The 72,089-nt window shown below is 46.1% G+C and overlaps 1 protein-coding gene across 1 annotated transcript; it reads right to left on the bottom strand.

The window, feature by feature from the left end:
• Positions 1–31,605: 31,605 nt before the first annotated feature.
• On the bottom strand, positions 31,606–62,309 carry LOC140374708 (uncharacterized). Its single transcript, XM_072461699.1, has 10 exons — positions 62,265–62,309; positions 59,944–60,021; positions 59,756–59,876; positions 52,902–52,984; positions 51,589–51,838; positions 51,317–51,495; positions 50,525–50,737; positions 35,152–35,397; positions 32,609–32,712; positions 31,606–31,886 (listed from the first exon to the last, which is right to left on the bottom strand). The coding sequence occupies exons 1-10, from the start codon at positions 62,271–62,273 to the stop codon at positions 31,616–31,618; spliced, it is 1,554 nt and encodes a 517-aa protein (XP_072317800.1). The 5' UTR covers positions 62,274–62,309; the 3' UTR covers positions 31,606–31,615.
• Between the last annotated feature and the right edge of the window lie 9,780 nt (positions 62,310–72,089).

The raw sequence follows: 72,089 nt of genomic DNA, 5'->3' as shown, positions 1-72,089 counted from the left end.
TGTGACAGTGTGTTACCATGACTACAGCTGTGACAGTGTGTTACCATGTATACAGGGTGACAGTGTGTTACCATGACTACAGTGTGACAGTATGTTACCATGACTACAGCTGTGACATTGTGTTTCCATGACTACAGTGTGTTACCATGACTACAGTGTGACAGTGTGTTACCATGGCTTCAGCTGTGACAGTGTGTTACAATGACTACAGCTGTGAGAGTGTGTTACCATGACTACAGTGTGAGAGTGTGTTACCATGGCTACAGTGTGACAGTGTGTTACCATGGTGACAGTGTGTTACCATGGCTACAGTTTGACAGTGTGTTACCATGACTACAGTGTGACTGTGTGTTATCATGGCTAAAGTGTGAGAGTGTGTTACGATGGCTACAGTTTGACAGTGTGTTACCATGGCTACAGTGTGACAGTGTGTTACCATGGCTACAGGTGTGACAGTGTGTTACCATGGCTACTGTGTGACAGTGTGTTACCATGGCTAAAGTTTGACAGTGTGTTAACATGACTACAGTGTGACAGTGTGTTACCATGGCTAAAGTGTGAGAGTGTGTTACCATGGCTACAGTGTGACAGTGTGTTACCATGGTTACAGCTGTGACAGTGTGTTGCCATGGCTACAGTGACAGTGTGTTACCATGACTACAGTGTGACAGTGTGTTACCATGCCTACAGTGTGACGGTGTGGTACCATGGCTACAGTGTGACAGTGTGTTACCATGGTTACAGCAGTGACAGTGTGTTACCATGGCTACTGCTTTGACAGTGTGTTACCATGGCTACAGCTTTGACAGTGTGTTACCATGGCTACAGCTGTGACAGTGTGTTACCATGACTACAGCTGTGACAGTGTGTTACCATGGCTACAGTGTGACAGTTTGTTACCATGGCTACAGTGTGACAGTGTGTTACCATGGCTACAGCAGTGACAGTGTGTTACCATGGCTACAGTGTGACAGTGTGTTGCCATGGCTACAGATGTGAGAGTGTGTTAACATGGCTACAGCTGTGAAAGCGTGTTACCATGGCTACAGTGTGACAGTCTGTTACTATGGCTACAGTGTGACAGTGTGTTACCATGGCTACAGCTGTGACAGTGTGAAACCATGGCTACAGCTGTGATATTGTGTTACCATGACTACAGTGTGACAGTGTGTTACCATGGCTACAGTGTGACAGTGTGTTACCATGGCTACAGTGTGACAGTGTGTTACCATGGCTACAGCTTTGACAGTGTGTTACCATGGCTACAGTGTGTTGCCATGACTACAGTGTGACAGTGTGTTACCATGACTACAGTGTGACACTATGTTACCATGACTACAGTGTGACAGTGTGTTACCATGGTTACAGCTGTGAGAGTGTGTTACCATGGCTACAGTGTGTTACCATGGCTACTGCTGTGAGAGTGTGTTACCATGGCTACAGTGCGTTACCATGACTACAGTGTGACAGTGTGTTACCATGACTACAGTGTGACAGTATGTTACCATGACTACAGTGTGACAGTGTGTTACCATGACTACAGTGTGACAGTATGTTACCATGACTACAGTGCGACAGTGTGTTACCATGACTACAGTGTGACAGTGTGTTACCATGGCTACAGCTGTGAGACTGTGTTACCATGACTACAGCTGTGAGAGTGTGTTACCATGACTACAGCGTGGCATTGTGTTACTATGGCTACAGCTCTGAGAGTGTGTTACCCTGACTATAGCTGTGAGAGTGTGTTACCATGGCTACAGCTGTGACAGTGTGTTACCATGACTACAGCGTGACAGTGTGTTACCATGGCTACAGGTGTGACAGTGTCTTACCATGGCTACATTGTGATAGTCTGTTACCATGGCTACAGTGTGACAGTGTGTTACCATGGCTACAGCTGTGACAATATGTTACCATGGCTACAGTATGACCGTGTGTTACCATGGCTACAGTGTAACACTGTGTTACCATGGCTACAGTGTGACCATGTGTTACCATGGCTACAGCTGTGACAGTGTGTTATCCTGGCTACAGCGTGACAGTGTGTTACCATGACTACAGTATGACAGTGTGTTACCATGGCTACAACTGTGACAGTGTGTTACCATGGTTACAGCTGTGACAGTGTGTTACCATGGTTACAACTGTGACAGTGTGTTACAATGGCTAAAGTGTGACAGTGTGTTACCATGACTACAGCTGTGACAGTGTGTTACCATGACTACAGTGTGACAGTGTGTTACCATGGTTACAGCTGTGAGAGTGTGTTACCATGGCTACAGTCTGTTACCATGGCTACTGCTGTGAGAGTGTGTTACCATGGCTACAGTGTGTTACCATGACTACAGTGTGACAGTGTGTTACCATGACTACAGTGTGACAGTGTGTTACCATGGCTATTGCTGTGACAGTGTGTTACCATGGCTAAAGTGTGAGAGTGTGTTACCATGGCTACAGTGTGACAGTGTGTTACCAAGGTTTAAGCTGTGACAGTGTGTTACCATGGCTACAGTGACAGTGTGTTACCATGGCTAAAGTGTGACAGTGTGTTACCATGGTTACAGCAGTGACAGTGTTTTACCATGGCTACAGTGTGACAGTGTGTTACCATGGCTACAATGTGACAGTGTGTTACCAAGGTTTAAGCTTTTACAGTGTGTTACCATGGCTACAGTGACAGTGTGTTACCATGGCTAAAGTGTGACAGTGTGATACCATAGCTACAGTGTGACAGTGTGTTACCATGGCTACAGTGTGACGGTGTGGTACCATGGCTACAGTGTGACAGTGTGTTACCATGGTTACAGCAGTGACAGTGTGTTACCATGGCTACAGTGTGACAGTGTGTTACCATTGCTACAATGTGACAGTGTGTTATCATGGCTACAGCTTTGACAGTGTGTTACCATGGCTACAGCTTTGACAGTGTGTTACCATGGCTACAGCTGTGACAGTGTGTTACCATGACTACAGCTGTGACAGTGTGTTACCATGGCTACAGTGTGACAGTGTGTTACCATGGCTACAGTGTGACAGTGTGTTACCATGGCTACAGCAGTGACAGTGTGTTACCATGGCTACAGTGTGACGGTGTGTTACCATGGCTACAGTGTGACAGTGTGTTACCATGGCTACAGCTGTGAGAGTATGTTACCATGGCTACAGCTGTGACAGCGTGTTACCATGGCTACAGTGTGACAGTCTGTTACTATGGCTACAGTGTAACAGTGTGTTACCATGGCTACAGCTGTGACAGTGTGAAACCATGGCTACAGCTGTGATATTGTATTACCATGACTACAGTGTGACAGTGTGTTACCATGGCTACAGTGTGACAGTGTGTTACCATGGCTACAGTGTAACAGTATGTTACCATGGCTACAGCTTTGACAGTGTGTTACCATGGCTACAGTGTGTTACCATGACTACAGTTTGACAGTGTGTTACCATGACTACAGTGTGACAGTGTGTTACCATGACTACAGTGTGACACTATGTTACCATGGCTACAGTGTGACAGTGTGTTACCATGGTTACAGCTGTGAGAGTGTGTTACCATGGCTACAGTGTGTTACCATGGCTACTGCTGTGAGAGTGTGTTAACATGGCTACAGTGCGTTACCATGACTACAGTGTGACAGTGTTTTACCATGACTACAGTGTGACAGTATGTTACCATGACTACAGTGTGACAGTGTGTTACCATGACTACAGTGTGACAGTATGTTACCATGACTACAGTGTGACAGTGTGTTACCATGACTACAGCTGTGAGAGTGTGTTACCATGACTACAGCTGTGAGAGTGTGTTACCATGACTACAGCGTGGCATTGTGTTACCATGGCTACAGCTCTGAGAGTGTGTTACCCTGACTATAGCTGTGAGAGTGTGTTACCATGGCTACAGCTGTGACAGTGTGTTACCATGACTACAGCGTGACAGTGTGTTACCATGGCTACAGGTGTGACAGTGTCTTACCATGGCTACAGCTGTGACAATATGTTACCATGGCTACAGTGTGACCGTGTGTTACCATGGCTACAGTGTAACACTGTGTTACCATGGCTACAGTGTGACCATGTGTTACCATGGCTACAGCTGTGACAGTGTGTTACCCTGGCTACAGCGTGACAGTGTGTTACCATGACTACAGTATGGCAGTGTGTTACCATGGCTACAACTGTGACAGTGTGTTACCATGGTTACAGCTGTGACAGTGTGTTACCATGGTTACAACTGTGACAGTGTGTTACAATTGCTAAAGTGTGACAGTGTGTTACCATGACTACAGCTGTGACAGTGTGTTACCATGACTACAGTGTGACAGTGTGTTACCATGACTACAGTGTGACAGTATGTTACCATGACTACAGTGTCACAGTGTGTTACCATGACTACAGTGTGACAGTATGTTACCATGACTACAGTGTGGCATTGTGTTACCATGACTACAGTGTGACAGTTTGTTATCATGGCTACAGCTGTGAGAGTGTGTTACCATGACTACAGCTGTGAGAGTCTGTCACCATGACTACAGCGTGGCAGTGTGTTACCATGGCTACAGCTGTGAGAGTGTGTTACCATGACTACAGCTGTGAGAGTGCGTTACCATGGCTACAGTGTGACAGTGTGTTACCATGGCTACAGTGTGAAAGTGTTTTACCATGAGTGTGTTACCATGGCTACAGTGTGTTACCATGACTACAGTTTGACAGTGTTACCATGACTACAGTGTGACAGTGTGTTACCATGACTACAGTGTAACACTATGTTACCATGACTACAGTGTGACAGTGTGTTACCATGGTTACAGCTGTGAGAGTGTGTTACCATGGCTACAGTGTGTTACCATGGCTACTGCTGTGAGAGTGTGTTACCATGGCTACTGCTGTGAGAGTGTTTTACCATGGCTACTGCTGTGAGAGTGTGTTACCATGGCTACAGTATGTTACCATGGCTACAGTGTGACAGTGTGTTACCATGACTACAGTGTGACAGTGTGTTACCATGACTACTGTGTGACAGTGTGTTACCATGACTATAGTGTGACAGTGTGTTACCATGGCTACAGCTGTGACAGTGTGTTACCATGACTACAGTGTGACAGTGTGTTACCATGACTACAGTGTGACAGTGTGTTACCATGACTGCAGTGTGACAGTGTGTTACCATGGCTACAGCTGTGACAGTGTGTTACCATGACTACAGTGTGACAGTGTGTTACCATGACTACAGTGTGACAATGTGTTACCATGACTACAGTGTGACAGTATGTTACCATGACTATAGTGTGACAGTGTGTTACCATGACTACAGCTGTGACAGTGTGTTACCATGACTACTGTGTGACAGTGTGTTACCATGACTATAGTGTGACAGTGTGTTACCATGACTACAGTGTGACAGTGTGTTACCATGGCTACAGCTGTGACAGTGTGTTACCATGACTGCAGTGTGACAGTGTGTTACCATGGCTACAGCTGTGACAGTGTGTTACCATGACTACAGTGTGACAGTGTGTTACCATGACTACAGTGTGACAATGTGTTACCATGACTACAGTGTGACAGTATGTTACCATGACTACTGTGTGACAGTGTGTTACCATGACTATAGTGTGACAGTGTGTTACCATGACTACAGCTGTGACAGTGTGTTACCATGACTACTGTGTGACAGTGTGTTACCATGACTATAGTGTGACAGTGTGTTACCATGACTACAGCTGTGACAGTGTGTTACCATGTATACAGGGTGACAGTGTGTTACCATGACTACAGTGTGACAGTATGTTACCATGACTACAGTGTCACAGTGTGTTACCATGACTACAGTGTGACAGTATGTTACCATGACTACAGTGTGGCATTGTGTTACCATGACTACAGTGTGACAGTTTGTTATCATGGCTACAGCTGTGAGAGTGTGTTACCATGACTACAGCTGTGAGAGTCTGTCACCATGACTACAGCGTGGAAGTGTGTTACCATGGCTACAGCTGTGAGAGTGTGTTACCATGACTACAGCTGTGAGAGTGTGTTACCATGGCTACAGCTGTGACAGTATGTTACCATGACTACAGTGTCACAGTGTGTTACCATGACTACAGTGTGACAGTGTGTTACCATGGCTACAGTGTGAAAGTGTGTTACCATGAGTGTGTTACCATGGCTACAGTGTGTTACCATGACTACAGTTTGACAGTGTGTTACCATGACTACAGTGTGACAGTGTGTTACCATGACTACAGTGTGACACTATGTTACCATGACTACAGTGTGACAGTGTGTTACCATGGTTACAGCTGTGAGAGTGTGTTACCATGGCTACAGTGTGTTACCATGGCTACTGCTGTGAGAGTGTGTTACCATGGCTACAGTGTGTTACCATGACTACAGTCTGACAGTGTGTTACCATGACTACAGTGTGACAGTATGTTACCATGACTACAGTGTGACAGTGTGTTACCATGACTACATTGTGACAGTATGTTACCATGACTACAGTGTGACAGTGTGTTACCATGACTACATTGTGACAGTATGTTACCATGACTACAGTGTGACAGTGTGTTACCATGGCTACAGTGTGTTACCATGACTACAGTGTGACAGTGTGTTACCATGACTACAGTGTGACACTATGTTACCATGGTTACAGCTGTGACAGTGTGTTACCATGACTACAGCTGTGACAGTGTGTTACCATGACTACAGTGTGACAGTGTGTTACCATGACTACAGTGTGACAGTATGTTACCATGGCTACAGTGTGACAGTGTGTTACCATGAATACAGTGTGACAGTGTGTTACCATGACTACAGTGTGACAGTTTGTTATCATGGCTAACGTTGTGAGAGTGTGTTACCATGACTACAGCTGTGAGAGTGTGTTACCATGGCTACAGTGTGTTACCATGGCTACTGCTGTGAGAGTGTGTTACCATGGCTACAGTGTGTTACCATGGCTACAGTGTGACAGTGTGTTACCATGACTACAGTGTGACAGTGTGTTACCATGACTACAGTGTGACAGTTTGTTATCATGGCTAACGCTGTGAGAGTCTGTCACCATGACTACAGTGTGTACCATGGCTACAGTGTGACAGTATGTTACCATGACTACAGTGTCACAGTGTGTTACCATGACTACAGTGTGACAGTGTGTTACCATGACTACAGTGTGACAGTATGTTACCATGACTACAGTGTCACAGTGTGTTGCCATGACTACAGTGTGACAGTATGTTACCATGACTACAGTTTGGCATTGTGTTACCATGACTACAGCTGTGAGAGTCTGTCACCATGACTACAGCGTGGCAGTGTGTTACCATGGCTACAGCTGTGAGAGTGTGTTACCATGACTACAGCTGTGAGAGTCTGTCACCATGACTACAGCGTGGCAGTGTGTTACCATGGCTACAGCTGTGAGAGTGTGTTACCATGGCTACAGTGTGTTACCATGACTACAGTTTGACAGTGTGTTACCATGACTACAGTGTGACAGTGTGTTACCATGACTACAGTGTGACACTATGTTACCATGACTACAGTGTGACAGTGTGTTACCATGACTACAGTGTGACAGTATGTTACCATGACTACAGTGTGACAGTGTGTTACCATGGCTATAGCTGTGACAGTGTGAAACCATGGCTACAGCTGTGATATTGTGTTACCATGACTACAGTGTGACAGTGTGTTACCATGACTACAGTGTGACAGTGTGTTACCATGGCTATTGCTGTGACAGTGTGTTACCATGGCTACAGTGTGACAGTGTGTTACCATGGCTACAGCTGTGACAGTGTGTTACCATGACTACAGCTGTGACAGTGTGTTACCATGGCTACAGTGTGACAGTGTGTTACCATGGCTACAGTGTGACAGTGTGTTACCATGGCTACAGCTGTGACAGTGTGAAACCATGGCTACAGCTGTGACATTGTGTTACCATGACTACAGTGTGACAGTGTGTTACCATGACTACAGTGTGACAGTGTGTTACCATGGCTATTGCTGTGACAGTGTGTTACCATGGCTACAGTGTGACAGTGTGTTACCATGGCTACAGCTGTGACAGTGTGTTACCATGGCTAAAGTGTGACAGTGTGATACCATGGCTACAGCTGTGACAGTGTGTTACCATGACTACAGCTGTGACAGTGTGTTACCATGACTACAGTGTGTTACCATGGCTACAGTGTGACAGTGAGTTACCATGGCTACAGCTGTGACATTGTGTTTCCATGACTACAGTGTGTTACCATGACTACAGTGTGACAGTGTGTTACCATGGCTTCAGCTGTGACAGTGTGTTACAATGACTACAGCTGTGAGAGTGTGTTACCATGACTACAGTGTGAGAGTGTGTTACCATGGCTACAGTGTGACAGTGTGTTACCATGGTGACAGTGTGTTACCATGGCTACAGTTTGACAGTGTGTTACCATGACTACAGTGTGACTGTGTGTTATCATGGCTAAAGTGTGAGAATGTGTTACGATGGCTACAGTTTGACAGTGTGTTACCATGGCTACAGTGTGACAGTGTGTTACCATGGCTACAGGTGTGACAGTGTGTTACCATGGCTACTGTGTGACAGTGTGTTACCATGGCTAAAGTTTGACAGTGTGTTAACACGACTACAGTGTGACAGTGTGTTACCATGGCTAAAGTGTGAGAGTGTGTTACCATGGCTACAGTGTGACAGTGTGTTACCATGGTTACAGCTGTGACAGTGTGTTGCCATGGCTACAGTGACAGTGTGTTACCATGACTACAGTGTGACAGTGTGTTACCATGCCTACAGTGTGACGGTGTGGTACCATGGCTACAGTGTGACAGTGTGTTACCATGGTTACAGCAGTGACAGTGTGTTACCATGGCTACTGCTTTGACAGTGTGTTACCATGGCTACAGCTTTGACAGTGTGTTACCATGGCTACAGCTGTGACAGTGTGTTACCATGACTACAGCTGTGACAGTGTGTTACCATGGCTACAGTGTGACAGTTTGTTACCATGGCTACAGTGTGACAGTGTGTTACCATGGCTACAGCAGTGACAGTGTGTTACCATGGCTACAGTGTGACAGTGTGTTACCATGGCTACAGATGTGAGAGTGTGTTAACATGGCTACAGCTGTGAAAGCGTGTTACCATGGCTACAGTGTGACAGTCTGTTACTATGGCTACAGTGTGACAGTGTGTTACCATGGCTACAGCTGTGACAGTGTGAAACCATGGCTACAGCTGTGATATTGTGTTACCATGACTACAGTGTGACAGTGTGTTACCATGGCTACAGTGTGACAGTGTGTTACCATGGCTACAGTGTGACAGTGTGTTACCATGGCTACAGCTTTGACAGTGTGTTACCATGGTTACAGTGTGTTACCATGACTACAGTGTGACAGTGTGTTACCATGACTACAGTGTGACACTATGTTACCATGACTACAGTGTGACAGTGTGTTACCATGGCTACAGCTGTGACATTGTGTTACCATGACTACAGCGTGACAGTGTGTTACCAGGGCTACAGGTGTGACAGTGTCTTACCATGGCTACATTGTGATAGTCTGTTACCATGGCTACAGCTTTGACAGTGTGTTACCATGGCTACAGTGTGTTACCATGACTAAAGTTTGACAGTGTGTTACCATGACTACAGTGTGACAGTGTGTTACCATGACTACAGTGTGACACTATGTTACCATGACTACAGTGTGACAGTGTGTTACCATGGTTACAGCTGTGAGAGTGTGTTACCATGGCTACAGTGTGTTACCATGGCTACTGCTGTGAGAGTGTGTTACCATGGCTACAGTGCGTTACCATGACTACAGTGTGACAGTGTGTTACCATGACTACAGTGTGACAGTATGTTACCATGACTACAGTGTGACAGTGTGTTACCATGACTACAGTGTGACAGTATGTTACCATGACTACAGTGTGACAGTGTGTTACCATGACTACAGTGTGACAGTGTGTTACCATGGCTACAGCTGTGAGACTGTGTTACCATGACTACAGCTGTGAGAGTGTGTTACCATGACTACAGCGTGGCATTGTGTTACTATGGCTACAGCTCTGAGAGTGTGTTACCCTGACTATAGCTGTGAGAGTGTGTTACCATGGCTACAGCTGTGAAAGTGTGTTACCATGACTACAGCGTGACAGTGTGTTACCATGGCTACAGGTGTGACAGTGTCTTACCATGGCTACATTGTGATAGTCTGTTACCATGGCTACAGTGTGACAGTGTGTTACCATGGCTACAGCTGTGACAATATGTTACCATGGCTACAGTATGACCGTGTGTTACCATGGCTACAGTGTAACACTGTGTTACCATGGCTACAGTGTAACACTGTGTTACCATGGCTACAGTGTGACCATGTGTTACCATGGCTACAGCTGTGACAGTGTGTTATCCTGGCTACAGCGTGACAGTGTGTTACCATGACTACAGTATGACAGTGTGTTACCATGGCTACAACTGTGACAGTGTGTTACCATGGTTACAGCTGTGACAGTGTGTTACCATGGTTACAACTGTGACAGTGTGTTACAATGGCTAAAGTGTGACAGTGTGTTACCATGACTACAGCTGTGACAGTGTGTTACCTTGACTACAGTGTGGCAGTGTGTTACCATGGTTACAGCTGTGAGAGTGTGTTACCATGGCTACAGTCTGTTACCATGGCTACTGCTGTGAGAGTGTGTTACCATGGCTACAGTGTGTTACCATGACTACAGTGTGACAGTGTGTTACCATGACTACAGTGTGACAGTGTGTTACCATGGCTACAGCTGTGACAGTGTGTTACCATGGCTACAGTTTGACAGTGTGTTACCATGGCTACAATTTGACAGTGTGTTACCATGACTACAGTGTGACTGTGTGTTACCATGGCTAAAGTGTGAGAGTGTGTTACCATGACTACAGCTGTGACAGTGTGTTACCATGGCTACAGTGTGACAGTGTGTTACCATGGCTACAGTGTGACAGTGTGTTACCATGGCTACAGCTGTGACAGTGTGTTACCATGGCTACAGTGTGACAGTGTGTTACCATGACTACAGTGTGACAGTGTGTTACCATGGCTAAAGTGTGAGAGTGTGTTACCATGGTTACAGTGTGACAGTGTGTTACCATGGTTACAGCTGTGACAGTGTGTTGCCATGGCTACAGTGTGACAGTGTGAAACCATGGCTACAGTGTGACAGTGTGTTACCAAGGTTTAAGCTGTGACAGTGTGTTACCATGGCTACAGTGACAGTGTGTTACCATGGCTAAAGTGTGACAGTGTGTTACCATGGTTACAGCAGTGACAGTGTGTTACCATGGCTACAGTGTGACAGTGTGTTACCATGGCTACAATGTGACAGTGTGTTACCAAGGTTTAAGCTGTGACAGTGTGTTACCATGGCTACATTGACAGTGTGTTACCATGGCTAAAGTGTGACAGTGTGATACCATAGCTACAGTGTGACAGTGTGTTACCATGGCTACAGTGTGACGGTGTGGTACCATGGCTACAGTGTGACAGTGTGTTACCATGGTTACAGCAGTGACAGTGTGTTACCATGGCTACAGTGTGACAGTGTGTTACCATTGCTACAATGTGACAGTGTGTTATCATGGCTACAGCTTTGACAGTGTGTTACCATGGCTACAGCTTTGACAGTGTGTTACCATGGCTACAGCTGTGACAGTGTTTTACCATGACTACAGCTGTGACAGTGTGTTACCATGGCTACAGTGTGACAGTGTGTTACCATGGCTACAGTGTGACAGTGTGTTACCATGGCTACAGCAGTGACAGTGTGTTACCATGGCTACAGTGTGACGGTGTGTTACCATGGCTACAGTGTGACAGTGTGTTACCATGGCTACAGCTGTGAGAGTATGTTACCATGGCTACAGCTGTGACAGCGTGTTACCATGGCTACAGTGTGACAGTCTGTTACTATGGCTACAGTGTAACAGTGTGTTACCATGGCTACAGCTGTGACAGTGTGAAACCATGGCTACAGCTGTGATATTGTATTACCATGACTACAGTGTGACAGTGTGTTACCATGGCTACAGTGTGACAGTGTGTTACCATGGCTACAGTGTGACAGTGTGTTACCATGGCTACAGTGTAACAGTGTGTTACCATGGCTACAGTGTGTTACCATGACTACAGTTTGACAGTGTGTTACCATGACTACAGTGTGACAGTGTGTTACCATGACTACAGTGTGACACTATGTTACCATGACTACAGTGTGACAGTGTGTTACCATGGTTACAGCTGTGAGAGTGTGTTACCATGACTACAGCTGTGAGAGTGTGTTACCATGACTACAGCGTGGCATTGTGTTACCATGGCTACAGCTCTGAGAGTGTGTTACCCTGACTATAGCTGTGAGAGTGTGTTACCATGGCTACAGCTGTGACAGTGTGTTACCATGACTACAGCGTGACAGTGTGTTACCATGGCTACAGGTGTGACAGTGTCTTACCATGGCTACAGCTGTGACAATATGTTACCATGGCTACAGTGTGACCGTGTGTTACCATGGCTACAGTGTAACACTGTGTTACCATGGCTACAGTGTGTTACCATGGCTACAGCTGTGACAATATGTTACCATGGCTACAGTGTGACCGTGTGTTACCATGGCTACAGTGTAACACTGTGTTACCATGGCTACAGTGTGACCATGTGTTACCATGGCTACAGCTGTGACAGTGTGTTACCCTGGCTACAGCGTGACAGTGTGTTACCATGACTACAGTATGGCAGTGTGTTACCATGGCTACAACTGTGACAGTGTGTTACCATGGTTACAGCTGTGACAGTGTGTTACCATGGTTACAACTGTGACAGTGTGTTACAATTGCTAAAGTGTGACAGTGTGTTACCATGACTACAGCTGTGACAGTGTGTTACCATGACTACAGTGTGACAGTGTGTTACCATGACTACAGTGTGACAGTATGTTACCATGACTACAGTGTGGCATTGTGTTACCATGACTACAGTGTGACAGTTTGTTATCATGGCTACAGCTGTGAGAGTGTGTTACCATGACTACAGCTGTGAGAGTCTGTCACCATGACTACAGCGTGGCAGTGTGTTACCATGGCTACAGCTGTGAGAGTGTGTTACCATGACTACAGCTGTGAGAGTGCTTTACCATGGCTACAGTGTGACAGTGTGTTACCATGGCTACAGTGTGAAAGTGTTTTACCATGAGTGTGTTACCATGGCTACAGTGTGTTACCATGACTACAGTTTGACAGTGTTACCATGACTACAGTGTGACAGTGTGTTACCATGACTACAGTGTAACACTATGTTACCATGACTACAGTGTGACAGTGTGTTACCACGGTTACAGCTGTGAGAGTGTGTTACCATGGCTACAGTGTGTTACCATGGCTACTGCTGTGAGAGTGTGTTACCATGGCTACTGCTGTGAGAGTGTTTTACCATGGCTACTGCTGTGAGAGTGTGTTACCATGGCTACAGTATGTTACCATGGCTACAGTGTGACAGTGTGTTACCATGACTACAGTGTGACAGTGTGTTACCATGGCTACTGTGTGACAGTGTGTTACCATGACTATAGTGTGACAGTGTGTTACCATTGCTACAGCTGTGACAGTGTGTTACCATGACTACAGTGTGACAGTGTGTTACCATGACTACAGTGTGACAGTGTGTTACCATGACTGCAGTGTGACAGTGTGTTACCATGGCTACAGCTGTGACAGTGTGTTACCATGACTACAGTGTGACAGTGTGTTACCATGACTACAGTGTGACAATGTGTTACCATGACTACAGTGTGACAGTATGTTACCATGACTATAGTGTGACAGTGTGTTACTATGACTACAGCTGTGACAGTGTGTTACCATGACTACTGTGTGACAGTGTGTTACCATGACTATAGTGTGACAGTGTGTTACCATGACTACAGCTGTGACAGTGTGTTACCATGTATACAGGGTGACAGTGTGTTACCATGGCTACAGCTGTGACAGTGTGTTACCATGACTACAGTGTGACAGTGTGTTACCATGACTACAGTGTGACAGTGTGTTACCATGACTATAGTGTGACAGTGTGTTACCATGACTACAGCTGTGACAGTGTGTTACCATGTATACAGGGTGACAGTGTGTTACCATGACTACAGTGTGACAGTGTGTTACCATGAATACAGTGTGACAGTATGTTACCATGACTACAGTGTCACAGTGTGTTACCATGACTACAGTGTGACAGTATGTTACCATGACTACAGTGTGGCATTGTGTTACCATGACTACAGTGTGACAGTTTGTTATCATGGCTACAGCTGTGAGAGTGTGTTACCATGACTACAGCTGTGAGAGTCTGTCACCATGACTACAGCGTGGAAGTGTGTTACCATGGCTACAGCTGTGAGAGTGTGTTACCATGACTACAGCTGTGAGAGTGTGTTACCATGGCTACAGCTGTGACAGTATGTTACCATGACTACAGTGTCCCAGTGTGTTACCATGACTACAGTGTGACAGTGTGTTACCATGACTACAGTGTGACAGTTTGTTATCATGGCTACAGTGTGACAGTGTGTTCCCATGGCTACAGCTGTGACAGGATGTTACCATGGCTACAGTGTGACAGTGTGTTACCATGGCTACAGTGTGAAAGTGTGTTACCATGAGTGTGTTACCATGGCTACAGTGTGTTACCATGACTACAGTTTGACAGTGTGTTACCATGACTACAGTGTGACAGTGTGTTACCATGACTACAGTGTGACACTATGTTACCATGACTACAGTGTGACAGTGTGTTACCATGGTTACACCTGTGAGAGTGTGTTACCATGGCTACAGTGTGTTACCATGGCTACTGCTGTGAGAGTGTGTTACCATGGCTACAGTGTGTTACCATGACTACAGTCTGACAGTGTGTTACCATGACTACAGTGTGACAGTATGTTACCATGACTACAGTGTGACAGTGTGTTACCATGACTACATTGTGACAGTATGTTACCATGACTACAGTGTGACAGTGTGTTACCATGACTACATTGTGACAGTATGTTACCATGACTACAGTGTGACAGTGTGTTACCATGGCTACAGTGTGTTACCATGACTACAGTGTGACAGTGTGTTACCATGACTACAGTGTGACACTATGTTACCATGGTTACAGCTGTGACAGTGTGTTACCATGACTACAGCTGTGACAGTGTTACCATGACTACAGTGTGACAGTGTGTTACCATGACTACAGTGTGACAGTATGTTACCATGGCTACAGTGTGACAGTGTGTTACCATGAATACAGTGTGACAGTGTGTTACCATGACTACAGTGTGACAGTTTGTTATCATGGCTAACGTTGTGAGAGTGTGTTACCATGACTACAGCTGTGAGAGTGTGTTACCATGGCTACAGTGTGTTACCATGGCTACTGCTGTGAGAGTGTGTTACCATGGCTACAGTGTGTTACCATGGCTACAGTGTGACAGTGTGTTACCATGACTACAGTGTGACAGTGTGTTACCATGACTACAGTGTGACAGTTTGTTATCATGGCTAACGCTGTGAGAGTCTGTCACCATGACTACAGTGTGTACCATGGCTACAGTGTGACAGTATGTTACCATGACTACAGTGTCACAGTGTGTTACCATGACTACAGTGTGACAGTGTGTTACCATGACTACAGTGTGACAGTATGTTACCATGACTACAGTGTCACAGTGTGTTACCATGACTACAGTGTGACAGTATGTTACCATGACTACAGTTTGGCATTGTGTTACCATGATTACAGCTGTGAGAGTCTGTCACCATGACTACAGCGTGGCAGTGTGTTACCATGGCTACAGCTGTGAGAGTGTGTTACCATGACTACAGCTGTGAGAGTCTGTCACCATGACTACAGCGTGGCAGTGTGTTACCATGGCTACAGCTGTGAGAGTGTGTTACCATGGCTACAGTGTGTTACCATGACTACAGTTTGACAGTGTGTTACCATGACTACAGTGTGACAGTGTGTTACCATGACTACAGTGTGACACTATGTTACCATGACTACAGTGTGACAGTGTGTTACCATGGTTACAGCTGTGAGAGTGTATTACCATGGCTACAGTGTGTTACCATGGCGACTGTTGTGAGAGTGTGTTACTATGGCTACAGTGCGTTACCATGACTACAGTGTGACAGTGTGTTACCATGACTACAGTGTGACAGTATGTTACCATGACTACAGTGTGACAGTGTGTTACCATGACTACAGTGTGACAGTATGTTACCATGACTACAGTGTGACAGTGTGTTACCATGACTACAGTTTGACAGTGTGTTACCATGGCTACAGCTGTGACAGTGTGAAACCATGGCTACAGCTGTGATATTGTGTTACCATGACTACAGTGTGACAGTGTGTTACCATGACTACAGTGTGACAGTGTGTTACCATGGCTATTGCTGTGACAGTGTGTTACCATGGCTACAGTGTGACAGTGTGTTACCATGGCTACAGCTGTGACAGTGTGTTACCATGACTACAGCTGTGACAGTGTGTTACCATGGCTACAGTGTGACAGTGTGTTACCATGGCTACAGTGTGACAGTGTGTTACCATGGCTACAGCTGTGACAGTGTGAAACCATGGCTACAGCTGTGACATTGTGTTACCATGACTACAGTGTGACAGTGTGTTACCATGACTACAGTGTGACAGTGTGTTACCATGGCTATTGCTTTGACAGTGTGTTACCATGGCTACAGTGTGACAGTGTGTTACCATGGCTACAGCTGTGACAGTGTGTTACCATGGCTAAAGTGTGACAGTGTGATACCATGGCTACAGCTGTGACAGTGTGTTACCATGACTACAGCTGTGACAGTGTGTTACCATGACTACAGCTGTGAGAGTATGTTACCATGGCTACAGCTGTGACAGCGTGTTACCATGGCTACAGTGTGACAGTCTGTTACTATGGCTACAGTGTAACAGTGTGTTACCATGGCTACAGCTGTGACAGTGTGAAACCATGGCTACAGCTGTGATATTGTATTACCATGACTACAGTGTGACAGTGTGTTACCATGGCTACAGTGTGACAGTGTGTTACCATGGCTACAGTGTGACAGTGTGTTACCATGGCTACAGTGTAACAGTGTGTTACCATGGCTACAGTGTGTTACCATGACTACAGTTTGACAGTGTGTTACCATGACTACAGTGTGACAGTGTGTTACCATGACTACAGTGTGACACTATGTTACCATGACTACAGTGTGACAGTGTGTTACCATGGTTACAGCTGTGAGAGTGTGTTACCATGACTACAGCTGTGAGAGTGTGTTACCATGACTACAGCGTGGCATTGTGTTACCATGGCTACAGCTCTGAGAGTGTGTTACCCTGACTATAGCTGTGAGAGTGTGTTACCATGGCTACAGCTGTGACAGTGTGTTACCATGACTACAGCGTGACAGTGTGTTACCATGGCTACAGGTGTGACAGTGTCTTACCATGGCTACAGCTGTGACAATATGTTACCATGGCTACAGTGTGACCGTGTGTTACCATGGCTACAGTGTAACACTGTGTTACCATGGCTACAGTGTGTTACCATGGCTACAGCTGTGACAATATGTTACCATGGCTACAGTGTGACCGTGTGTTACCATGGCTACAGTGTAACACTGTGTTACCATGGCTACAGTGTGACCATGTGTTACCATGGCTACAGCTGTGACAGTGTGTTACCCTGGCTACAGCGTGACAGTGTGTTACCATGACTACAGTATGGCAGTGTGTTACCATGGCTACAACTGTGACAGTGTGTTACCATGGTTACAGCTGTGACAGTGTGTTACCATGGTTACAACTGTGACAGTGTGTTACAATTGCTAAAGTGTGACAGTGTGTTACCATGACTACAGCTGTGACAGTGTGTTACCATGACTACAGTGTGACAGTGTGTTACCATCACTACAGTGTGACAGTATGTTACCATGACTACAGTGTGGCATTGTGTTACCATGACTACAGTGTGACAGTTTGTTATCATGGCTACAGCTGTGAGAGTGTGTTACCATGACTACAGCTGTGAGAGTCTGTCACCATGACTACAGCGTGGCAGTGTGTTACCATGGCTACAGCTGTGAGAGTGTGTTACCATGACTACAGCTGTGAGAGTGCTTTACCATGGCTACAGTGTGACAGTGTGTTACCATGGCTACAGTGTGAAAGTGTTTTACCATGAGTGTGTTACCATGGCTACAGTGTGTTACCATGACTACAGTTTGACAGTGTTACCATGACTACAGTGTGACAGTGTGTTACCACGGTTACAGCTGTGAGAGTGTGTTACCATGGCTACAGTGTGTTACCATGGCTACTGCTGTGAGAGTGTGTTACCATGGCTACTGCTGTGAGAGTGTTTTACCATGGCTACTGCTGTGAGAGTGTGTTACCATGGCTACAGTATGTTACCATGGCTACAGTGTGACAGTGTGTTACCATGACTACAGTGTGACAGTGTGTTACCATGGCTACTGTGTGACAGTGTGTTACCATGACTATAGTGTGACAGTGTGTTACCATTGCTACAGCTGTGACAGTGTGTTACCATGACTACAGTGTGACAGTGTGTTACCATGACTACAGTGTGACAGTGTGTTACCATGACTGCAGTGTGACAGTGTGTTACCATGGCTACAGCTGTGACAGTGTGTTACCATGACTACAGTGTGACAGTGTGTTACCATGACTACAGTGTGACAATGTGTTACCATGACTACAGTGTGACAGTATGTTACCATGACTATAGTGTGACAGTGTGTTACTATGACTACAGCTGTGACAGTGTGTTACCATGACTACTGTGTGACAGTGTGTTACCATGACTATAGTGTGACAGTGTGTTACCATGACTACAGCTGTGACAGTGTGTTACCATGTATACAGGGTGACAGTGTGTTACCATGGCTACAGCTGTGACAGTGTGTTACCATGACTACAGTGTGACAGTGTGTTACCATGACTACAGTGTGACAGTGTGTTACCATGACTATAGTGTGACAGTGTGTTACCATGACTACAGCTGTGACAGTGTGTTACCATGTATACAGGGTGACAGTGTGTTACCATGACTACAGTGTGACAGTGTGTTACCATGAATACAGTGTGACAGTATGTTACCATGACTACAGTGTCACAGTGTGTTACCATGACTACAGTGTGACAGTATGTTACCATGACTACAGTGTGGCATTGTGTTACCATGACTACAGTGTGACAGTTTGTTATCATGGCTACAGCTGTGAGAGTGTGTTACCATGACTACAGCTGTGAGAGTCTGTCACCATGACTACAGCGTGGAAGTGTGTTACCATGGCTACAGCTGTGAGAGTGTGTTACCATGACTACAGCTGTGAGAGTGTGTTACCATGGCTACAGCTGTGACAGTATGTTACCATGACTACAGTGTCACAGTGTGTTACCATGACTACAGTGTGACAGTGTGTTACCATGACTACAGTGTGACAGTTTGTTATCATGGCTACAGTGTGACAGTGTGTTCCCATGGCTACAGCTGTGACAGGATGTTACCATGGCTACAGTGTGACAGTGTGTTACCATGGCTACAGTGTGAAAGTGTGTTACCATGAGTGTGTTACCATGGCTACAGTGTGTTACCATGACTACAGTTTGACAGTGTGTTACCATGACTACAGTGTGACAGTGTGTTACCATGACTACAGTGTGACACTATGTTACCATGACTACAGTGTGACAGTGTGTTACCATGGTTACACCTGTGAGAGTGTGTTACCATGGCTACAGTGAGTTACCATGGCTACTGCTGTGAGAGTGTGTTACCATGGCTACAGTGTGTTACCATGACTACAGTCTGACAGTGTGTTACCATGACTACAGTGTGACAGTATGTTACCATGACTACAGTGTGACAGTGTGTTACCATGACTACATTGTGACAGTATGTTACCATGACTACAGTGTGACAGTGTGTTACCATGACTACATTGTGACAGTATGTTACCATGACTACAGTGTGACAGTGTGTTACCATGGCTACAGTGTGTTACCATGACTACAGTGTGACAGTGTGTTACCATGACTACAGTGTGACACTATGTTACCATGGTTACAGCTGTGACAGTGTGTTACCATGACTACAGCTGTGACAGTGTGTTACCATGACTACAGTGTGACAGTGTGTTACCATGACTACAGTGTGACAGTATGTTACCATGGCTACAGTGTGACAGTGTGTTACCATGAATACAGTGTGACAGTGTGTTACCATGACTACAGTGTGACAGTTTGTTATCATGGCTAACGTTGTGAGGGTGTGTTACCATGACTACAGCTGTGAGAGTGTGTTACCATGGCTACAGTGTGTTACCATGGCTACTGCTGTGAGAGTGTGTTACCATGGCTACAGTGTGTTACCATGGCTACAGTGTGACAGTGTGTTACCATGACTACAGTGTGACAGTGTGTTACCATGACTACAGTGTGACAGTTTGTTATCATGGCTAACGCTGTGAGAGTCTGTCACCATGACTACAGTGTGTACCATGGCTACAGTGTGACAGTATGTTACCATGACTACAGTGTCACAGTGTGTTACCATGACTACAGTGTGACAGTGTGTTACCATGACTACAGTGTGACAGTATGTTACCATGACTACAGTGTCACAGTGTGTTACCATGACTACAGTGTGACAGTATGTTACCATGACTACAGTTTGGCATTGTGTTACCATGATTACAGCTGTGAGAGTCTGTCACCATGACTACAGCGTGGCAGTGTGTTACCATGGCTACAGCTGTGAGAGTGTGTTACCATGACTACAGCTGTGAGAGTCTGTCACCATGACTACAGCGTGGCAGTGTGTTACCATGGCTACAGCTGTGAGAGTGTGTTACCATGGCTACAGTGTGTTACCATGACTACAGTTTGACAGTGTGTTACCATGACTACAGTGTGACAGTATGTTACCATGACTAAAGTGTGACAGTGTGTTACCATGGTTACAGCTGTGAGAGTATATTACCATGGCTACAGTGTGTTACCATGGCGACTGTTGTGAGAGTGTGTTACTATGGCTACAGTGCGTTACCATGACTACAGTGTGACAGTGTGTTACCATGACTACAGTGTGACAGTATGTTACCATGACTACAGTGTGACAGTGTGTTACCATGACTACAGTGTGACAGTATGTTACCATGACTACAGTGTGACAGTGTGTTACCATGACTACAGTTTGACAGTGTGTTACCATGGCTACAGCTGTGACAGTGTGAAACCATGGCTACAGCTGTGATATTGTGTTACCATGACTACAGTGTGACAGTGTGTTACCATGACTACAGTGTGACAGTGTGTTACCATGGCTATTGCTGTGACAGTGTGTTACCATGGCTACAGTGTGACAGTGTGTTACCATGGCTACAGCTGTGACAGTGTGTTACCATGACTATAGCTGTGACAGTGTGTTACCATGGCTACAGTGTGACAGTGTGTTACCATGGCTACAGTGTGACAGTGTGTTACCATGGCTACAGCTGTGACAGTGTGAAACCATGGCTACAGCTGTGACATTGTGTTACCATGACTACAGTGTGACAGTGTGTTACCATGACTACAGTGTGACAGTGTGTTACCATGGCTATTGCTTTGACAGTGTGTTACCATGGCTACAGTGTGACAGTGTGTTACCATGGCTACAGCTGTGACAGTGTGTTACCATGGCTAAAGTGTGACAGTGTGATACCATGGCTACAGCTGTGACAGTGTGTTACCATGACTACAGCAGTGACAGTGTGTTACCATGACTACAGTGTGTTACCATGGCTACAGCTTTGACAGTGAGTTACCATGGCTACAGCTGTGACATTGTGTTTCCATGACTACAGTGTGTTACCATGACTACAGTGTGACAGTGTGTTACCATGGCTTCAGCTGTGACAGTGTGTTACAATGACTACAGCTGTGAGAGTGTGTTACCATGACTACAGTGTGAGAGTGTGTTACCATGGCTACAGTGTGACAGTGTGTTACCATGGTGACAGTGTGTTACCATGGCTACAGTTTGACAGTGTGTTACCATGACTACAGTGTGACTGTGTGTTATCATGGCTAAAGTGTGAGAATGTGTTACGATGGCTACAGTTTGACAGTGTGTTACCATGGCTACAGGTGTGACAGTGTGTTACCATGGCTACTTTGTGACAGTGTGTTACCATGGCTAAAGTTTGACAGTGTGTTAACACGACTACAGTGTGACAGTGTGTTACCATGGCTAAAGTATGAGAGTGTGTTACCATGGCTACAGTGTGACAGTGTGTTACCATGGTTACAGCTGTGACATTGTGTTGCCATGGCTACAGTGACAGTGTGTTACCATGACTACAGTGTGACAGTGTGTTACCATGCCTACAGTGTGACGGTGTGGTACCATGGCTACAGTGTGACAGTGTGTTACCATGGTTACAGCAGTGACAGTGTGTTACCATGGCTACTGCTTTGACAGTGTGTTACCATGGCTACAGCTTTGACAGTGTGTTACCATGGCTACAGCTGTGACAGTGTGTTACCATGACTACAGCTGTGACAGTGTGTTACCATGGCTACAGTGTGACAGTTTGTTACCATGGCTACAGTGTGTTACCATGGCTACAGCAGTGACAGTGTGTTACCATGGCTACAGTGTGACAGTGTGTTACCATGGCTACAGATGTGAGAGTGTGTTAACATGGCTACAGCTGTGAAAGCGTGTTACCATGGCTACAGTGTGACAGTCTGTTACTATGGCTACAGTGTGACAGTGTGTTACCATGGCTACAGCTGTGACAGTGTGAAACCATGGCTACAGCTGTGATATTGTGTTACCATGACTACAGTGTGACAGTGTGTTACCATGGCTACAGTGTGACAGTGTGTTACCATGGCTACAGTGTGACAGTGTGTTACCATGGCTACAGCTTTGACAGTGTGTTACCATGGTTACAGTGTGTTACCATGACTACAGTGTGACAGTGTGTTACCATGACTACAGTGTGACACTATGTTACCATGACTACAGTGTGACAGTGTGTTACCATGGCTACAGCTGTGACATTGTGTTACCATGACTACAGCGTGACAGTGTGTTACCATGGCTACAGGTGTGACAGTGTCTTACCATGGCTACATTGTGATAGTCTGTTACCATGGCTACAGCTTTGACAGTGTGTTACCATGGCTACAGTGTGTTACCATGACTAAAGTTTGACAGTGTGTTACCATGACTACAGTGTGACAGTGTGTTACCATGACTACAGTGTGACACTATGTTACCATGACTACAGTGTGACAGTGTGTTACCATGGTTACAGCTGTGAGAGTGTGTTACCATGGCTACAGTGTGTTACCATGGCTACTGCTGTGAGAGTGTGTTACCATGGCTACAGTGCGTTACCATGACTACAGCGTGACAGTGTGTTACCATGACTACAGTGTGACAGTATGTTACCATGACTACAGTGTGACAGTGTGTTACCATGACTACAGTGTGACAGTATGTTACCATGACTACAGTGTGACAGTGTGTTACCATGACTACAGTGTGACAGTGTGTTACCATGGCTACAGCTGTGAGACTGTGTTACCATGACTACAGCTGTGAGAGTGTGTTACCATGACTACAATGTGGCATTGTGTTACTATGGCTACAGCTCTGAGAGTGTGTTACCCTGACTATAGCTGTGAGAGTGTGTTACCATGGCTACAGCTTTGAAAGTGTGTTACCATGACTACAGCGTGACAGTGTGTTACCATGGCTACAGGTGTGACAGTGTCTTACCATGGCTACATTGTGATAGTCTGTTACCATGGCTACAGTGTGACAGTGTGTTACCATGGCTACAGCTGTGACAATATGTTACCATGGCTACAGTATGACCGTGTGTTACCATGGCTACAGTGTAACACTGTGTTACCATGGCTACAGTGTGACCATGTGTTACCATGGCTACAGCTGTGACAGTGTGTTATCCTGGCTACAGCGTGACAGTGTGTTACCATGACTACAGTATGACAGTGTGTTACCATGGCTACAACTGTGACAGTGTGTTACCATGGTTACAGCTGTGACAGTGTGTTACCATGGTTACAACTGTGACAATGTGTTACAATGGCTAAAGTGTGACAGTGTGTTACCATGACTACAGCTGTGACAGTGTGTTACCATGACTACAGTGTGACAGTGTGTTACCATGGTTACAGCTGTGAGAGTGTGTTACCATGGCTACAGTCTGTTACCATGGCTACTGCTGTGAGAGTGTGTTACCATGGCTACAGTGTGTTACCATGACTACAGTGTGACAGTGTGTTACCATGACTACAGTGTGACAGTGTGTTACCATGGCTACAGCTGTGACAGTGTGTTACCATGGCCACAGTGTGACAGTGTGTTACCATGGCTACAATTTGACAGTGTGTTACCATGACTACAGTGTGACTGTGTGTTACCATGGCTAAAGTGTGAGAGTGTGTTACCATGGCTACAGTGTGACAGTGTGTTACCATGGCTACAGTGTGACAGTGTGTTACCATGGCTACAGCTGTGACAGTGTGTTACCATGGCTACAGTGTGACAGTGTGTTATCATGGCTATAGTATGACAGTGTGTTAACATGACTACAGTGTGACAGTGTGTTACCAAGGTTTAAGCTGTGACAGTGTGTTACCATGGCTACAGTGACAGTGTGTTACCATGGCTAAAGTGTGACAGTGTGATACCATAGCTACAGTGTTACAGTGTGTTACCATGGCTACAGTGTGACGGTGTGGTACCATGGCTACAGTGTGACAGTGTGTTACCATGGTTACAGCAGTGACAGTGTGTTACCATGGCTACAGTGTGACAGTGTGTTACCATTGCTACAATGTGACAGTGTGTTATCATGGCTACAGCTTTGACAGTGTGTTACCATGGCTACAGCTTTGACAGTGTGTTACCATGACTACAGCTGTGACAGTGTGTTACCATGACTACAGCTGTGACAGTGTGTTACCATGGCTACAGTGTGACAGTGTGTTACCATGGCTACAGTGTGACAGTGTGTTACCATGGCTACAGCAGTGACAGTGTGTTACCATGGCTACAGTGTGACGGTGTGTTACCATGGCTACAGTGTGACAGTGTGTTACCATGGCTACAGCTGTGAGAGTATGTTACCATGGCTACAGCTGTGACAGCGTGTTACCATGGCTACAGTGTGACAGTCTGTTACTATGGCTACAGTGTAACAGTGTGTTACCATGGCTACAGCTGTGACAGTGTGAAACCATGGCTACAGCTGTGATATTGTATTACCATGACTACAGTGTGACAGTGTGTTACCATGGCTACAGTGTGACAGTGTGTTACCATGGCTACAGTGTAACAGTGTGTTACAATGGCTACAGCTTTGACAGTGTGTTACCATGGCTACAGTGTGTTACCATGACTACAGTTTGACAGTGTGTTACCATGACTACAGTGTGACAGTGTGTTACCATGACTACAGTGTGACACTATGTTACCATGACTATAGTGTGACAGTGTGTTACCATGGTTACAGCTACAGTGCGTTACCATCACTACAGTGTGACAGTGTTTTACCATGACTACAGTGTGACAGTATGTTACCATGACTACAGTGTGACAGTGTGTTACCATGACTACAGTGTGACAGTATGTTACCATGACTACAGTGTGACAGTGTTTTACCATGACTACAGCTGTGAGAGTGTGTTACCATGACTACAGCTGTGAGAATGTGTTACCATGACTACAGCGTGGCATTGTGTTACCATGGCTACAGCTCTGAGAGTGTGTTACCCTGACTATAGCTGTGAGAGTGTGTTACCATGGCTACAGCTGTGACAGTGTGTTACCATGACTACAGCGTGACAGTGTGTTACCATGGCTACAGGTGTGACAGTGTCTTACCATGGCTACAGCTGTGACAATATGTTACCATGGCTACAGTGTGACCGTGTGTTACCATGGCTACAGTGTAACACTGTGTTACCATGGCTACAGTGTGTTACCATGGCTACAGCTGTGACAATATGTTACCATGGCTACAGTGTGACCGTGTGTTACCATGGCTACAGTGTAACACTGTGTTACCATGGCTACAGTGTGACCATGTGTTACCATGGCTACAGCTGTGACAGTGTGTTACCCTGGCTACAGCGTGACAGTGTGTTACCATGACTACAGTATGGCAGTGTGTTACCATGGCTACAACTGTGACAGTGTGTTACCATGGTTACAGCTGTGACAGTGTGTTACCATGGTTACAACTGTGACAGTGTGTTACAATTGCTAAAGTGTGACAGTGTGTTACCATGACTACAGCTGTGACAGTGTGTTACCATGACTACAGTGTGACAGTGTGTTACCATGACTACAGTGTGACAGTATGTTACCATGACTACAGTGTCACAGTGTGTTACCATGACTACAGTGTGACAGTATGTTACCATGACTACAGTGTGGCATTGTGTTACCATGACTACAGTGTGACAGTTTGTTATCATGGCTACAGCTGTGAGAGTGTGTTACCATGACTACAGCTGTGAGAGTCTGTCACCATGACTACAGCGTGGCAGTGTGTTACCATGGCTACAGCTGTGAGAGTGTGTTACCATGACTACAGCTGTGAGAGTGCGTTACCATGGCTACAGTGTGACACTATGTTACCATGACTACAGTGTGACAGTGTGTTACCATGGTTACAGCTGTGAGAGTGTGTTACCATGGCTACAGTGTGTTACCATGGCTACTGCTGTGAGAGTGTGTTACCATGGCTACTGCTGTGAGAGTGTTTTACCATGGCTACTGCTGTGAGAGTGTGTTACCATGGCTACAGTATGTTACCATGGCTACAGTGTGACAGTGTGTTACCATGACTACAGTGTGACAGTGTGTTACCATGACTACTGTGTGACAGTGTGTTACCATGACTATAGTGTGACAGTGTGTTACCATGACTACAGTGTGACAGTGTGTTACCATGACTGCAGTGTGACAGTGTGTTACCATGGCTACAGCTGTGACAGTGTGTTACCATGACTACAGTGTGACTCACCTCAGAGTGGTATAAAGCTCTAAAGACACACCTTAGAGTGTTATAAAGCTCTAAAGACACACCTCAGAGTGTTCTAAAGCTCTAAACACAGACATAAGAGTGTTATAAAGCTCTAAAGACACACCTCAGAGTGTTATAAAGCTCTAAAGACACACTTCATAGTGTTATAAAGCTCTAAAGACACACCTCAGAGTTTATAAAGCTCTAAAGACACACTTTAGAGTGTATAAAGCTCTAAAGACACACCTCAGAGTGTTATAAAGCTCTAAAGACACACCTCCGAGTTTCCAAAGCTCTTAAGACACACTTCAGAGTATTTTAAAGCTCTAAAGACACACCTGAGAGTGGTATAAAGCTCTAAAGACACACCTCAGAGTGTATAAAGCTCTAAAGACTCACCTCAGAGTGTAAAAAGCTCTAAAGACACACCTCAGAGTGTTATAAAGCTCCAAAGACACACCTCAGAGTGTTATAAAGCTCTTAAGACACACCTCAGTGTGTATAAAGCTCTAAAGACACACCTTAGAGTGTATAAAGCTCTAAAGACACACCTCAGAGTGGTATAAAGCTCTAAAGACACACCTCAGAGTGTTATAAAGCTCTAAAGACACACCTCAGAGTGTTATAAAGCTCTAAAGACACACCTCAGAGTCTTATAAAGCTCTAAAAACACATCTCAGAGTGTTATAAAGCTCTAAAGACACACCTCAGAGTGTATAAAGCTCTAAAGACTCACCTCAGAGTGTATAAAGCTCTAAAGACACACCTCAGAGTCTTATAAAGCTCTTAAGACACACCTCAGAGTGTATAAAGCTCTAAAGACACACCTCAGAGTATATAAAGCTCTAAAACACACCTGAGAGTGGTATAAAGCTCTAAAGACACACCTCAGAGTGTTACGAAGCTCTAAAGACACACCTCAGGGTGCATAAAGCTCTAAAGACACACCTCAGAGTGGTAAAAAGCTCTAAACGCACACACCTCAGAGTTTACAAAGCTCTAAAGAAACACCTAAGAGTGTTATAAAGCTCTAAAGACACACCTCAGGGTGCATAAAGCTCTAAAGACACACCTCAGAGTGTTATAAAGGGCTCCTCCCTGGGGGCTCCTCCCTGGGGCCTCCTCCCTGGGGCCTCCTCCCTGGGGGCTCCTCCCTGGGGGCTCCTCCCTGGGGGCTCCTCCCTTAGGCCTCCTCCCTGGGGGCTCCTCCCTGGGGGCTCCTCCCTGAGGCCTCCTCCCTGGGGCCTCCTCCCTGGGGCCTCCTCCCTGGGGCCTCCTCCCTGGGGGCTCCTCCCTGGGGCCTCCTCCCTGGGGGCTCCTCCCTGGGGGCTCCTCCCTGGGGCCTCCTCCCTGGGGGCTCCTCCCTGAGGCCTCCTCCCTGGGGGCTCCTCCCTGGGGGCTCCTCCCTGGGGCCTCCTCCCTGGGGGCTCCTCCCTGGGGCCTCCTCCCTGGGGGCTCCTCCCTGAGGCCTCCTCCCTGGGGGCTCCTCCCTGGGGGCTCCTCCCTGGGGGCTCCTCCTTGGGGCCTCCTCCCTGGGGCCTCCTCCCTGGGGCCTCCTCCCTGGGGGCTCCTCCCTGGGGGCTCCTCCCTGGGGGCTCCTCCCTGGGGCCTCCTCCCTGGGGGCTCCTCCCTGGGGGCTCCTCCCTGGGGCCTCCTCCCTGGGGCCTCCTCCCTGGGGCCTCCTCCCTGGGGGCTCCTCCCTGGGGCCTCCTCCCTGGGGGCTCCTCCCTGGGGCCTCCTCCCTGGGGGCTCCTCCCTGGGGGCTCCTCCCTGGGGGCTCCTCCCTGGGGCCTCCTCCCTGGGGCCTCCTCCCTGGGGGCTCCTCCCTGGGGGCTCCTCCCTGGGGCCTCCTCCCTGGGGGCTCCTCCCTGGCGGCTCCTCCCTGGGGGCTCCTCCCTGAGGCCTCCTCCCTGGGGCCTCCTCCCTGGGGCCTCCTCCCTGGGGCCTCCTCCCTGGGGCCTCCTCCCTGGGGCCTCCTCCCTGGGGCCTCCTCCCTGGGGGCTCCTCCCTGGGGGCTCCTCCCTGGGGGCTCCTCCCTGGGGGCTCTAAGAGTTTTAAGAGAAAAGCCTGAATGACGGAACACACAGAGTTAAAGAGGTTTATTCAAGAAGTGTCCAACATCTGAAACATCTCATGTTCACCTTCATCACAAACATATTCTGAGGGCAACAACAACAACAACAACAACAACAACAACAACAACAATATATATTATAAAGGAGTGTGTGCATTGGTGCTCTCTCTCTCTGTGGGTGCTCTCTCTCTGTGGGTGCTCTCTCTCTGTGGGTGCTCTCTCTCTCTGTGGGTGTTCTCTCTCTCTGTGGGTGCTCTCTCTCTCTGTGGGTGTTCTCTCTGTGGGTGCTCTCTCTCTCTGTGGGTGCTCTCTCTCTCTGTGGGTGCTCTCTCTCTCTGTGGGTGCTCTCTCTCTGTGGGTCTCTCTCTCTCTCTGTGGGTGCTCTCTCTGTGGGTGCTCTCTCTCTCTGTGGGTGCTCTCTCTCTCTGTGGGTGCTCTCTCTCTCTGTGGGTGCTCTCGCTCTCTGTGGGTTCTCTCTCTCTGTGGGTGCTCTCTCTGTAAATGTTCTCTCTCTCTGTGGGTGCTCTCTCTCTGTGGGTGTTCTCTCTGTGGGTGCTCTCTCTGTGAATGTTCTCTCTCTCTGTGGGTGCTCTCTCTCTGTGGGTGCTCTCTCTGTGGGTGCTCTCTCTCTCTGTGGGTGCTCTCTCTCTGTAAGTGCTCTCTCTCTATGTGGGTGCTCTCTCTCTGTGGGTGCTCTCTCTCTCTGTGGGTGCTCTCTCTCTGTGGGTGCTCTCTCTCTGTGGGTGCTCTCTCTCTCTGTGGGTGCTCTCTCTCTCTGTGGGTGCTCTCTCTCTCTGTGGGTGCTCTCTCTCTGTGGGTGCTCTCTCTCTCTGTGGGTGCTCTCTCTCTCTGTGGGTGCTCTCTCTGTGGGTGCTCTCTCTCTCTGTGGGTGCTCTCTCTCTCTGTGGGTGCTCTCTCTCTCTGTGGGTGCTCTCTCTGTGGGTGCTCTCTCTCTCTGTGGGTGCTCTCTCTCTCTGTGGGTGCTCTCTCTCTCTGTGGGTGCTCTCTCTCTGTGGGTGCTCTCTCTGTGGGTGCTCTCTCTCTGTGGGTGCTCTCTCTCTCTGTGGGTGTTCTCTCTGTGGGTGCTCTCTCTCTCTGTGGGTGCTCTCTCTCTCTGTGGGTGCTCTCTCTGTGGGTGCTCTCTCTCTGTGGGTGCTCTCTCTCTCTGTGGGTGTTCTCTCTCTCTGTGGGTGCTCTCTCTCTCTGTGGGTGCTCTCTCTCTGTGGGTGCTCTCTCTCTCTGTGGGTGCTCTCTCTCTCTGTGGGTGCTCTCTCTCTCTGTGGGTGCTCTCTCTCTCTGTGGGTGCTCTCTCTGTGGGTGCTCTCTCTCTGTGGGTGTTCTCTCTCTCTGTGGGTGCTCTCTCTCTCTGTGGGTGCTCTCTCTCTCTGTGGGTGCTCTCTCTCTCTGTGGGTGCTCTCTCTCTCTGTGGGTGCTCTCTCTCTGTGGGTGCTCTCTCTCTCTGTGGGTGCTCTCTCTGTGGGTGCTCTCTCTCTGTGGGTGCTCTCTCTCTCTGTGGGTGCTCTCTCTCTCTGTGGGTGTTCTCTCTCTCTGTGGGTGCTCTCTCTCTCTGTGGGTGCTCTCTCTCTGTGGGTGCTCTCTCTCTCTGTGGGTGTGCTCTCTCTCTGTGGGTGCTCTCTCTCTCTGTGGGTGCTCTCTCTCTGTGAGTGCTCTCTCTCTCTGTGGGTGCTCTCTCTGTGGGTGCTCTCTCTCTCTGTGGGTGCTCTCTCTCTGTGGGTGCTCTCTCTCTGTGGGTGCTCTCTCTCTCTGTGGGTGCTCTCTCTCTCTGTGGGTGCTCTCTCTCTCTGTGGGTGCTCTCTCTCTCTGTGGGTGCTCTCTCTCTGTGGGTGCTCTCTCTCTCTGTGGGTGCTCTCTCTCTGTGGGTGCTCTCTCTCTCTGTGGGTGCTCTCTCTCTCTGTGGGTGCTCTCTCTCTCTGTGGGTGCTCTCTCTCTCTGTGGGTGCTCTCTCTCTGTGAGTGCTCTCTCTCTCTGTGGGTGCTCTCTCTGTGGGTGCTCTCTCTCTCTGTGGGTGCTCTCTCTCTGTGGGTGCTCTCTCTCTGTGGGTGCTCTCTCTCTGTGGGTGCTCTCTCTCTGTGGGTGCTCTCTCTCTCTGTGGGTGCTCTCTCTCTCTGTGGGTGCTCTCTCTCTCTGTGGGTGCTCTCTCTCTCTGTGGGTGCTCTCTCTGTGGGTGCTCTCTCTCTCTGTGGGTGCTCTCTCTCTCTGTGGGTGCTCTCTCTCTCTGTGGGTGCTCTCTCTCTCTGTGGGTGCTCTCTCTCTGTGGGTGCTCTCTCTCTCTGTGGGTGCTCTCTCTCTCTGTGGGTGCTCTCTCTCTGAGGGTGCTCTCTCAGTCGGACTCCTCGGCCGTGGTGCTCTCGTTGGCGTTGGGACTCAGGTACTCGAAGGCCTTCTGGCTCTGGGACACAAACTGCCTGAGGGGGGCGAGCAGCAGATCGGTGGCGGACGGACGGCGGAGGGCGGGCACTTCCAGGGTGGTAGGCGGGGCTTCCTGCTCTTCTGATTGGCTCCTGGGCTCTGGACTCTGAGTCCCTCGAGCCGCCAGAGAATAAAAGCTGCGACGTCGCCGCGGACGACCGTCCATCGCCTTCAGGAACAGACTACGAGAGAGAAAGACCTCAAACTACTGCGGCTGTTACTACATGTACTACTACTACTATTACTACTACTATTAATACTACTACTGTAATTGTACTACTACTACAGCGAGCTCATCGCCTTCAAGAAGACTGCACTACAGACAAAAGAGAGGTCAAACTACTTAGAATTAGCTCACCCATTAGCGTTAGCTCACCTGTTAGCGTTAGCTCACCTGTTAGCGTTAGCTCACAGGTTTGTGTTACCTCACCTTTTAGCGTTAGCTCACATGTTAGTGTTAGCTCACCTGTTAGCGATAGCTCACCTGTTAGCATTAGCTCACCTGTTAGCGTTAGCTCACAGGTTTGTGTTACCTCACCTTTTAGCGTTAGCTCACATGTTAGTGTTAGCTCACCTGTTAGCGATAGCTCACCTGTTAGCATTAGCTCACCTATTAGCGTTACCTCACATGTTAGCTCAACTGTTAACGTTAGCTCACAGGTTTGTGTTACCTCACCTTTTAGCGTTAGCTCACATGTTATTGTTAGCTCACCTGTTAGCGATAGCTCACCTGTTAGCGATAGCTCACCTGTTAGCATTAGCTCACCTATTAGCGTTACCTCACATGTTAGCTCAACTGTTAACGTTAGCTCACCTGTTAGCATTAGCACACCTATTAGCGTTAGCTCACCTGTTAGCATTACCTAACCTGTTAGCGTTAGCTCACATGTGAGCTTTAGCTCACCTGTTAGCGTTAGCGTTAGCAGAGCTGCGTCGAGACGAGCTGTTGGAAGTGAAGTCGTGTTGGTTCAGAAAGTCCTCCACCTCCTGCTCAGAGGGCTGCTGGATCTGAACACAAATACTGTTACTAGAGTACTACTACTATATAAGTACTACCCAAGTACTACTACTATATTAGTACTACCGTAGTACTACTACTATGTTAGTAATACCCTAGTCCTACTACATGTTAGTACTACCCTAGAACTACTTCTTTGTTAGTACTACCCTAGTCCTACTACTATATTAGTACGACCGTAGAACTACTACTATGTTAGTACTACCGTAGTACCACTACTATATTAGTACTACCCAAGTACTACCACTATATTAGTACTACCGTAGTACTACTACTATGTTAGTACTACCCTAATACTTCTACTATATTAGTACTACTGTAGTGCTACTACTATGTTAGTACTACCGCAGTCCTACTACTATATTAGTACTGCTGTAGTACTACTACTAGATTAGTACTACCCTAGTACTACTACTAAATCAGTACTATCGTAATACTACTACTGTGTTAGTACTACCCTAGTCCTACTACTATGTTAGTACTACCCTAATACTTCTACTATATTAGTACTACTGTAGTACTACTACTATGTTAATACTACCGCAGTACTACTACTATATTAGTACTACCGTAATACTAATACTATGTGAGTACTACCCTAGTCCTACTACTATGTTAGTACTACCCTAGTACTAGTACTATATTAGTACTACCCTAGTACTACTATATTAATACTACCGTAGTACTACTACAATGTTAGTACTACCCTAGTACTAGTACTATATTAGTACTACCCTAGTACTACTATATTAATACTACCGTAGTACTACTACAATGTTAGTACTACCATAGCACTACTACTATATTAGTACTACCGTAGTACTACTACTATGTTAGTAATACCCTAGTCCTACTACATGTTAGTACTACCCTAGAACTACTTCTTTGTTAGTACTACCCTAGTCCTACTACTATATTAGTACGACCGTAGAACTACTACTATGTTAGTACTACCGTAGTACCACTACTATATTAGTACTACCCAAGTACTACCACTATATTAGTACTACCGTAGTACTACTACTATGTTAGTACTACCCTAATACTTCTACTATATTAGTACTACTGTAGTGCTACTACTATGTTAGTACTACCGCAGTCCTACTACTATATTAGTACTGCTGTAGTACTACTACTAGATTAGTACTACCCTAGTACTACTACTAAATCAGTACTATCGTAATACTACTACTGTGTTAGTACTACCCTAGTCCTACTACTATGTTAGTACTACCCTAATACTTCTACTATATTAGTACTACTGTAGTACTACTACTATGTTAATACTACCGCAGTACTACTACTATATTAGTACTACCGTAATACTAATACTATGTGAGTACTACCCTAGTCCTACTACTATGTTAGTACTACCCTAGTACTAGTACTATATTAGTACTACCCTAGTACTACTATATTAATACTACCGTAGTACTACTACAATGTTAGTACTACCCTAGTACTAGTACTATATTAGTACTACCCTAGTACTACTATATTAATACTACCGTAGTACTACTACAATGTTAGTACTACCATAGCACTACTACTATATTAGTACTACCGTAATACTAATACTATGTTAATATTACCCTAGTACTACTTCTTTGTTAGTACTACCCTAGTCTTACTACTGTATTAGTACTACTGTAGTACTACTACTATGTACTATGTACTAGCCTAGAACTACTACTTTGTTAGTACTACCATAGTGCCACTACTATGTTAGTACTACTACTATGTTAGTACTACTGTAGAACTACTACTAGATTAGTACTACCCTAGTCCTACTACTATGTTAGTACTACACTAATACTTCTACTATATTAGTACTACCGTAGTACTATTACTATGTTAGTACTACCCTAGTCCTACTACTATGCTAGTACTACCCTAGTACTACTACTATATTAGTACTACTTAGTACTACTATATTAATACTACCGTAGTACTACTACAATGTTAGTACTACCCTAGCACTACTACTATATTAGTACTACTGTAATACTAATACTATGTTAGTACTACCCTAATACTTCTACTATATTAGTAATACCGTAGTACTATTACTATGTTAGTACTACCCTAGTCCTACTACTATATTAGTACTTCCGTAATACAACTACTATGTTAGTACTACCGTAGGACTACTACTATATTAGTACTACTTTAGAACCAGAAAAGGAACAAATTCGTTTTCCGTACTACTTTAGAAGTACTTTATTTTATAAAACTATTGTAACAATAGCAATCTAACCCGATCCTACCGGGTCAGACCCGGCCAGACCGGGTCAGACCGGGTCAGACCGGGTCTGACCCGGTCCGGCCCGGTCTGGCCCGGTCCGACCTGGTCCGGCCTGGCCCGGTCTGACCCGGTCCGGCCCGGTCTGGCCCGGTCTGACCCGGTCCGGCCCGGTCTGGCTCAGTACCATGTTGTAGAGGGGCGTGGCGTTGATGACCAGCTGCAGCAGGAGTTTGCTCAGCTCCTGAAGGTCTCTCACGAGGTTCTGGATCTGGTCCGGCAGGTCCAGGACTCTGTGGACCGGACCCCACTGGGACAGGACCTGGGACAGGACCTGGGACAGGACCTGAGCCCGGGCCCGGATCTGCAGCAGGACGTCCTGTCTCAGACCCTCAGCCTGAGACAACAGCGCCACCAGCAGGCTCTGGAGGGACTGCAGCAAGTCTCCAACCAGGCCAAGGACTCGGCCAAGACCAACCTGAAGAGAGGACAGAACCAGGTCTAAACCAGGTCTAAACCAGGACTAGACCAGGTCTAAACCAGGTCTAAACCAGGTCTAAACCAGGTCTAAACCAGGTTTAAACCAGGTCTAAACCAGGACTAAACCAGGTCTAAACCAGGACTAAACCAGGTCTAAACCAGGTTTAAACCAGGTCTAAACCAGGACTAAACCAGGTCTAAACCAGGACTAAACCAGGTCTAAACCAGGTCTAAACCAGGTCTAAACCAGGTCTAAACCAGGTTTAAACCAGGTCTAAACCAGGACTAAACCAGGTCTAAACCAGGACTAAACCAGGTCTAAACCAGGTCTAAACCAGGTTTAAACCAGGTCTAAACCAGGACTAAACCAGGTCTAAACCAGGACTAAACCAGGTCTAAACCAGGTCTAAACCAGGTTTAAACCAGGTCTAAACCAGGTCTAAACCAGGTCTAAACCAGGTCTAAACCAGGTCTAAACCAGGTCTAAACCAGGACTAAACCAGGTCTAAACCAGGTCTAAACCAGGACTAAACCAGGTCTAAACCAGGTTTAAACCAGGTCTAAACCAGGACTAAACCAGGTCTAAACCAGGTCTAAACCAGGTTTAAACCAGGTCTAAACCAGGACTAAACCAGGTCTAAACCAGGTCTAAACCAGGTCTAAACCAGGTCTAAACCAGGTCTAAACCAGGACTAGATCAGGTCTAAACCAGGTCTAAACCAGGTCTAAACCAGGTCTAAACCAGGTTTAAACCAGGTCTAAACCAGGACTAAACCAGGTTTAAACCAGGTCTAAACCAGGACTAAACCAGGTCTAAACCAGGTCTAGACCAGGTCTAAACCAGGTCTAAACCAGGTCTAAACCAGGTCTAAACCTCTCTCCGGTCTCTCTCTGGTCTCACTCTGGTCTCTCTCTGGTCTCTCTCTTGTCTCTCTCTAGTTAGGCCCGAGCCCCAGCAGGGGGAGGGCCTATTGCTCCCGCAACGCTGCCGAAGGCAGCGTTGCAACTGTCTGACCAAACATGCGGGCGCAGCCCGCATGTTTGGTACCCCGTCGCCCCTGGCAAGTACAGTGAACTAGCCCATGCCGAAGGCATGGATCATGCATACTTACTCCTGCTATGACAGAAATAGTCAACAATTAGTGAATGGGCGTAGCCCATTCACTAATTGTTGACAACAGCAGCGCGAAGCGCTGCATTCCTCCAAAAACCCTCCTGGCATCGTCCCGTATGCGAGAATCCATGCCGCAGGCATGGGCCATGCTTGTATCTGCTCAAATCAATGGAAGTCTATGGGGAGTGGGCGGGGCATCCCGACGGAATAGGGAGTGACGAGCGCGTAAGCGCTCGTAATGATGATTCCACCCCATGGCGGCATCGGGAAGGCTTAGAGCTTTCAAACGATGTATCATTTGTTGTTATAGTAAAAACGGCTATATTGTTTTTGCTAAAAATATTATTATTATTTTTCTTGTTCTTCTTCAGCGCTTTGATCTCTAATTTGACCCCCTGAACATGCTCAAAAACTCACCAAACTTTGCCCAAAATTCAGAATCGGCGAAAAATTTTATTTTTTCTGGGCCATTTTTTTTTTCGTTAAAAAATGGCGCGACAGCGCCACCGACAAAAGTCAAAATACATTGCGCCTATGGGAGACGCCCCGAGGTCAACTTTGGCGTAAAGCTACGAAATTCGGGACACGCATTCCTCTCGTGAGGATAAACAAAAAAAATCATTGTGGCCACGCCCCCAAACTTACCCTATGGCCGCCATCTTCCTTTGAAAATGAAAACAAGCTGAGTTAGCCATTTTGTTTACGTCAAACTTTGACGAACTCCTCCTAGGGCGTTTTGCCCACCGACTTCAAAATCTGCGTACGTCCTCTGGACAAGTGGGGCATCTAAAGTTATTCAATTTTTTGATATACCTTTTACGGTCTGTGTGCGGCGCAGCCGCAAAGTTGGACAACTTATTTTGGAATATTGCAGGTCTAAAAATTGCTCCCATTTGATCAAAACCAGTCCGATTAGGACCAAATTTGAATCAGTTGTTAAACTTTCTAGTTTGGACCAGTTTATGATGACAAAATTGAAATGGCAGTGATAGCGCCCCCTACAGAGTGACCTTTAAATTAACATTGAAGGTCAAAAATTAGTTTTACCAAAATTGTCTAAACTTTACCCAAAATTCTATTTTGCCGTCCCGATCACAAAAGCCAATCACAAAAATGCCTAATTTTTTACGCCGTAGTCGTAGCGATGACAGAAACCTCCCATGTTATCCCTATGGGAAAACCGCAAAATCTCTCAAATTACCACATTTTTATGTTTTACACTTTAACGAACTCCTCCTAGTGCGTTTTGCCCACCAACCTCAAAATCGGTGTACGTCCTCTAGACAAGTGGTGCATCTAAAGTTATCCAAATTTTAAGGATAACTTTTACGGTCTTTGTGCGACGGAGCCGCAAACGTTTCCCAGAATTCTGACTATTTGGCCTTCAGAGTGGCCTATAAACAATAGAGTTTTTCCAAATGACATGATATTTTGAACAAAATTCTAATTTGCCATCCTGATCATAAAAGTATTAGAGCCAAAGTCATATTTTGTACGGCGTAACCGTAGCGTTGACAAAAACATCCCATGTTATCCTTATGGGAAAATCGTAGAATCGCTCAAATCACCACATTTTTACGCTTCACACTTTAACAAACTCCTCCTAGGCCGATTGCCCGATCAAGCTCATATTTGGGGAAATCATCTACACAAATGGGGCATCAAAAGTTATCCATATTTTGATTTTAAGTGGTACGGTCTCTGTGCCGTGGAGCTGCAAATATATTGTCACAAATGGGAAAAACACCAAATCCTTGAAATGTTCACATTTACGCTTCACACTTTAATGAAGTCCTCTGTGGGCAATAGCCCGATCAAGCTCATATTTGGGGAAATCATCTACACAAATGGGGCATCAAAAGTTATCCATATTTTGATTTTAAGTGCTACGGTCTCTGTGTGGCGGACCCGCAAATATATGTCACAAATGGGAAAAACGCCAAATCCTTGAAATGTTCACATTTATGCTTCACACTTTAATGAAGTCCTCTGTGGGCAATAGCTCGATCAAGCTCATATTTGGGGAAAATAATCTACACAAGCGGAGCATCAAAAGTTATCCATATTTTTATTCCAAGTGTCACGGTCTCTGTGCGCTGGAGCTGCACATTTGACCGACATTTGTGTTCATTTGCACTGGTTAAGCACAGCATTGAACATGTCCAATGTGTCGCTGTCTTAGTTCTTAGACAATTGCGTTAGCGCCATCTCTGTAAAATGCAGAGAGCAGAGTCGGAAGGCCGGCGGCCCGCGAGGGCCGTTGGATGCCGCTTGCGGCTTTAATCTCTCTCTGGTCTCTCTCTGGTCTCTCTCTTGTCTCTCTCTTGTCTCTCTCTGGTCTCTCTCTGGTCTCTCTCCGGTCTCTCTCTGGTCTCTCTCTTGTCTCTCTCTTGTCTCTCTCTTGTCTCTCTCTTGTCTCTCTCTGGTCTCTCTCTTGTCTCTCTCTAGTCTCTCTCTGGTCTCTCTCTGGTCTCTCTCTTGTCTCTCTCTTGTCTCTCTCTTGTCTCTCTCTTGTCTCTCTCTTGTCTCTCTCTGGTCTCTCTCTTGTCTCTCTCTAGTCTCTCTCTGGTCTCTCTCTGGTCTCTCTCTTGTCTCTCTCTAGTCTCTCTCTGGTCTCTCTCTTGTCTCTCTCTGGTCTCTCTCTGGTCTCTCTCTGGTCTCTCTCTTGTCTCTCTCTGGTCTCTCTCTTGTCTCTCTCTGGTCTCTCTCTGGTCTCTCTCTTGTCTCTCTCTGGTCTCTCTCTAGTCTCTCTCTGGTCTCTCTCTTGTCTCTCTCTGGTCTCTCTCTTGTCTCTCTCTTGTCTCTCTCTTATATCTCTCTGGTCTCTCTCTGGTCCCTCTCTTGTCTCTCTCTGGTCTTTTTCTTGTCTCTCTCTGGTCTCTCTCTCTGGTCTCTCTCTGGTCTCTCTCTTGTCTCTCTCTGGTCTCTCTCTGGTCTCTCTCTTGTCTCTCTCTGGTCTCTCTCTTGTCTCTCTCTTGTCTCTCTCTCTGGTCTCTCTCTCTGGTCTCTCTGGTCTCTCTCTTGTCTCTCTCTGGTCTCTCTCTTGTCTCTCTCTAGTCTCTCTCTCTGGTCTCTCTCTGGTATCTCTCTTGTCTCTCTCTGGTCTCTCTCTTGTCTCTCTCTAGTCTCTCTCTGGTCTCTCTCTGGTCTCTCTCTTGTCTCTCTCTGGTCTCTCTCTTGTCTCTCTCTTGTCTCTCTCTCTGGTCTCTCTCTCTGGTCTCTCTGGTCTCTCTCTTGTCTCTCTCTGGTCTCTCTCTTGTCTCTCTCTGGTCTCTCTCTGGTCTCTCTCTTGTCTCTCTCTGGTCTCTCTCTGGTCTCTCTCTGGTCTCTCTCTTGTCTCTCTCTGGTCTCTCTCTGGTCTCTCTCTTGTCTCTCTCTGGTCTCTCTCTGGTCTCTCTCTGGTCTCTCTCTTGTCTCTCTCTGGTCTCTCTCTTGTCTCTCTCTGGTCTCTCTCTGGTCTCTCTCTTGTCTCTCTCTGGTCTCTCTCTTGTCTCTCTCTTGTCTCTCTCTCTGGTCTCTCTCTCTGGTCTCTCTCTGGTCTCTCTCTCTTGTCTCTCTCTGGTCTCTCTCTAGTCTTTCTCTGGTCTCTCTCTCTTGTCTCTCTCTTATATCTCTCTGGTCTCTCTCTGGTCTCTCTCTGGTCTCTCTCTGGTCTCTCTCTCTGGTCTCTCTCTGGTCTCTCTCTTGTCTCTCTCTGGTCTTTTTCTTGTCTCTCTCTGGTCTCTCTCTCTGGTCTCTCTCTGGTCTCTCTCTTGTCTCTCTCTGGTCTTTTTCTTGTCTCTCTCTGGTCTCTCTCTCTGGTCTCTCTCTGGTCTCTCTCTTGTCTCTCTCTGGTCTCTCTCTTGTCTCTCTCTTGTCTCTCTCTCTGGTCTCTCTCTCTGGTCTCTCTGGTCTCTCTCTAGTCTCTCTCTGGTCTCTCTCTGGTCTCTCTCTGGTCTCTCTCTTGGCTCTCTCTGGTCTCTCTCTTGTCTCTCTCTTGTCTCTCTCTCTGGTCTCTCTCTCTGGTCTCTCTCTGGTCTCTCTCTCTGGTCTCTCTCTAGTGTCTCTCTCTTGTCTCTCTCTGGTCTCTCTCTCTCTTGTCTCTCTCTTGTCTCTCTCTCTGGTCTCTCTCTCTGGTCTCTCTCTGGTCTCTCTCTCTGGTCTCTCTCTGGTCTCTCTCTCTGGTCTCTCTCTCTGGTCTCTCTCTTGTCTCTCTCTGGTCTCTCTCTGGTCTCTCTCTCTGGTCTCTCTCTCTGGTCTCTCTCTTGTCTCTCTCTGGTCTCTCTCTGGTCTCTCTCTGGTCTCTCTCTTGTCTCTCTCTGGTCTCTCTCTCTGGTCTCTCTCTGGTCTCTCTCTCTGGTCTCTCTCTGGTCTCTCTCTGGTCTCTCTCTTGTCTCTCTCTGTTCTCTCTCTTGTTTCTCTCTGGTCTCTCTCTGGTCTCTCTCTAGTCTCTCTCTGGTCTCTCTCTGGTCTCTCTCTGGTCTCTCTCTGGTCTCTCTCTCTGGTCTCTCTCTGGTCTCTCTCTCTGGTCTCTCTCTGGTCTCTCTCTTGTCTCTCTCTGGTCTCTCTCTGGTCTCTCTCTGGTATCTCTCTGGTCTCTCTCTTGTCTCTCTCTTGTCTCTCTCTGGTCTTTTTCTTGTCTCTCTCTTGTCTCTCTCTCTGGTCTCTCTCTCTGGTCTCTCTAGTTTCTCTCTAGTCTCTCTCTTGTCTCTCTCTGGTCTCTCTCTTGTCTCTCTCTGGTCTCTCTCTGGTCTCTCTCTTGTCTCTCTCTGGTCTCTCTCTGGTCTCTCTCTGGTCTCTCTCTGGTCTCTCTGGTCTCTCTGGTCTCTCTCTAGTCTCTCTCTGGTCTCTCTCTGGTCTCTCTCTGGTCTCTCTCTTGTCTCTCTCTGATCTCTCTCTTGTCTCTCTCTTGTCTCTCTCTCTGGTCTCTCTCTCTGGTCTCTCTCTAGTGTCTCTCTCTGGTCTCTCTCTCTGGTCTCTCTCTCTGGTCTCTCTCTTGTCTCTCTCTCTGGTCTCTCTCTCTGGTCTCTCTCTGGTCTCTCTCTTGTCTCTCTCTGGTCTCTCTCTTGTCTCTCTCTGGTCCCTCTCTTGTCTCTCTCTGGTCTCTCTCTTGTCTCTCTCTGGTCTCTCTCTGGTCTCTCTCTGGTCACTCTCTTGTCTCTCTCTGGTCTCTCTCTTGTCTTTCTCTGGTCTCTCTCTGGTCTCTCTCTCTCTAGTCTCTCTCTCTGGTCTCTCTCTTGTCTCTCTCTTGTCTCTCTCTCTGGTCTCTCTGGTCTCTCTCTAGTCTCTCTCTGGTCTCTCTCTGGTCCCTCTCTGGTCTCTCTCTTGGCTCTCTCTGGTCTCTCTCTTGTCTCTCTCTTGTCTCTCTCTCTGGTCTCTCTCTCTGGTCTCTCTCTGGTCTCTCTCTCTGGTCTCTCTCTAGTGTCTCTCTCTGGTCTCTCTCTGGTCTCTCTCTCTCGTCTCTCTCTTGTCTCTCTCTCTGGTCTCTCTCTCTGGTCTCTCTCTGGTCTCTCTCTCTGGTCTCTCTCTGGTCTCTCTCTGGTCCCTCTCTGGTCTCTCTCTTGTCTCTCTCTGGTCTCTCGCTCTGGTCTCTCTCTGGTCTCTCTCTGGTCTCTCTCTTGTCTCTCTCTGTTCTCTCTCTTGTTTCTCTCTAGTCTCTCTCTGGTCTCTCTCTGGTCTCTCTCTGGTCTCTCTCTGGTCTCTCTCTCTGGTCTCTCTCTGGTCTCTCTCTCTGGTCTCTCTCTGGTCTCTCTCTTGTCTCTCTCTGGTCTCTCTCTGGTCTCTCTCTGGTATCTCTCTGGTCTCTCTCTTGTCTCTCTCTTGTCTCTCTCTGGTCTTTTTCTTGTCTCTCTCTTGTCTCTCTCTCTGGTCTCTCTCTCTGGTCTCTCTGGTTTCTCTCTAGTCTCTCTGGTTTCTCTCTAGTCTCTCTCTTGTCTCTCTCTTGTCTCTCTCTGGTCTCTCTCTGGTCTCTCTCTGGTCTCTCTCTTCTTTCTCTCTTGTCTCTCTCTCTGGTCTCTCTCTCTGGTCTCTCTGGTCTCTCTGGTCTCTCTCTAGTCTCTCTCTGGTCTCTCTCTGGTCTCTCTCTGGTCTCTCTCTTGTCTCTCTCTGATCTCTCTCTTGTCTCTCTCTTGTCTCTCTCTCTGGTCTCTCTCTCTGGTCTCTCTCTAGTGTCTCTCTCTGGTCTCTCTCTGGTCTCTCTCTCTGGTCTCTCTCTTGTCTCTCTCTCTGGTCTCTCTCTCTGGTCTCTTTCTGGTCTCTCTCTTGTCTCTCTCTGGTCTCTCTCTTGTCTCTCTCTGGTCCCTCTCTTGTCTCTCTCTGGTTTCTCTCTTGTCTCTCTCTGGCCTCTCTCTGGTCCCTCTCTGGTCTCTCTCTTGTCTCTCTCTGGTCTTTTTCTTGTCTCTCTCTTGTCTCTCTCTCTGGTCTCTCTCTCTGGTCTCTCTGGTTTCTCTCTAGTCTCTCTCTTGTCTCTCTCTTGTCTCTCTCTGGTCTCTCTCTTGTCTCTCTCTGGTCTCTCTCTGGTCTCTCTCTTCTTTCTCTCTTGTCTCTCTCTCTGGTCTCTCTCTCTGGTCTCTCTGGTCTCTCTGGTCTCTCTCTAGTCTCTCTCTGGTCTCTCTCTGGTCTCTCTCTGGTCTCTCTCTTGTCTCTCTCTGATCTCTCTCTTGTCTCTCTCTTGTCTTTCTCTCTGGTCTCTCTCTCTGGTCTCTCTCTAGTGTCTCTCTCTGGTCTCTCTCTCTGGTCTCTCTCTTGTCTCTCTCTCTGGTCTCTCTCTCTGGTCTCTCTCTGGTCCCTCTCTGGTCTCTCTCTGGTCTCTCTCTGGTCTCTCTCTCTGGTCTCTCTCTCTTGTCTCTCTCTGGTCTCTCTCTGGTCTCTCTCTGGTCTCTCTCTTGTCTCTCTCTGGTCTCTCTCTGCTCTCTCTCTTGTCTCTCTCTGGTCTCTCTCTCTGGTCTCTCTCTGGTCACTCTCTTGTCTCTCTCTGGTCTCTCTCTTGTCTCTCTCTGGTCTCTCTCTGGTCTCTCTCTCTCTGGTCTCTCACTCTGGTCTTTCTCTGGTCTCTCTCTGGTCTCTCTCTCTCTGGTCTCTCTCTCTGGTCTCTCTCTTGTCTCTCTCTGGTCTCTCTCTGGTCTCTCTCTGGTCTCTCTCTGGTCTCCCTCTGGTCTCTCTCTTGTCTCTCTCTGGTCTCTCTCTGGTCTCTCTCTGGTCTCTCTCTTGTCTCTCTCTTGTCTCTCTCTGGTCTCTCTCTCTTGTTTCTCTCTCTGGTCTCTCTCTGGTCTCTCTCTTGTCTCTCTCTGGTCTCTCTCTGGTCTCTCTCTTGTCTCTCTCTTGTCTCTCTCTCTGGTCTCTCTCTCTGGTCTCTCTGGTTTATCTCTAGTCTCTCTCTTGTCTCTCTCTTGTCTCTCTCTGGTTTCTCTCTTGTCTCTCTCTGGTCTCTCTCTCTGGTCTCTCTCTGGTCTCTCTCTGGTCTCTCTCTGGTCTCTCTCTTGTCTCTCTGGTTTCTCTCTAGTCTCTCTCTTGTCTCTCTCGTGTCTCTCTCTGGTCTCTCTCTCTGGTCTCTCTGGTCTCTCTCTGGTCTCTCTCTTGTCTCTCTCTGGTCTCTCTCTTGTCTCTCTCTTGTCTCTCTCTCTGGTCTCTCTCTAGTCTCTCTCTGGTCTCTCTCTGGTCTCTCTCTGGTCTCTCTCTGGTCTCTCTCTCTGGTCTCTCTCTGGTCTCTCTCTCTGGTCTCTCTCTGGTCTCTCTCTTGTCTCTCTCTGGTCTCTCTCTGGTCTCTCTCTTGTCTCTCTTGTCTCTCTCTCTGGTCTCTCTCTCTGGTCTCTCTGGTTTCTCTCTAGTCTCTCTCTTGTCTCTCTCTTGTCTCTCTCTGGTCTCTCTCTTGTCTCTCTCTGGTCTCTCTCTGGTCTCTCTCTGGTCTCTCTCTTGTCTCTCTCTTGTCTCTCTCTCTGGTCTCTCTGGTCTCTCTCTTGTCTCTCTCTGGTCTCTCTCTGGTCTCTCTCTCTGGTCTCTCTCTGGTCTCTCTCTGGTCTCTCTCTTGTCTCTCTCTAGTCTCTCTCTGGTCTCTTTCTGGTCTCTCTCTTGTCTCTCTCTGGTCTCTCTCTTGTCTCTCTCTTGTCTCTCTCTCTGGTCTCTCTCTCTGGTCTCTCTGGTCTCTCTCTTGTCTCTCTCTGGTCTCTCTCTGGTCTCTCTCTCTGGTCTCTCTCTGGTCTCTCTCTGGTCTCTCTCTGGTCTCTCTCTTGTCTCTCTCTGGTCTCTCTCTGGTCTCTCTCTGGTCTCTCTCTTGTCTCTCTCTGGTCTCTCTCTTGTCTCTCTCTGGTCTCTCTCTGGTCTCTCTCTTGTCTCTCTCTGGTCTCTCTCTTGTCTCTCTCTTGTCTCTCTCTCTGGTCTCTCTCTCTGGTCTCTCTCTGGTCTCTCTCTCTTGTCTCTCTCTGGTCTCTCTATAGTCTTTCTCTGGTCTCTCTCTCTGGTCTCTCTCTTATATCTCTCTGGTCTCTCTCTCTGGTCTCTCTCTGGTCTCTCTCTGGTCTCTCTCTCTGGTCTCTCTCTGGTCTCTATCTCTGGTCTCTCTGTGGTCTCTCTCTCTGGTCTCTCTCTGGTCTCTCTCTTGTCTCTCTCTGGTCTTTTTCTTGTCTCTCTCTGGTCTCTCTCTCTGGTCTCTCTCTGGTCTCTCTCTTGTCTCTCTCTGGTCTCTCTCTGGTCTCTCTCTGGTCTCTCTCTTGTCTCTCTCTGGTCTCTCTCTTGTCTCTCTCTTGTCTCTCTCTCTGGTCTCTCTCTCTGGTCTCTCTGGTCTCTCTCTAGTCTCTCTCTGGTCTCTCTCTGGTCTCTCTCTGGTCTCTCTCTTGGCTCTCTCTGGTCTCTCTCTTGTCTCTCTCTTGTCTCTCTCTCTGGTCACTCTCTCTGGTCTCTCTCTGGTCTCTCTCTGGTCTCTCTCTCTTGTCTCTCTCTTGTCTCTCTCTCTGGTCTCTCTCTCTGGTCTCTCTCTGGTCTCTCTCTCTGGTCTCTCTCTGGTCTCTCTCTCTGGTCTCTCTCTCTGGTCTCTCTCTTGTCTCTCTCTGGTCTCTCTCTGGTCTCTCTCTCTGGTCTCTCTCTCTGGTCTCTCTCTAGTCTCTCTCTGGTCCCTCTCTTGTCCCTCTCTGGTCTCTCTCTGGTCTCTCTCTGGTCTCTCTCTTGTCTCTCTCTGGTCTCTCTCTCTGGTCTCTCTCTGGTCTCTCTCTGGTCTCTCTCTTGTCTCTCTCTGTTCTCTCTCTTGTTTCTCTCTGGTCTCTCTCTGGTCTCTCTCTGGTCTCTCTCTGGTCTCTCTCTCTGGTCTCTCTCTGGTCTCTCTCTCTGGTCTCTCTCTGGTCTCTCTCTTGTCTCTCTCTGGTCTCTCTCTTGTCTCTCTCTTGTCTCTCTCTGGTCTTTTTCTTGTCTCTCTCTTGTCTCTCTCTCTGGTCTCTCTCTCTGGTCTCTCTAGTTTCTCTCTAGTCTCTCTCTTGTCTCTCTCTGGTCTCTCTCTTGTCTCTCTCTGGTCTCTCTCTGGTCTCTCTCTTGTCTCTCTCTGGTCTCTCTCTGGTCTCTCTCTGGTCTCTCTCTGGTCTCTCTCTGGTCTCTCTCTTCTTTCTCTCTTGTCTCTCTCTCTGGTCTCTCTCTGGTCTCTCTGGTCTCTCTGGTCTCTCTCTAGTCTCTCTCTGGTCTCTCTCTGGTCTCTCTTTGGTCTCTCTCTTGTCTCTCTCTGATCTCTCTCTTGTCTCTCTCTTGTCTCTCTCTCTGGTCTCTCTCTCTGGTCTCTCTCTAGTGTCTCTCTCTGGTCTCTCTCTGGTCTCTCTCTCTGGTCTCTCTCTTGTCTCTCTCTCTGGTCTATCTCTCTGGTCTCTCTCTGGTCTCTCTCTTGTCTCTCTCTGGTCTCTCTCTTGTCTCTCTCTGGTCCCTCTCTTGTCTCTCTCTGGTTTCTCTCTTGTCTCTCTCTGGCCTCTCTCTGGTCCCTCTCTGGTCTCTCTCTGGTCTCTCTCTGGTCTCTCTCTCTGGTCTCTCTCTCTTGTCTCTCTCTGGTCTCTCTCTGGTCTCTCTCTGGTCACTCTCTTGTCTCTCTCTGGTCTCTCTCTTGTCTATCTCTGGTCTCTCTCTGGTCTCTCTCTCTCTGGTCTCTCACTCTGGTCTTTCTCTGGTCTCTCTCTGGTCTCTCTCTCTCTGGTCTCTCTCTCTGGTCTCTCTCTTGTCTCTCTCTGGTCTCTCTCTGGTCTCTCTCTGGTCTCCCTCTCGTCTCTCTCTTGTCTCTCTCTTGTCTCTCTCTGGTCTCTCTCTGGTCTCTCTCTTGTCTCTCTCTTGTCTCTCTATGGTCTCTCTCTCTTGTTTCTCTCTCTGGTCTCTCTCTTGTCTCTCTCTGGTCTCTCTCTGGTCTCTCTCTGGTCTCTCTCTGGTCTCTCTCTGGTCTCTCTCTTGTCTCTCTCTTGTCTCTCTCTGGTCTCTCTCTGGTCTCTCTCTTGTCTCTCTCTGGTCTCTCTCTGGTCTCTCTCCGGTCTCTCTCTAATCTCTCTCTGGTCTCTCTCTTGTCTCTCTCTGGTCTCTCTCTGGTCTCTCTCTCTTGTCTCTCTCTCTGGTCTCTCTCTCTGGTGTCTCTGGTTTCTCTCTAGTCTCTCTCTTGTCTCTCTCTGGTCTCTCTCTGGTCTCTCTCTCTGGTCTCTCTCTGGTCTCTCTCTGGTCTCTCTCTTGTCTCTCTCTTGTCTCTCTCTCTGGTCTCTCTCTCTGGTCTCTCTGGTCTCTCTCTAGTCTCTCTCTGGTCTCTCTCTTGTCTCTCTCTTGTCTCTCTCTCTGGTCTCTCTCTCTGGTCTCTCTCTTGTCTCTCTCTGGTCTCTCTCTCTGGTCTCTCTCTGGTCACTCTCTTGTCTCTCTCTGGTCTCTCTCTGGTCTCTCTCACTTGTCTCTCTCTTGTCTCTCTCTGGTCTCTCTCTGGTCTCTCTCTTGTCTCTCTCTGGTCTCTCTCTTGTCTCTCTCTGGTCTCTCTCTGGTCCCTCTCTTGTCTCTCTCTGGTCTCTCTCTGGTCCCTCTCTTGTCTCTCTCTGGTCTCTCTCTGGTCTCTCTCTGGTCTCTCTCTTGTCTCTCTCTGGTCTCTCTCTGGTCTCTCTGTTGTCTCTCTCTGGTCTCTCTCTTGTCTCTCTCCTGTCTCTCTCTCTGGTCTCTCTCTCTGGTCTCTCTCTTGTCTCTCTCCTGTCTCTCTCTCTTGTCTCTCTCCTGTCTCTCTCTCTGGTCTCTCTCTCTGGTCTCTTTGGTCTCTCTGGTCTCTCTCTAGTCTCTCTCTGGTCTCTCTCTTGTCTCTCTCTGGTCTCTCTCTGGTCTCTCTCTTGTCTCTCTCTGGTCTCTCTCTTGTCTCTCTCTTGTCTCTCTCTCTGGTCTCTCTCTCTGGTCTCTCTTTCTGGTCTCTCTCTCTTGACTCTCTCTGGTCTCTTTCTGGTCACTCTGTGTTCTCTCTCTCTGGTCTCTCTCTTGTCTCTCTGTGGTCTCTCTCTCTGGTCTCTCTCTTGTCTCTCTCTTGTCTCTCTCTCTGGTCTCTCTCTCTGGTCTCTCTCTGGTCTCTCTCTTGTCTCTCTCTGGTCTCTCTCTCTGGTCTGTCTCATGTCTCTCTCTCTGGTCTCTCTGTGGTCTCTCTCTCTGGTCTCTCTCTTGTCTCTCTCTTGTCTCTCTCTCTGGTCTCTCTCTCTGGTCTCTCTCTGGTCTCTCTCTGGTCTCTCTCTGGTCTCTCTCTCTGGTCTCTCTCTCTTGTCTCTCTCTGGTCTCTCTCTGGTCTCTCTCTTGTCTCTCTCTGGTCTCTCTCTGGTCTCTCTCCGGTCTCTCTCTAGTGTCTCTCTGTGGTCTCTCTCTGGTCTCTCTCTCTTGTCTCTCTCTTGTCTCTCTCTCTGGTCTCTCTCTCTGGTCTCTCTCTGGTCTCTCTCTCTTGTCTCTCTTGGTCTCTCTCTGGTCTCTCTCTTGTCTCTCTCTGGTCTCTCTCTGGTCTCTCTCCGGTCTCTCTCTAATCTCTCTCTGGTCTCTCTCTGGTCTCTCTCTGGTCTCTCTCCGGTCTCTCTCTAGTGTCTCTCTGTGGTCTCTCTCTGGTCTCTTTCTCTTGTCTCTCTCTTGTCTCTCTCTCTGGTCTCTCTCTCTGGTCTCTCTCTGGTCTCTCTCTCTTGTCTCTCTCTGGTCTCTCTCTGGTCTCTCTCTTGTCTCTCTCTGGTCTCTCTCTGGTCTCTCTCCGGTCTCTCTCTAATCTCTCTCTTGTCTCTCTCTGGTCTCTCTCTTGTCTCTCTCTGGTCTCTCTCTGGTCTCTCTCTGGTCTCTCTCTTGTCTCTCTCTGGTATCTCTCTGGTCTCTCTCTTGTCTCTCTCTGGTCTCTCTCTTGTCTCTCTCTTGTCTCTCTCTCTGGTCTCTCTCTCTGGTCTCTCTGGTTTCTCTCTAGTCTCTCTCTTGTCTCTCTCTGGTCTCTCTCTTGTCTCTCTCTGGTCTCTCTCTGGTCTCTCTCTTGTCTCTCTCTGGTCTCTCTCTTGTCTCTCTCTTGTCTCTCTCTCTGGTCTCTCTCTCTGGTCACTCTGGTCTCTCTCTTGTCTCTCTCTGGTCTCTCTCTGGTCTCTCTCTCTGGTCTCTCTCTCGTCTCTCTCTGGTCTCTCTCTTGTCTCTCTCTTGTCTCTCTCTCTGGTCTCTCTCTCTGGTCTCTCTGGTCTCTCTCTAGTCTCTCTCTGGTCTCTCTCTTGTCTCTCTCTTGTCTCTCTCTCTGGTCTCTCTCTCTCTGGTCTCTCTCTTGTCTCTCTCTGGTCTCTCTCTCTGGTCTCTCTCTGGTCACTCTCTTGTCTCTCTCTGGTCTCTCTCTGGTCTCTCTCTTGTCTCTCTCTTGTCTCTCTCTGGTCTCTCTCTGGTCTCTCTCTTGTCTCTCTCTGGTCTCTCTCTTGTCTCTCTCTGGTCTCTCTCTTGTCTCTCTCTGGTCTCTGGTCTCTCTCTGGTCCCTCTCTTGTCTCTCTCTGGTCTCTCTCTGGTCTCTCTCTTGTCTCTCTCTGGTCTCTCTCTGGTCTCTCTCTGGTCTCTCTCTTGTCTCTCTCTGGTCTCTCTCTGGTCTCTCTGTTGTCTCTCTCTGGTCTCTCTCTTGTCTCTCCCCTGTCTCTCTCTCTGGTCTCTCTCTCTGGTCTCTCTCTTGTCTCTCTCCTGTCTCTCTCTCTTGTCTCTCTCCTGTCTCTCTCTCTGGTATCTCTCTCTGGTCTCTCTGGTCTCTCTCTAGTCTCTCTCTTGTCTCTCTCTGGTCTCTCTCTTGTCTCTCTCTGGTCTCTCTCTGGTCTCTCTCTTGTCTCTCTCTGGTCTCTCTCTTGTCTCTCTCTTGTCTCTCTCTCTGGTCTCTCTCTCTGGTCTCTCTCTGGTCTCTCTCTGGTCTCTCTCTCTGGTCTCTCTCTGGTCTCTCTCTCTGGTCTCTCTCTGGTCTCTCTCTGGTCTCTCTCTCTTGTCTCTCTCTGGTCTCTCTCTGGTCTCTCTCTGGTCTCTCTCTTGTCTCTCTCTGGTCTCTCTCTGGTCTCTCTCTTGTCTCTCTCTCTGGTCTCTCTCTCTTGTCTCTCTCTGGTCTCTCTCTCTGGTCTCTCTCTCTGGTCTCTCTCTGTGGTCTCTCTCTCTGGTCTCTCTCTCTGGTCTCTCTCTGGTCTCTCTCTCTGGTCTCTCTGTGGTCTCTCTCTCTGGTCTCTCTCTCTGGTCTCTCTCTGGTCTCTCTCTCTTGTCTCTCTCTGGTCTCTTTCTCTTGTCTCTCTCTGGTCTCTCTCTGGTCTCTCTCTGGTCTCTCTCTTGTCTCTCTCTTGTCTCTCTCTCTGGTCTCTCTCTCTGGTGTCTCTGGTCTCTCTGGTCTCTCTCTAGTCTCTCTCTGGTCTCTCTCTAGTCTCTCTCTGGTCTCTCTCTGGTCTCTCTCTCTGGTCTCTCTCTCTTGTCTCTCTCTTGTCTCTCTCTGGTCTCTCTCTGGTCTCTCTCTTGTCTCTCCCTGGTCTCTCTCTGGTCTCATGTCTCTCTGGTCTCATGTCTCTCAGGTCTCTCTCTGGTCTCTCTCTTGTCTCTCTCTGGTCTCTCTCTGGTCTCTCTCTCTCTGGTCTCTAACTCTGGTCTCTCTCTTGTCTCTCTCTGGTCTCTCTCTGGTCTCTCTCTCTGGTCTCTCTCTGGTCTCTCTCTCTGGTCTCTCTCTTGTCTCTCTCTGGTCTCTCTCTCTGGTCTCTCTCTGGTCTCTCTCTGGTCCCTCTCTTGTCTCTCTCTGGTCTCTCTCTGGTCTCTCTCTGGTCTCTCTCTTGTCTCTATCTGGTCTCTCTCTGGTCTCTCTCTCTTGTCTCTCTCTGGTCTCTCTCTGGTCTCTCTCTGGTCTCTCTCTGGTCTCTCTCTGGTCTCTCTCTGGTCTCTCTCTTGTCTCTCTCTGGTCTCTCTCTTGTCTCTCTCTGGTCCCTCTCTTGTCTCTCTCTGGTCTCTCTCTTGTCTCTCTCTGGTCTCTCTCTGGTCTCTCTCTTGTCTCTCTCTGGTCTCTCTCTTGTCTCTCTCTGGTCCCTCTCTTGTCTCTCTCTGGTCTCTATCTTGTCTCTCTCTGGTCTCTCTCTAGTCTCTCTCTTGTCTCTCTCTGGTCTCTCTCTGGTCTCTCTCTGGTCTCTCTCTGGTCTCTCTCTTGTCTCTCTCTGGTCTCTCTCTTGTCTCTCTCTGGTCTCTCTCTGGTCTCTCTCTGGTCTCTCTCTGGTCTCTCTCTGGTCTCTCTCTTGTCTCTCTCTTGTCTCTCTCTGGTCTCTCTCTGGTCTCTCTCTGGTCTCTCTCTTGTCTCTCTCTGGTCTCTCTCAGGACTCACGGCGTGGGCGATGGTCTTGACTCCGCCCACACTTCTCTGCAGCTGGTCCCTGGTCTTCATGAGTCTGTGGTAGATCTGCAGGACCAGGATCAGAACCAGACTTCGGACTCGAGTCCAAACGCTCGGCTCATCCTCGTCCTCGTCCTCGAACTGCTGCATCCTCTGCTCCCACTGCAGGCCTGAGGTCAAGAGGTCAAGTGGTCAAGAGGTCAATGGTTCAAAAGGTCAAGAGGTCAAGAGTAGGAATCTGACACACAGGGCATCTGGCTTACGCAGCGTGGGCGGCAGGGGCAGGTAAAAGGCCGTGACCTCTTCCAGTCGGGTCAGGAGGTCGTCGAGTCCCGAGAAGGCGACTTGTCCGACCTTTGACCCCTGAAACGACCTCAGCAGCGTGCGACTTCTTTCCGTCACAAGCTCCGCCCCTCTCTCCACGCCCTCCAGCGCAAGGTCCACGCCCTCCACCAACCACAGCTGCAGGTCATCCAGGGTCACTGCCAGAGCATCACGCAGGTGAGACGCCACCTACAGGAAACACAGAGAACTGCAGGTGAGAGGAGGAGGAGCTACAGGTGAGAGGAGGAGCTGCAGGTGAGAGGAGGAGGAGCTACAGGTGAGAGAAGGAGATGCAGGTGAGAGGAGGAGGAGCTACAGGTGAGAGGAGGAGGAGCTACAGGTGAGGAGCTACAGGTGAGAGGAGGAGGAGCTACAGGTGAGAGGAGGAGGAGCTACAGGTGAGAGGAGGAGCTGCAGGTGAGAGGAGGAGGAGCTACAGGTGAGAGGAGGAGCTGCAGGTGAGAGGAGGAGCTACAGGTGAGAGGAGGAGATGCAGGTGAGAGGAGGAGGAGCTACAGGTGAGAGGAGGAGGAGCTACAGGTGAGAGGAGGAGGAGCTACAGGTGAGAGGAGGAGGAGCTACAGGTGAGAGGAGGAGCTGCAGGTGAGAGGAGGAGGAGCTACAGGTGAGAGGAGGAGCTGCAGGTGAGAGGAGGAGGAGCTACAGGTGAGAGAAGGAGCTGCAGGTGAGAGGAGGAGATGCAGGTGAGAGGAGGAGGAGCTACAGGTGAGAGGAGGAGGAGCTACAGGTGAGAGGAGGAGCTGCAGGTGAGAGGAGGAGGAGCTACAGGTGAGAGGAGGAGCTGCAGGTGAGAGGAGGAGCTACAGGTGAGAGAAGGAGCTGCAGGTGAGAGGAGGAGATGCAGGTGAGAGGAGGAGGAGCTACAGGTGAGAGGAGGAGGAGCTACAGGTGAGAGGAGGAGCTGCAGGTGAGAGGAGGAGGAGCTACAGGTGAGAGGAGGAGCTGCAGGTGAGAGGAGGAGCTACAGGTGAGAGAAGGAGCTGCAGGTGAGAGGAGGAGATGCAGGTGAGAGGAGGAGGAGCTACAGGTGAGAGGAGGAGGAGCTACAGGTGAGAGGAGGAGCTGCAGGTGAGAGGAGGAGGAGCTACAGGTGAGAGGAGGAGCTGCAGGTGAGAGGAGGAGCTACAGGTGAGAGGAGGTTTATTCTCATTGACGATGAGAATAAACCAGGACCAGGACCAGGACCAAGACCAGGACCAGGACCAGGACCTGGACCAGGACCAGGAATCACCTCGTCTGTGGACTGCTGGAGGATGGGGAAGTTCTGCTCCAGTTGGTCCAAACCCTGAAGAGCCAGAGAGTTTGCTTTTCCGACTGAAACACAGAGAACATGAAGCTTCAGCTCAGATTTTAGCCTGTAGCTCAGATGTTAGCCTGTAGCTCAGATGTTAGCCTGTAGCTCAGATGATAGCCTTTAGCTCAGATGTTAGCCTGTAGCTCAGATGTTAGCCTGTAGCTCAGATGATAGCCTTTAGCTCAGATATTAGCCTTTAGCTCAGATGTTAGGCTTTAGCTCAAATGTTAGCATTTAGCTCAGATATTAGCCGTTAGCTCGGATGTTAGCCTTTAGCTCAGATGTTAGCCTTTAGCTCAGATGTTAGCCTTTAGCTCAGATATTAGCCTTTAGCTCAGATGTTAGCTTTTAGCTCAGATGTTAGCCTTTAGCTCAGATATTAGCCTTTAGCTCAGATGCTAGCCTTTAGCTCAGATGTTAGCCTTTAGCTCAAATGTTAGCCTTTAGCTCAGATGTTAGCTTTTAGCTCAGATAGTAGCCTTTAGCTCAGATATTAGCCTTTAGCTCAGATGCTAGCCTTTAGCTCAGATGTTAGCCTTTAGCTCAGATGTTAGCCTTTAGCTCAAATGTTAGCTTTTAGCTCAGATGTTAGCCTTTAGCTCAGATGTTAGCCTTTGGCTCACATGTTAGCCTTTAGCTCAAATGTTAGCCTTTAGCTCAGATGTTAGCCTGTAGCTCACATGTTAGCCTTTGGCTCACATGTTAGCCTTTAGCTCAGATGTTAGCCTTTAGCTCAGATGTTAGCCTGTAGCTCAGATGTTAGCCTGTAGCTCAGATGTTAGCCTTTAGCTCAGATGTTAGCCTTTAGCTCACATGTTAGCCTGTAGCTCAGATGTTAGCCTGTAGCTCAGATGTTAGCCTTTAGCTCAGATGTTAGCCTTTAGCTCACATGTTAGCCTTTGGCTCACATGTTAGCCTTTAGCTCAGATGTTAGCCTTTAGCTCAGATGTTAGCCTGTAGCTCACATGTTAGCCTTTGGCTCACATGTTAGCCTTTAGCTCAGATGTTAGCCTGTAGCTCACATGTTAGCCTTTGGCTCACATGTTAGCCTTTAGCTCAGATGTTAGCCTTTAGCTCAGATGTTAGCCTGTAGCTCAGATGTTAGCCTGTAGCTCAGATGTTAGCCTTTAGCTCACATGTTAGCCTTTAGCTCAGATGTTAGCCTTTAGCTCAGATGTTAGCCTGTAGCTCAGATGTTAGCCTGTAGCTCAGATGTTAGCCTTTAGCTCACATGTTAGCCTTTAGCTCAGATGTCACTTAAACGCTAATAATCATCTGAAATAAAAGACCGACATTTTACAAACTCAACAATGACGATTCACATGTTTTTCAGACGGAAAATGCCAAATGTGTTACAGCCCACACCCTCTAGAATATTCAAGCTAACAGCTAACGCTAATGCTAACAGCTAAAGCTAAGAGCTAATGCTAACAGCTAATGCTAACGACAATAGTAAATACAGAGCACTCTTCATCTGCCTGAGGAACGCTCTCTGCTCTAGATGAACTCTCTCTTCTCTAGATGAACTCTCTCTGCTCTAGATGAACTCTCTCTGCTCTAGATGAATTATCTCTGCTCTAGATGAATTATCTCTGCTCTAGATGAACACTCTCTGCTCTAGAGGAACACTCTCTGCTCTAGATGAACTCTCTCTGCTCTAGATGAATTATCTCTGCTCTAGATGAATTATCTCTGCTCTAGATTAACTCTCTCTGCTCTAGATGAATTATCTCTGCTCTAGATGAATTATCGCTGCTCTAGATGAACACTCTCTGCTCTAGAGGAACACTCTCTGCTCTAGATGAACTCTCTCTGCTCTAGATGAATTATCTCCGCTCTAGATGAATTATCTCTGCTCTAGATTAACTCTCTCTGCTCTAGATGAATTATCTCTGCTCTAGATGAATTATCTCTGCTCTAGATGAACTCTCTCTGCTCTAGATGAACACTCTCAGCTCTAGATGAACGCTCTCTGCTCTAGATGAATTATCTCTGCTCTAGATGAACTCTCTCTGCTCTAGATGAATTATCTCTGCTCTAGATGAACTCTCTCTGCTCTAGATGAACACTCTCTGCTCTAGATGAACACTCTCTGCTCTAGATGAACTCTCTCTGCTCTAGATGAACACTCTCTGCTCTAGATGAACACTCTCTGCTCTAGATGAACTCTCTCTGCTCTAGATGAACTCTCTCTGCTCTAGATGAACTCTCTCTGCTCTAGATGAACACTCTCTGCTCTAGATGAACTCTCTCTGCTCTAGATGAACACTCTCTGCTCTAGATGAACTCTCTCTGCTCTAGATGAACTCTCTCCGCTCTAGATGAACACTCTCTGCTCTAGATGAACACTCTCTGCTCTAGATGAACTCTCTCTGCTCTAGATGAACACTCTCCGCTCTAGATGAAAACTCTCTGCTCTAGATGAACACTCTCTGCTCTAGATGAACTCTCTCTGCTCTAGATGAACACTCTCTGCTCTAGATGAACACTCTCTGCTCTAGATGAACTCTCTCTGCTCTAGATGAACACTCTCCGCTCTAGATGAACACTCTCTGCTCTAGATGAACACTCTCTGCTCTAGATGAACTCTCTCTGCTCTAGATGAACTCTCTCTGCTCTAGATGAACACTCTCTGCTCTAGATGAACTCTCTCTGCTCTAGATGAACACTCTCTGCTCTAGATGAACACTCTCTGCTCTAGATGAACTCTCTCTGCTCTAGATGAACTCTCTCTGCTCTAGATGAACACTCTCTGCTCTAGATGAACACTCTCTGCTCTAGATGAATTATCTCTGCTCTAGATGAACTCTCTCTGCTCTAGATGAACACTCTCTGCTCTAGATGAACTCTCTCTGCTCTAGATGAACTCTCTCTGCTCTAGATGAACTCTCTCTGCTCTAGATGAACACTCTCTGCTCTAGATGAACACTCTCTGCTCTAGATGAACTCTCTCTGCTCTAGATGAACTCTCTCTGTCTAGATGAATTATCTCTGCTCTAGATGAACTCTCTCTGCTCTAGATGAACTCTCTCTGCTCTAGATGAACACTCTCTGCTCTAGATGAATTATCTCTGCTCTAGATGAACTCTCTCTGCTCTAGATGAACTCTCTCTGCTCTAGATGAACTCTCTCTGCTCTAGATCAACACTCTCTGCTCTAGATGAATTATCTCTGCTCTAGATTAACTCTCTCTGCTCTAGATGAACTCTCTCTGCTCTAGATCAACACTCTCTGCTCTAGATGAATTATCTCTGCTCTAGATTAACTCTCTCTGCTCTAGATGAACTCTCTCTGCTCTAGATCAACACTCTCTGCTCTAGATGAATTATCTCTGCTCTAGATTAACTCTCTCTGCTCTAGATGAACTCTCTCTGCTCTAGATCAACACTCTCTGCTCTAGCCACATCTATCGCCCAGCCACAAGGTGGAGGAAACTCATTTTGACCGCTTGTATCCGCGATCTTGTTCTTTCGGTCACTATACTTCTTCATAATACTTCATATTACTTTATAGTACTACATCATACTTCTTTACAATACTTCATTTTACCTCATGATACTACAGATTACTACATAATACTTTTTCATTATACTTCATATTACTTCATAATACTACGACATAATACTACATAATACTTCTTCATAATACTTCTTCATAATACGTCATAGTACTTCATAATACTTCATATTACTACATCATACTTCTTCACAATACTTCATATTACTTCATAATACTTCAGATTACTACATAATACTTCTTCATAATACTTCATAATACTTCCTAATACTACATAATACTTCTTCATATTACTTCATAATACTACATAATACTTCTTCATAATACTTCATAATACTTCATATTACTTCGTAATACTTCATAATACTTCTTCATATAACTTCATAATTCTACGTAATACTTCTTCATAATACTTCATAATACTACGTAATACTACATAATACTTCTTCATAATACAACGTAATACTATGTAAAACTACTTCATAATACTTCATAATACTACGTAATACTTCATAACACTTGATAATAATATATAATACTTCTTCATAATACTGCATAATATTTCTTCATATTACTTCATAATACTTCATAATACTTCATATTACTTCATAATATTACCCAATACTTCTTCATAATACTTCATATTTCTTCATAATACTTCTTCATAATACTTCATAATACTACATAATACTTCTTCATAATACTTCATAATACTACATAATACTTCTTCATATTACTTCATAATACTCCATAATACGTCTTTATTATACTTCATAATACTTCATAATACTACATAATACTTCTTTAATATACTTCATAATACTTCATAATACTACATAATACTTCTTCTTAATACAACATAATACTTCATATTACTTCATATTACTTCATAATACTTCATAATACTTCTTCATAATACTTCATAGTACTTCATAATACTTCATAATACTTCATATTACTTCATAATACTTCAGATTACCAAATCCTTCTTCTTCATAATACTTCATAATACTACATATTACTACTTCATAATACTTCATATTACTTTATATTACTTCTTAATACTTTATAATACTTCATAATGCTTCTTCATATTACTTCATAATACTACATAATACTTCTTCATATTACTTCATAATACTACATAATACCTCATTATTATACTTCATAATACTTCATAATACTACATAATACTTCTTTATTATACTTCATAATACTTCATAATACTACATAATACTTCTTCATAATACAACATAATACTTCATAATACAACATAATACTTCTTCATTATACTTCATAGTACTTCATAATACTTCATAATACTTCATATTACTTCATAATACTTCAGATTACTTCATAACACTTCATTTACTTCATTTACTTCATTTACTTCATTTACTTCATTTTCTTCATAATACTTCATAAAACTTGATATCACTTCATAATACTTCATATTACTTTATATTACTTCATAATACTTCATAATACTACATAATCCTTCTTCATATTACTTCATAATACTACATAATACTTCTTCATATTACTTCATAATACTACATAATACTTCTTTATTATACTTCATAATACTACATAATACTTCTTCATAATACTACATAATACTTCTTCATATTACTTCATAATACTTCATAATGCTACATAATACTTCTTAATAATACTTCATATTCATTATACTACATAATACTTCCTCATATTACTTCATAATACCACATAATACTTCTTTATAATACTTCATAATACTACATAATACTTCTTCATAATACTACATAATCCTTCTTCATATTACTTCATAATACTACATAATACTTCTTCATATTACTTCATAATACTACATAATACTTCTTTATTATACTTCATAATACTACATAATACTTCTTCATAATACTACATAATACTTCTTCATATTACTTCATAATACTACATAATACCTCATTATTATACTTCATAATACTTCATAATACTACATAATACCTCATTATTATACTTCATAATACTTCATAATACTACATAATACTTCTTCATAATACTACATAATACTTCTTCATATTACTTCATAATACTACATAATACTTCTTCATATTACTTCATAATACTACATAATACTTCTTCATATTACTTCATAATACTTCATAATGCTACATAATACTTCTTAATAATACTTCATATTCATTATACTACATAATACTTCCTCATATTACTTCATAATACTTCTTTATAATACTTCATAATACTACATAATACTTCTTCATACTACTTCTTAATACTACATAATACTTCTTCATATTACTTCTTAATACTACATAATACTTCTTCATAAAACTACTTCATACTTCATAATACTATGTAATGCTTCATAATACTTCATAATACTACGTAATACTTCTTCATAATACTTCATAATACTATGTAATGCTTCATAATACTTCATATTACTTCAAAATACTTCTTCATAATACTTCATATTATTTCATAATATTTCAGATTACTACATAATACTTCTTCATAATACTTCATAATACTATGTAATGCTTCATAATACTTCATATTACTTCAAAATACTTCTTCATAATACTTCATATTACCACGTAATTCTTCTTCATAATACTACATATTACTACTTTATAATACTTCTTTTACTTTATATTACTTCATAATACTTCAGATTACTACATAATACTTTATATTACTACATCATACTTTTTCACAATACTTCATAATACTTCATAATACCTCATAATACTTCATAATACTTCAGATTACTACATAATTCTACATATTACTACTTCATACTACTTAATTTTACTTCATAATACTTATTATTACTTCAGAATACTTCATAATACTTCATATTACTACATCATACTTCGTCACAATGCTTTATAATACTTCATATTACTTCATAATACTTCATATTACTACATAATACTACTTCATAATACTTCTTATTACTTCATAATACTTCATAGTACTTCATAATACTTCTTCATAATACTACATCATACTTCTTCACAATACTTCATAATACTTCATAATACCTCATAATTCTTCGTAATACTTCATACTACTTCATACTACTTCATAATACTTAATAATACTTGATATTACTAAATAATACTTCTTTTAATACTTCATATTACTTCATAATACCTCATATTACTACGTAATACTTTTTCATAATACTACATAATACTTCTTCACATTACTTCATATTACTTCATAAAACTTCATAATACTTCATAATACTTCATAATACTCACTCTGAGGCTCGAAGCTGGTGAAGAGGGGCGTGGCCTGTTTCATCGCGGCCTGTGACACGCTGACCACGCCCAGCTCAGCCACGCCCCCCACAATCTGCAGCAACGGGTGACGCCCCTTCACCTGAGGGCGACCGGTTCAGAGTCAGTCACAGCGTTACCACAGCAACAGGAGAAAGGGCGGACCTTACCTGAGAGTAGGCGGAGCTCAGGGACTGTAGCACCGATTGGACGAGAGGCATCTGGACCACACGCAGGACCACACTGGACTAGAGAACCAGGACAGGTCTTAAACTGGACTTAACCAGGTCTTAAACTGGGTCTAAACCAGGTCTAAATCAGGACTAAACCAGGTCTAAACCAGGTCTAAACCAGGTCTAAACCAGGTCTAAACCAGGTCTAAATCAGGACTAAACCAGGTCTAAACCAGGTCTAAACCAGGTCTAAACCAGGTCTAAACCAGGTCTAAACCAGGACTAAACCAGGTCTAAACCAGGACAAAACCAGGACTAAACCAGGACTAAACCAGGAATAAACCAGGACTAAACCAGGTCTAAACCAGGTCTAAACCAGATCTAAACCAGGACTAAACCAGGACTAAACCAGGACTAAACCAGGACTAAACCAGGACTAAACCAGGTCTAAACCAGGTCTAAACCAGGACTAAACCAGGACTAAACCAGGTCTAAACCAGGTCTAAACCAGGACTAAACCAGGACTAGACCAGGACTAAACCAGGACTAAACCAGGTCTAGACCAGGTCTAAACCAGGTCTAAACCAGGACTAAACCAGGTCTAAACCAGGTCTAAACCAGGTCTAAACCAGGTCCAAACCAGGACTAAACCAGGTCTAAACCAGGTCTAAACCAGGTCTAAACCAGGAATAAACCAGGACTAAACCAGGTCTAAACCAGGACTAAACCAGGACTAAACCAGGACTAAACCAGGTCTAAACCAGGTCTAAACCAGGACTAAATCAGGACTAAACCAGGACTAAATCAGGACTAAACCAGGTCTAAACCAGGACTAAATCAGGACTAAACCAGGACTAAACCAGGAATAAACCAGGACTAAACCAGGTCTAAACCAGGTCTAAATCAGGACTAAACCAGGACTAAACCAGGACTAAACCAGGACTTAACCAGGTCTTAAACTGGGTCTAAACCAGGTCTAAACCAGGTCTAAACCAGGACTAAACCAGGACTAAACCAGGTCTAAACCAGGACTAAACCAGGACTAAACCAGGTCTAAAACAGGTCTAAACCAGGACTAAACCAGGTCTAAACCAGGACTAAACCAGGTCTAAACCAGGTCTAAACCAGGTCTAAACCAGGACTAAACCAGGTCTAAACCAGGACTAAACCTGGTCTAAACCAGGTCTAAACCAGGACTAAACCAGGACTAAACCAGGTCTAAACCAGGACTAAACCTGGACTAAACCAGGTCTAAACCAGGTCTAAACCAGGACTAAACCAGGTCTAAACCAGGACTAAACCAGGTCTAAACCAGGTCTAAACCAGGTCTAAACCAGGTCTAAACCAGGACTTAACCAGGTCTAAACCAGGTCTAAACCAGGTCTAAACCAGGTCTAAACCAGGACTAAACCAGGACTAAACCAGGACTAAACCAGGTCTAAACCAGGACTAAACCAGGTCTAAACCAGGTCTAAACCAGGTCTAAACCAGGACTAAACCAGGACTAAACCAGGTCTAAACCAGGTCTAAACCAGGTCTAAACCAGGACTAAACCAGGACTAAACCAGGTCTAAACCAGGACTAAACCAGGACTAAACCAGGTCTAAACCAGGACTAAACCAGGTCTAAACCAGGTCTAAACCAGGTCTAAACCAGGTCTAAACCAGGTCTAAACCAGGTCTAAACCAGGACTAAACCAGGTCTAAACCAGGTCTAAACCAGGACTAAACCAGGTCTAAACCAGGTCTAAACCAGGTCTAAACCAGGTCTAAACCAGGACTAAACCAGGTCTAAACCAGGTCTAAACCAGGTCTAAACCAGGTCTAAACCAGGTCTAAACCAGGTCTAAACCAGGACTAAACCAGGTCTAAACCAGGTCTAAACCAGGACTAAACCAGGTCTAAACCAGGTCTAAACCAGGTCTAAACCAGGTCTAAACCAGGACTAAACCAGGTCTACTGTTCATAGGACTAATAACTAAAACTTCACTTTTGTCCTGTTCGAACTGGAGAAGTTAAAAAGCTTTAAAACAGTTTGTCTTCAGCAGAATGTGGACATGGACGTGTCCTGATGTCTCCACCAGAGGGAGCAGGGACATGTTCAAAAACACAGGACCTAAAATCCACCCCTGGGGAACCCCACATGGAGGAGCGTCTAAACTACCATCAAAGTCCTGAGAGGTAAGACCATCAGGGTGCGGTACCAGAGACGCCCACCAGGTGATTCAGTTCACAACCAATCACAATCAAGCTCATCATTTAGTCTAAAATATTTGTTTTTGAACCGGATTTAGTTTAAAGCAAAAAGATCAAACTCACCTCAAGCATCTTCTGCTCCACTTCAGATCCACTGAACCTGCAGCAGAGAAAGCAGGACTAAACCTGGACTAAACCAGGTCTAAACCAGGACTAAACCAGGTCTAAACCAGGACTAAACCAGGTCTAAACCAGGTCTAAACCAGGACTAAACCAGGTCTAAACCAGGACTAAACCAGGTCTAAACCAGGACTAAACCAGGTCTAAACCAGGTCTAAACCAGGACTAAACCAGGACTAAACCAGGACTAAACCAGGTCTAAACCAGGTCTAAACCAGGACTAAACCAGGACTAAACCAGGTCTAAACCAGGTCTAAACCAGGTCTAAACCAGGTCTAAACCAGGTCTAAACCAGGACTAAACCAGGTCTAAACCAGGTCTAAACCAGGACTAAACCAGGACTAAACCAGGTCTAAACCAGGTCTAAACCAGGACTAAACCAGGACTAAACCAGGACTAAACCAGGACTAAACCAGGTCTAAACCAGGACTAAACCAGGTCTAAACCAGGACTAAACCAGGTCTAAACCAGGTCTAAACCAGGACTAAACCAGGTCTAAACCAGGACTAAACCAGGTCTAAACCAGGACTAAACCAGGTCTAAACCAGGTCTAAACCAGGACTAAACCAGGACTAAACCAGGACTAAACCAGGTCTAAACCAGGTCTAAACCAGGACTAAACCAGGACTAAACCAGGTCTAAACCAGGTCTAAACCAGGACTAAACCAGGACTAAACCAGGTCTAAACCAGGTCTAAACCAGGACTAAACCAGGTCTAAACCAGGTCTAAACCAGGACTAAACCAGGACTAAACCAGGACTAAACCAGGTCTAAACCAGGTCTAAACCAGGACTAAACCAGGACTAAACCAGGTCTAAACCAGGTCTAAACCAGGACTAAACCAGGTCTAAACCAGTACTAAACCAGGTCTAAACCAGGTCTAAACCAGGACTAAACCAGGTCTAAACCAGGACTAAACCAGGTCTAAACCAGGTCTAAACCAGACTAAACCAGGACTAAACCAGGACTAAACCAGGACTAAACCAGGACTAAAGCAGGACTAAACCAGGTCTAAACCAGGTCTAAACCAGGACTAAACCAGGTCTAAACCAGGACTAAACCAGGTCTAAACCAGGTCTAAACCAGGACTAAACCAGGACTAAACCAGGACTAAACCAGGTCTAAACCAGGTCTAAACCAGGACTAAACCAGGACTAAACCAGGTCTAAACCAGGTCTAAACCAGGACTAAACCAGGTCTAAACCAGGACTAAACCAGGTCTAAACCAGGTCTAAACCAGGACTAAACCAGGACTAAACCAGGACTAAACCAGGTCTAAACCAGGTCTAAACCAGGACTAAACCAGGACTAAACCAGGTCTAAACCAGGTCTAAACCAGGACTAAACCAGGTCTAAACCAGTACTAAACCAGGTCTAAACCAGGTCTAAACCAGGACTAAACCAGGACTAAACCAGACTAAACCAGGACTAAACCAGGTCTAAACCAGGTCTAAACCAGGACTAAACCAGGACTAAACCAGACTAAACCAGGTCTAAACCAGGTCTAAACCAGACTAAACCAGGACTAAACCAGGACTAAACCAGGACTAAACCAGGACTAAAGCAGGACTAAACCAGGTCTAAACCAGGTCTAAACCAGGACTAAACCAGGACTAAACCAGGTCTAAACCAGGTCTAAACCAGGACTAAACCAGGTCTAAACCAGGACTAAACCAGGTCTAAACCAGGTCTAAACCAGGACTAAACCAGGTCTAAACCAGGACTAAACCAGGTCTAAACCAGGTCTAAACCAGGACTAAACCAGGACTAAACCAGGACTAAACCAGGTCTAAACCAGGTCTAAACCAGGACTAAACCAGGACTAAACCAGGTCTAAACCAGGTCTAAACCAGGACTAAACCAGGTCTAAACCAGTACTAAACCAGGTCTAAACCAGGTCTAAACCAGGACTAAACCAGGTCTAAACCAGGACTAAACCAGGACTAAACCAGGTCTAAACCAGGACTAAACCAGGACTAAACCAGGTCTAAACCAGGACTAAACCAGGACTAAACCAGGTCTAAACCAGGACTAAACCAGGTCCAAACCAGGACTAAACCAGGACTAAACCAGGTCTAAACCAGGACTAAACCAGGACTAAACCAGGACTAAACCAGGACTAAACCATGACTAAACCAGGTCTAAACCAGGACTAAACCAGGTCTAAACCAGGTCTAAACCAGGACTAAACCAGGACTAAACCAGGTCTAAACCAGGTCCAAACCAGGACTAAACCAGGACTAAACCAGGACTAAACCAGGTCTAAACCAGGTCTAAACCAGGTCTAAACCAGGTCTAAACCAGGACTAAACCAGGTCCAAACCAGGACTAAACCAGGACTAAACCAGGACTAAACCAGGTCTAAACCAGGTCTAAACCAGGTCTAAACCAGGTCTAAACCAGGACTAAACCAGGTCTAAACCAGGTCTAAACCAGGTCTAAACCAGGTCTAAACCAGGACTAAACCAGGTCTAAACCAGGTCTAAACCAGGTCTAAACCAGGACTAAACCAGGTCTAAACCAGGTCTAAACCAGGTCTAAACCAGGTATAAACCAGGACTAAACCAGGACTAAACCAGGACTAAACCAGGTCCAAACCAGGACTAAACCAGGTCTAAACCAGGACTAAACCAGGACTAAACCAGGTCTAAACCAGGTCTAAACCAGGACTAAACCAGGACTAAACCAGGACTAAACCAGGTCTAAACCAGGTCTAAACCAGGACTAAACCAGGTCCAAACCAGGACTAAACCAGACTAAACCAGGTCTAAACCAGGTCTAAACCAGGACTAAACCAGGACTAAACCAGGTCTAAACCAGGTCTAAACCAGGTCTAAACCAGGTCTAAACCAGGTCTAAACCAGGACTAAACCAGGTCTAAACCAGGACTAAACCAGGTCTAAACCAGGTCTAAACCAGGTCTAAACCAGGTCTAAACCAGGACTAAACCAGGTCTAAACCAGGACTAAACCAGGACTAAACCAGGTCTAAACCAGGTCTAAACCAGGACTAAACCAGGTCTAAACCAGGTCTAAACCAGGTCTAAACCAGGTCTAAACCAGGTATAAACCAGGACTAAACCAGGACTAAACCAGGACTAAACTAAACCTGGTCTAAACCAGGACTAAACCTGGTCTAAACCAGGACTAAACCAGGTCTAAACCAGGACTAAACCAGGACTAAACCAGGACTAAACTAAACCTGGTCTAAACCAGGACTAAACCAGGACTAAACCAGGTCTAAACCAGGACTAAACCAGGTCTAAACCAGGTCTAAACCAGTTCTAAACCAGGTCTAAACCAGGACTAAACCAGGTCTAAACCAGGTCTAAACCAGGTCCAAACCAGGACTAAACCAGGTCTAAACCAGGACTAAACCAGGACTAAACCAGGACTAAACCAGGTCTAAACCAGGTCTAAACCAGGACTAAACCAGGACTAAACCAGGTCTAAACCAGGTCTAAACCAGGACTAAACCAGGTCTAAACCAGGACTAAACCAGGACTAAACCAGGAATAAACCAGGACTAAACCAGGTCTAAACCAGGTCTAAACCAGGTCTAAACCAGGACTAAACCTGGTCTAAACCAGGACTAAACCAGGACTAAACCAGGTCTAAACCAGGTCTAAACCAGGACTAAACCAGGACTAAACCAGGTCTAAACCAGGTCTAAACCAGGACTAAACCAGGTCTAAACCAGGACTAAACCAGGACTAAACCAGGAATAAACCAGGACTAAACCAGGTCTAAACCAGGTCTAAACCAGGTCTAAACCAGGTCTAAACCAGGACTAAACCAGGACTAAACCAGGTCTAAACCAGGTCTAAACCAGGACTAAACCAGGACTAAACCAGGTCTAAACCAGGTCTAAACCAGGACTAAACCAGGTCTAAACCAGGTCTAAACCAGGTCTAAACCAGGTCTAAACCAGGACTAAACCTGGTCTAAACCAGGACTAAACCAGGTCTAAACCAGGTCTAAACCAGGACTAAACCAGGACTAAACCAGGTCTAAACCAGGACTAAACCAGGTCTAAACCAGGTCCAAACCTGGTCTAAACCAGGACTAAACCTGGTCTAAACCAGGACTAAACCAGGTCTAAACCAGGTCTAAACCAGGACTAAACCAGGACTAAACCAGGTCTAAACCAGGTCTAAACCAGGACTAAACCAGGTCTAAACCAGGTCTAAACCAGGTCTAAACCAGGTCTAAACCAGGACTAAACCAGGTACAAACCAGGTCTAAACCAGGTCTAAACCAGGTCTAAACCAGGTCTAAACCAGGTCTAAACCAGGACTAAACCAGGTCTAAACCAGGTCCAAACCTGGTCTAAACCAGGACTAAACCTGGTCTAAACCAGGACTAAACCAGGTCTAAACCAGGTCTAAACCAGGTCTAAACCAGGTCTAAACCAGGTCTAAACCAGGTCTAAACCTGGACTAAACCAGGTCTAAACCAGGTCTAAACCAGGACTAAACCAGGTCTAAACCAGGTCCAAACCAGGTCTAAACCTGGACTAAACCAGAACTAAACCAGGACTAAACCAGGTCTAAACCAGGTCTAAACCAGGACTAAACCAGGTCTAAACCAGGTCTAAACCAGGTCCAAACCAGGTCTAAACCAGGACTAAACCAGGTCTAAACCAGGTCTAAACCAGGTCTAAACCAGGTACAAACCAGGTCTAAACCAGGACTAAACCAGGACTAAACCAGGTCTAAACCAGGTCTAAACCAGGTCTAAACCAGGTCTAAACCAGGTCTAAACCTGGACTAAACCAGGTCTAAACCAGGACTAAACCAGGACTAAACCAGGTCTAAACCAGGTCTAAACCTGGACTAAACCAGGTCTAAACCAGGACTAAACCAGGACTAAACCAGGTCTAAACCAGGTCTAAACCAGGACTAAACCAGGACTAAACCAGGTCTAAACCAGGACTAAACCAGGTCTAAACCAGGACTAAACCAGGACTAAACCAGGTCTAAACCAGGTCTAAACCAGGTCTAAACCAGGACTAAACCAGGTCTAAACCAGGTCCAAACCTGGTCTAAACCAGGACTAAACCAGGACTAAACCAGGTCTAAACCAGGTCTAAACCAGGACTAAACCAGGTCTAAACCAGGTCTAAACCAGGTCTAAACCAGGTCTAAACCAGGTCTAAACCAGGTACAAACCAGGTCTAAACCAGGTCTAAACCAGGTCTAAACCAGTACTAAACCAGGACTAAACCAGGTCTAAACCAGGTCTAAACCAGGTCTAAACCAGGTCTAAACCAGGTCTAAACCAGGTCTAAACCTGGACTAAACCAGGTCTAAACCAGGTCTAAACCAGGACTAAACCAGGTCTAAACCAGGTCCAAACCAGGTCTAAACCTGGACTAAACCAGAACTAAACCAGGACTAAACCAGGTCCAAACCAGGTCTAAACCAGGTCCAAACCAGGTCTAAACCAGGACTAAACCAGGTCTAAACCAGGTCTAAACCAGGTCTAAACCAGGTCTAAACCAGGTACAAACCAGGTCTAAACCAGGTCTAAACCAGGTCTAAACCAGGTCTAAACCAGGTCTAAACCAGGTCTAAACCTGGACTAAACCAGGTCTAAACCAGGTCTAAACCTGGACTAAACCAGGTCTAAACCAGGTCTAAACCAGGTCCAAACCAGGTCTAAACCAGGACTAAACCAGGTCTAAACCAGGTCTAAACCAGGTCCAAACCAGGTCTAAACCTGGACTAAACCAGAACTAAACCAGGACTAAACCAGGTCTAAACCAGGAATAAACCAGGTCTAAACCAGGTCTAAACCAGGACTAAACCAGGACTAAACCAGGTCTAAACCAGGTCTAAACCTGGACTAAACCAGAACTAAACCAGGACTAAACCAGGTCTAAACCAGGTCTAAACCAGGTAGAAACCAGGTAGAAACCAGGTCTAAACCAGGTCTAAACCAGGTCTAAACCAGGACTAAACCAGGTCTAAACCAGGAATAAACCAGGTCTAAACCAGGTCTAAACCAGGTCTAAACCAGGTCTAAACCAGGTCTAAACCAGGACTAAACCAGGTCTAAACCAGGTCTAAACCAGGACTTAACCAGGACTTAACCAGGTCTAAACCAGATCTAAACCTGGTCTAAACCAGGACTAAACCAGGACTAAACCAGGTCTAAACCAGGTCTAAACCAGGACTAAACCAGGTCTAAACCAGGACTAAACCAGGTCTAAACCAGGTCTAAACCAGGTCTAAACCAGGACTAAACCAGGTCTAAACCAGGTCTAAACCAGGACTAAACCAGGTCTAAACCAGGTCTAAACCAGGTCTAAACCAGGTCTAAACCAGGACTAAACCAGGTCTAAACCAGGTCTAAACCAGGTCTAAACCAGGACTAAACCAGGTCTAAACCAGGACTAAACCTGGTCTAAACCAGGACTAAACCAGGTCTAAACCAGGACTAAACCAGGTCTAAACCAGGACTAAACCTGGTCTAAACCAGGACTAAACCAGGTCTAAACCAGGTCTAAACCAGGACTTAACCAGGTCTAAACCAGGTCTAAACCAGGTCTAAACCAGGTCTAAACCAGGTACAAACCAGGTCTAAACCAGGTCTAAACCAGGACTAAACCAGGTCTAAACCAGGACTAAACCAGGTCTAAACCAGGTCTAAACCAGGTCTAAACCAGGTCCAAACCAGGACTAAACCTGGTCTAAACCAGGACTAAACCAGGTACAAACCAGGTCTAAACCAGGTCTAAACCAGGTCTAAACCAGGTCTAAACCAGGACTTAACCAGGTCTAAACCAGGTCTAAACCAGGTCTAAACCAGGTCTAAACCAGGACTAAACCAGGTCTAAACCAGGTACAAACCAGGTCTAAACCAGGTCTAAACCAGGTACAAACCAGGTCTAAACCAGGTCTAAACCAGGTCTAAACCAGGTCTAAACCAGGACTAAACCAGGTCTAAACCAGGTCTAAACCAGGTCTAAACCAGGTCTAAACCAGGTCTAAACCAGGACTAAACCAGGACTAAACCTGGTCTAAACCAGGACTAAACCAGGACTAAACCAGGTCTAAACCAGGTCTAAACCAGGACTAAACCAGGTCTAAACCAGGTCTTAACCAGGACTAAACCAGGTCTAAACCAGGTCTAAACCAGGTCTAAACCAGGACTAAACCAGGTCTAAACCAGGTCTAAACCAGGTCTAAACCAGGACTAAACCAGGACTAAACCAGGTCTAAACCAGGACTAAACCAGGACTAAACCAGGTCTAAACCAGGTCTAAACCAGGACTAAACCAGGTCTAAACCAGGACTAAACCAGGTCTAAACCAGGTCTAAACCAGGACTAAACCAGGTCTAAACCAGGACTTAACCAGGTCTAAACCAGGACTAAACCAGAACTAAACCAGGTCTAAACCAGGTCTAAACCAGGACTTAACCAGGACTAAACCAAGACTAAACCAGGTCTAAACCAGGTCTAAACCAGGTCTAAACCAGGACTAAACCAGTTCTAAACCAGGTCTAAACCAGGACTAAACCAGGACTAAACCAGGTCTAAACCAGGACTAAACCAAGTCTAAACCAGGTCTAAACCAGGTCTAAACCAGGTCTAAACCAGGTCCAAACCAGGTCCAAACCAGGTCTAAACCAGTTCTAAACCAGGTCTAAACCAGGTCCAAACCAGGACTAAACCAGGTCTAAACAAGGTCTAAACCAGGTCAAAACCAGGTCTAAACCAGGACTAAACCAGGTCTAAACCAGGTCTAAACCAGGTCTAAACCAGGTCTAAACCAGGACTAAACCAGAACTAAACCAGGTCTAAACCAGGACTTAACCAGGACTAAACCAAGACTAAACCAGGTCCAAACCAGGTCCAAACCAGGTCTAAACCAGGACTAAACCAGGTCTAAACCAGGACTAAACCAGGACTAAACCAGGTCTAAACCAGGTCTAAACCAGGACTAAACCAGGTCTAAACCAGGTCTAAACCAGGACTAAACCAGGTCTAAACCAGGACTAAACCAGGTCTAGACCAGGTCTAAACCAGGTCTAAACCAGGTCTAAACCAGGACTAAACCAGGTCTAAACCAGGACTAAACCAGGTCTAAACCAGGTCTAAACCAGGTTTGAACCAGGTCTAAACCAGGTCTAAACCAGGACTAAACCAGGACTAAACCAGGTCTAAACCAGGTCTAAACCAGGACTAAACCAGGTCTAAACCAGGACTAAACCAGGTCTAAACCAGGTCCAAACCAGGTACAAACCAGGTCTAAACCAGGTCTAAACCAAGACTAAACCAGGTCTAAACCAGGTCTAAACCAGGTCTAAACCAGGACTAAACCAGGACTAAACCTGGTCTAAACCAGGACTAAACCAGGACTAAACCAGGACTAAACCAGGTCTAAACCAGGTCTAAACCAGGTCCAAACCAGGTCCAAACCAGGTCTAAACCAGGACTAAACCAGGTCTAAACCAGGACTAAACCAGGACTAAACCAGGTCTAAACCAGGTCTAAACCAGGTCTAAACCAGGACTAAACCAGGACTAAACCTGGTCTAAACCAGGACTAAACCAGTTCTAAACCAGGTCTAAACCAGGACTAAACCAGGACTAAACCAGGTCTAAACCAGGTCTAAACCAGGTCCAAACCAGGTCCAAACCAGGTCTAAACCAGGACTAAACCAGGTCTAAACCAGGACTAAACCAGGACTAAACCAGGTCTAAACCAGGTCTAAACCAGGACTAAACCAGGTCTAAACCAGGACTAAACCAGGTCTAAACCAGGACTAAACCTGGTCTAAACCAGGACTAAACCAGGTCTAAACCAGGACTAAACCAGGACTAAACCAGGACGAAACCAGGACTAAACCAGGACTAAACCAGGACTAAACCAGGTCTAAACCAGGACTTAACCAGGTCTAAACCAGGAGTAAACCAGGACTAAACCAGGTCTAAACCAGGTCTAAACCAGGTTTGAACCAGGTCTAAACCAGGTCTAAACCAGGACTAAACCAGGACTAAACCAGGTCTAAACCAGGACTAAACCAGGTCTAAACCAGGTCTAAACCAGGACTAAACCAGGAGTAAACCAGGTCTAAACCAGGTCTAAACCAGGACTAAACCAGGACTAAACCAGGACTAAACCAGGTCTAAACCAGGTCCAAACCAGGTCTAAACCAGGACAAAACCAGGTCTAAACCAGGACTAAACCAGGTCTAAACCAGGACTAAACCAGGACTAAACCAGGTCCAAACCAGGTCTAAACCAGGTCTAAACCAGGACAAAACCAGGTCTAAACCAGGACTAAACCAGGTCTAAACCAGGACTAAACCAGGACTAAACCAGGTCTAAACCAGGTCTAAATCAGGTCTAAACCAGGACTAAACCATGTCTAAACCAGGACTAAACCAGGTCTAAATCAGGTCTAAACCAGGTCTAAACCAGGTCTAAACCAGGTCTAAACCAGGTCTAAACCAGGACTAAACCAGGTCTAAACCAGGTCTAAACCAGGTCTAAATCAGGTCTAAACCAGGTCTAAATCAGGTCTAAACCAGGTCTTAACCAGGACTAAACCAGGTCTAAACCAGGACTAAACCAGGACTAAACCAGGACTAAACCAGGAATAAACCAGGTCTAAACCAGGTCTAAACCAGGTCTAAACCAGGACTAAACCAGGTCTAAATCAGGTCTAAACCAGGACTAAACCAGGCCTAAATCAGGTCTAAACCAGGTCTAAATCAGGTCTAAACCAGGTCTTAACCAGGACTAAACCAGGTCTAAAC

The sequence above is a fragment of the Eucyclogobius newberryi genome, unplaced genomic scaffold (genome assembly GCF_026437365.1).
Source record: "Eucyclogobius newberryi isolate DKJ021-1_F unplaced genomic scaffold, fEucNew1.0.hap1 SCAF_30, whole genome shotgun sequence".
Classification (NCBI taxonomy): domain Eukaryota; kingdom Metazoa; phylum Chordata; class Actinopteri; order Gobiiformes; family Gobiidae; genus Eucyclogobius; species Eucyclogobius newberryi.
Note: the sequence above shows the minus strand (reverse complement) of the source record. Positions and strands in the feature narration are given on the sequence as shown.

Coding starts and splice junctions, on each gene's coding strand:
- LOC140374708 (XM_072461699.1), bottom strand. Junction 51,496..51,588: donor GCCCCTGCCGCCCACGCTGC/GTAAGCCAGATG, acceptor TCTTGACCTCAG/GCCTGCAGTGGGAGCAGAGG. Junction 50,738..51,316: donor TCAAGACCATCGCCCACGCC/GTGAGTCCTGAG, acceptor GACCAGAGAGAG/ACAAGAGAGGGACCAGAGAG.